The sequence below is a fragment of the Ranitomeya variabilis genome, chromosome 2 (genome assembly GCF_051348905.1).
Source record: "Ranitomeya variabilis isolate aRanVar5 chromosome 2, aRanVar5.hap1, whole genome shotgun sequence".
In the NCBI taxonomy this organism is placed as follows: Eukaryota; Metazoa; Chordata; class Amphibia; order Anura; family Dendrobatidae; genus Ranitomeya; species Ranitomeya variabilis.
In genome coordinates, this window is record NC_135233.1 from 759,031,368 (window position 1) to 759,103,456 (window position 72,089).

Consider the following 72,089-nt stretch of genomic DNA (forward strand, 5'->3'; position numbering starts at 1 on the left):
CATTAATAGAACAATAAGAGAACATCAGAAAACCACACATTACACATGTACATTCAGGAGAGAGGAGGCATGTGAGGTTCCCCACCACCTCCTTACACTCCTCCCTCCTAAAATATGGTTGTCCCCGACCATGGCGGCGTCTGTAAACCATAAAACAACATATGTAAAGAATCAACAATAAAATTAATACAGTCTTTGCTGAACACTGCCAATGGGTCAACCGTGACCTCGGCTCCACTTGGCTGGAGCCCTGGAACCAAAAAGTTCCAGTTCCTTTTAAAGTGAGTCCGACTGACTCCGGTCCGGCAGCTCCTTGGACCCGTCCTCATAAGGTACCAAATATCGACAGTCCAGAGGTACCACATAACATCGGTTCGGGCCCATAGTCCAGTCCTTTCCTACTCCGGGTATCCGAACATAGGAGTTTGACAAAAACAAGCACACTGGGCCGGTGGCCAATTCAGCAGTAGTCCTTGTAGTCCTGACCTGGCTCGCTCCTCGGGTCCTCCTGTACAGATCTTTCCCCCCTCCCTCCTTTGAGCAGATCATGGGTGTTGTGAACTCTGTTTTCAGGCTCCCTCTTGTGGTCACTGGTGGTATGGTGTGACGTTTGCTTTGGGCTCCCCCTGGTGGCTTTGTTTGTTATCCTGCTGGCCTCTGGCTATCAGCTGGTTCGTTATCCTCTGTGAGGTTCCTATATAGCTCTGTTTTACTTCCACTTGTTGCCGGCTGTCGATGTAATCAGTGCTACTCAGATTCCTTCTGACTACCTCGCTCCCAGTCCATCCAGGACAAGCTAAGTTTTGTTTGCTCATTTTTTGATCAGCAGTGTTTATCATGTTTTCTTGTCCAGCTTGCTAAAATGTGATTCCCTTGCTTGCTGGATGCTCTAGTGGACTGAGTTTCTCCCCACACACCATTAGTTGGTGCGTGGGTTCTTGAAATCTCAGGATGGATATTTTGTAAGGGTTTTTTATTGATCGCATAGACCCCTGCTCTATTTTCTGCTTTCTAGAACTAGTGGGCCTCTTTTGCTGAATCTGATTTCATCCCTACGTATGTGCCTTCTTCTTACTTCACCGTTAATATTTGTTGGGGGCTTCTATATCTTTGGGGATTATTTCTCTGGAGGCAAGCGAGGTCTTTCTTTCTCTTTAGGGGTAGCTAGTTCCTCAGGCTGGCTCGAGACGTCTAGGAATTATTTAGGCACGTTCACCGGCTACCTTTAGTTGTGTTGGATAGGTTCAGATTTGCGATCAGTCCAGTTACCATCTCCCTAGAGCTTGTCCTTAGTTTATTCACTTGCTGGTCTATTCGTGATCCTCAGCCACTAAGGATCATAACAGTACAGCCGGCCATAAAGTGTTAATTGCATGGCAGAAGCAGGAGAAAAGAAGCCTTGAGAATTTTTTTTTTTTTTTTTTTGTTGTTGCCGTGTGTCTAGCTGCTGTGGCTAGCTTCTCTCCTCCTCTTAATCTTGGTGTGGCTCTGAGTTCAGCTGCTGACATGGATGTCCAGAGCTTGGCTTCCAGTCTGGATCATCTTGCTGCTAGGGTTCAAAGTATTCAGGATTTTGTTGTTCACAGTCCTATGTCAGAGCCTAGAATACCTATTCCGGAGTTGTTTTCTGGAGATAGATCTAGGTTCCTGAATTTTAGGAACAATTGTAAGTTGTTTCTTTCTTTGAAACCTCGTTCCTCTGGTGATGCCGTTCAGCAAGTTAAGATTATCATTTCCTTTTTGCGTGGTGACCCTCAAGATTGGGCCTTCGCATTGGCGCCAGGGGATCCTGCATTGCTTAGTGTAGATGCGTTTTTTCTAGCCCTTGGATTGCTCTATGAGGAACCTAATCTTGAGAACCAGGCTGAAAAAACGTTATTGGCCCTCTCGCAGGGGCAAGATGAAGCAGAGGTGTACTGCCAGAAATTTCGGAAATGGTCGGTGCTTACTCTGTGGAATGAGTGTGCCCTGGCTGCAAATTTCAGAGAAGGTCTTTCTGAAGCCATTAAGAATGTCATGGTGGGGTTCCCTACGCCTGCAGGTCTGAATGAGTCAATGACTCTGGCCATTCAGATTGATCGGCGTTTGCGGGAGCGCAAACCTGTGCACCATTTGGCGGTGTCTTCTGAACAGACACCTGAATCTATGCAATGTGACAGAATTCTGACTAGAAGTGAACGGCAAAATTATAGACGGCAAAATGGGTTGTGCTTTTACTGTGGTGACTCAGCTCATGTTATCTCAGCATGCTCTAAGCGCAAAAAAAAGGTTGATAAATCTGTCACCATTGGTACTTTACAGCCTAAGTTCATTTTGTCTGTTACCCTGATTTGTTCCCTGTCATCTTACCCGGTTAATGCTTTTGTAGATTCAGGTGCCGCCCTGAGTCTGATGGATTGGTCATTTGCCAGGTGCTGTGGTTTTGATTTGGAGCCTTTAAAATTCCCTATTCCACTAGGGGGAATTGATTCTACACCATTGGCTACGAATAGACCTCAGTACTGGACACAAGTGACCATGTGCATGACTCCTGTTCATCAGGAGGTGATTCGCTTTCTTGTACTGCATAATTTGCATGATGTCGTCGTGTTGGGTCTACCATGGTTGCAGACTCATAATCCAGTCCTGGATTGGAAAGCTATGTCGGTGTCAAGTTGGGGTTGTCAGGGAATTCATGGTGACGCTCCTGTGGTGTCAATTGCTTCGTCCACTCCTTCTGAAGTCCCTACGTTTTTGTCAGACTACCAGGATGTATTTGAGGAGCCCAAACTCAATTCTCTACCTCCTCATAGGGACTGTGATTGTGCTATAAATTTGATTCCTGGTAGTAAGTTTCCTAAGGGACGACTTTTCAATTTATCTGTGCCGGAGCATGCTGCCAAGCGGAGTTATATAAAGGAGTCCTTAGAGAAGGGACATATTCGGCCGTCCTCATCCCCTCTTGGTGCAGGATTCTTTTTTGTGGCTAAAAAGGATGGTTCCCTGAGACCCTGTATTGATTATCGCCTTTTGAATAAAATCACGGTCAAATTTCAGTATTCTTTGCCATTGTTAACTGATTTGTTTGCTCGCATTAGGGGGTCTAGTTGGTTCATCAAGATAGATCTTCGTGGTGCGTATAACCTTGTGCGTATAAAACAGGGTGATGAATGGAAAACTGCATTTAATACGCCTGAAGGCCATTTTGAGTACTTGGTGATGCCTTTTGGACTTTCTAATGCTCCTTCAGTCTTTCAGTCCTTTATGCATGACATCTTCTGTGAATATCTGGATAAGTTTATGATTGTGTATCTGGATGATATTCTGTTTTTTTCGGATGATTGGGAGTCTCATGTTAAGCAGGTCAGGATGGTCTTTCAGGTCCTGCGTGACAATGCTTTATTTGTGAAGGGCTCAAAATGTCTTTTTGGAGTCCAGAAGATTTCTTTTTTGGGTTTCATTTTTTCTCCTTCTACTATTGAGATGGACCTAGTCAAGGTTCAGGCTATACATGACTGGACGCAGCCTACATCTGTTAAGAGTCTTCAGAAGTTCTTGGGTTTTGCTAATTTTTACCGTCGCTTCATAGCTAATTTTTCTGGCGTTGTTAAGCCTTTGACGGATTTGACCAAGAAGGGTTCTGATGTGACTAATTGGTCTTCTGCGGCTGTGGAGGCCTTTCGGGAGCTGAAGCGTCGGTTTTCTTCGGCTCCGGTCTTATGTCAGCCAGATGTCTCACTTCCCTTCCAGGTGGAGGTTGATGCTTCCGAGATTGGAGCGGGGGCTGTTTTGTCGCAGAGAAGCCCCGATGGCTCTGTGATGAAGCCATGTGCTTTCTTTTCAAGAAAGTTTTCGCCTGCCGAGCGGAATTATGATGTCGGTAATCGGGAGCTGTTGGCTATGAAGTGGGCATTTGAGGAGTGGCGACATTGGCTCGAGGGAGCTAAACATCATGTGGTGGTCTTGACTGATCACAAGAATTTGATTTATCTCGAGTCGGCCAAGCGGCTGAATCCCAGACAGGCTCGTTGGTCGTTGTTTTTCTCTCGTTTTGATTTCATGGTCTCGTACCTGCCGGGTTCGAAGAATGTGAAGGCTGATGCTCTTTCTAGGAGTTTTGTGCCTGACTCTCCTGGAGATTCAGAGCCAGCTGGTATCCTTAGAGAAGGGGTGATTTTGTCTGCCATCTCCCCAGATTTGCGACGTGTGCTGCAAGAGTTTCAGGTGGATAGACCTGACCGCTGTCCACCGGAGAGACTGTTTGTCCTGGATAGATGGACCAACAGAGTCATCTCCGATGTTCATTCTTCGGTGTTGGCGGGCCATCCTGGAATATTTGGTACCAGAGACTTGGTGGCCAGGTCTTTTTGGTGGCCTTCCTTGTCGCGGGATGTGCGTTCCTTTGTGCAGTCTTGTGGAATTTGTGCTCGGGCTAAGCCTTGCTGTTCTCGTGCCAGTGGTTTGCTGTTACCTTTGCCTGTCCCGAAGAGGCCTTGGACGCACATTTCCATGGATTTTATTTCAGATCTCCCTGTCTCTCAGAGAATGTTTGTCATCTGGGTGGTGTGTGATCGTTTTTCTAAGATGGTCCATTTGGTGCCCTTGCCTAAGTTGCCTTCCTCCTCCGAGTTGGTTCCACTGTTTTTTCAAAATGTGGTTCGTTTACACGGGATTCCTGAGAACATTGTTTCCGACAGAGGATCCCAGTTTGTGTCTAGATTTTGGCGGACCTTTTGTGCTAAGTTGGGCATTGAATTGTCTTTTTCGTCGGCCTTCCATCCTCAGACGAATGGCCAAACTGAGCGAACTAATCAGACCTTGGAGACTTATTTAAGATGTTTTGTTTCTGCTGACCAGGACGACTGGGTTACTTTTTTGCCGTTGGCCGAGTTTGCCCTTAATAATCGGGCTAGTTCTGCTACTTTGGTTTCTCTTTTTTTTTGTAATTCGGGGTTTCATCCTCGTTTTTCCTCGGGTCAGGTGGAGCCTTCTGACTGTCCTGGAGTGGATGTTGTGGTGGATAGGTTGCATCAGATTTGGAATCATGTGGTGGACAATTTGAAGTTGTCACAAGAGAAGGCTCAGCTCTTTGCCAACCGCCGTCGCTGTGTGGGTCCCCGACTTCGCGTTAGCGACTTGGTGTGGTTGTCTTCTCGCTTCGTTCCTATGAAGGTCTCCTCTCCTAAGTTCAAGCCTCGGTTTATCGGTCCTTATAAGATTCTGGAAGTCCTTGGCCCTGTGTCATTCCGTCTGGACCTCCCGGCATCATTTGCTATTCATAATGTGTTCCATCGCTCGTTGTTGCGGAGGTATGTGGTACCTGTGGTTCCTCCGGTTGAGCCTCCTGCCCCGGTGCTGGTTGAGGGAGAATTGGAATACGTGGTGGAGAAGATCTTGGATTCTCGTGTTTCTAGACGGAGGCTCCAGTATTTGGTCAAGTGGAAGGGCTATGGTCAGGAGGATAATTCTTGGGTTGTCGCCTTTGATGTTCATGCGGCCGATTTGGTTCGTGCCTTCCATGTGGCTCATCCTGATCGCCCTGGGGGTTTTCATGAGGGTTCGGTGACCCCTCCTTAAGGGGGGGGGTACTGTTGTGAACTCTGTTTTCAGGCTCCCTTTTGTGGTCACTGGTGGTATGGTGTGACTTTTGCTTTGGGCTCCCCCTGGTGGCTTTGTTTGTTATCCTGCTGGTCTCTGGCTATCAGCTGGTTCGTTATCCTCTGGGAGGTTCCTATATAGCTCTGTTTTACTTCCACTTGTTGCCGGCTGTTGATGTAATCAGTGCTACTCAGATTCCTTCTGACTACCTCGCTCCCAGTCCATCCAGGACAAGCTAAGTTTTGTTTGCTTATTTTTTGATCAGCAGTGTTTATCATGTTTTCTTGTCCAGCTTGCTAAAATGTGATTCCCTCGCTTGCTGGATGCTCTAGTGGACTGAGTTTCTCCCCACACACCATTAGTTGGTGCGTGGGTTCTTGAAATCTCAGGATGGATATTTTGTAAGGGTTTTTTATTGATCGCATAGACCCCTGCTCTATTTTCTGCTTTCTAGAACTAGTGGGCCTCTTTTGCTGAATCTGATTTCATCCCTACGTATGTGCCTTCTTCTTACTTCACCGTTAATATTTGTTGGGGGCTTCTATATCTTTGGGGATTATTTCTCTGGAGGCAAGCGAGGTCTTTCTTTCTCTTTAGGGGTAGCTAGTTCCTCAGGCTGGCTCGAGACGTCTAGGAATTATTTAGGCACGTTCACCGGCTACCTTTAGTTGTGTTGGATAGGTTCAGATTTGCGATCAGTCCAGTTACCATCTCCCTAAAGCTTGTCCTTAGTTTATTCACTTGCTGGTCTATTCGTGATCCTCAGCCACTAAGGATCATAACACATGGGCCCTTAAACACACGTGGACAGTTGTATCAGGGAATAGTTCAAAGTTAAAACAGGTAAAATTCAGGGCAAATGCAGGTAAGATGTAGGGTTAAAACAACACAGTTCTTAAAGCAACCGCAAACACAGTCCATCATGATTAACACTTTCAGGGTTTCAGCCTCGTAATCCAGCAGGGGATGCGCAAACCTGTGCAAAGAAAACTTGGAGGAGGGGGAAACAAACAACAGTTCATGACCGCACTGGCCACCGCTGACACCCAGTCCTGGTGTCATATAGGGGTCACTGCCCTTTCAGAGACGTGGAACAGTCCCTTCTATCAAGCAGGTGCAACTGACAACAATATTTTTTTTTCAAAACAGGGTCACATTAGTCTATGCATGGCTGCTGGTGAAAGTAGTGGGCTGCATTTGAGCGCTGCACAACAATATATGCTTGAACCGAAGACCCGGTGGAGGAGGACTCCCCGCTATTTCTCCTACTCCGTGCCCCCTCCAGCGGCGGTCCCATGGCTCCCAGAACTTCCGACTCTGGTGGCTCAACTGCAGTCGCCACATTTTGTTCAGGTGCTGCTGCAGGGGCTGCAGCTGCACATAATTTCGGATTGCATGCACCCATCGCTCCTCCGGGCTGGAGACCATCCTGATGGCCACAGCATATGGCCCCCGAGGTCCCTGCTCCTTGATAAAAGATACCCAGTCCCACTCATGTATGGGACCGTCACTGCGAATAGACCCGGCATTCACATAGACCTTCTCTTGGGTCTCAGGCTCGTAGATGAATCCATATCCCCAGGTAGGGTGAAAGTACTTAATATAACCATGGGTTACCTGGTCTGACATGGCTCCCCCGCCGGGGCGTTGTAACTTCCTCACAATTTGATGTTCTCGATGCTTATTCTTGCTGATAACCCCTTGAACCCACTGGACCTCCTCATGAAAGTGTACTCTGGACTCCTCCGGGTATATGCCGGGGGAGGCAGCAGGAGTCGGCGAAGATGGCGGGGTCGAGGATGGTGAGGGGTAGAAGTCAATGTGGCAGTCTGGTCGGACACGGGTTCCCTACTGACTGCCGCTGCACCCTGTGACAATCTTTTCACGCAACCACACGGAGCTGGGAAATACGATTGCGACAACCCCTTTCAAAATAGCCTCCAAGGTCTTTCGGGCTGTTTCCTATTCTGCAGATCTCACGAGATCCTCGTCCTCAACCTTGACAGCCTGCTTTCCAGACTGTTGAAAAGGGCGCTACTCCTCCCATTCGCTCATCCACCAGGTCCCGAAGCGCAGGCCCATCTCCGCCCGGGCCACAGATCGCTTCCAGTTCTGGCACCTGATGCCACTATGGAAGGACACACTCTGTCTCTCCATGCTGTCAGGTAATGGCATCTCCTCTCCGGGCACACTGGTTTGTCCTTCTGAGTTCCACCCATTCGTGGGTGGAGTCACTTCTGGCTGCTCCATCTGTTTTCTCACACTGTTGGAAAGGCTGAAGCTTCTTCTTCACCCACACCCATTTCTGGAAGGCATTAATCACAGTGGGAGGTGGCCTCGGCTCAGGCCATGGCCTCTTTTCTTTTGGCGCCAGTTTTTTCTAGGACTCCCATGAAAGGCGGCACTGCCCTCCATTTTCGTGCCACTGACTGTCTCCTTCTCGACAGTGTTTGGCTCCATCTTGGACCACAGCTCAGTCAACAGTCCACAAGTCCCAGGAACCTTTTCCATCAGTTCTATAGCTGCAGGGCTTCTGGATTCGATCCTGCTAACTACGCCATATGTAACAAGGTGGCACTGATGGTAGTCGTGGGTGAGTCCCTTAAGCAACAGTCAGTGAGCACCCCGGCACCTTGTACATGAGAAGACAAGTGAAGTCCCAGTCCTGTGGTACAGACAGTTACCTTCCTGACACTTTCACTTCGGTTGCAGGGGACCAGATCTCAGGAAACACCACAAGCCACAGTTCGGTTTCAACGTTAAACCTTTACTGAACAGTCACACCCGTGACATGGTACAAACAAGGCAATGTTTCCTATTCTTTCCCCGCGGCCTCAGTATTCTCCCGGGGACAATCCCGCTGAAACAGTGTCCATCCACGCTGCCCGTCAAGCTAGGGCAGCTTTTATCCTCCCGACCAGGGGGATCCTCTGTCCTCGCTATAGAGCATATTTCTCCCTGGGCAAGCCTGCTCTGGCTCTAACTTCAAGGCCAGAAATCCTTCCCCTATATCCTGGAGGCTTTGCACCATTCCCCTTTAATTCCTCCCAACTGTTTAACCATCTTGTAACCCATTCTGTTTCTGAGCTAAAGCACTTAGATACAAATACATTTACATTAATAGAACATTAAGAGAACATCAAAAAACCGCACATTACACATGTGCTCGGTATTCAGGAGAGAGGAGGCACGTGAGGGTCCCTGCCACCTCCTTACATATGCATGGCTCCCCGTCAGTGTCCTTGTATGAATGGCTCCCTTTTCCCATCCTTGCATGCATGGCTTCCCATCCCCATCCTTGCATGCATGACTCACCGTCCCCTCCATTCAGTATTTACGTCCATCAGCCTGGCCCCTTTAATTAATAATGTCCCCCATGTTGAGTCCCTATGTTCCCTCATTTTGAGCTCCTTGTGCTGGTTCCTATATTCTTGGTGCTCGCCCATGTGTTCCTGGTCCTGGCCTCTATGTCCCTTGTGCTGGCCCCTATGTACCTGGTGCTGGCCCCTTGTCCCAGGCCTGGCTCCATGTCCCTGGTTTTGGCCACATGTCCCTTGTGCTGGCCCCATATCCCTTATGCTGGCCTCATGTCCCTGATCCTAGCCCCGTGTCCCTTGTGCTTGTTCCCTGCTTGGCCCCATGCCCCTTATCCCATGTCTCTAGTCCTGGTCCCGCATCATGCAGCATCCACAGAATAAGAAAATAAAAAAAGATTCTTCTTACATGCCTGCACTCCCGGCGCTGTGCAGTGTCCTCTTCCTTCAGATTTGGCCCGGTCGTGTTAAAATGACTGCCAATCTATCAGAGGCCGACGACTCAAGTCTGTGTGTCCGTAGAGGTCACTTTGCGATGAGCGAATTGAAATCAACCGCCGGCCTCCAATAGACTGGCGGCCATGTTAACTATTGTGGTGCAGACTTTCTTCACGGCAATACATTTCAACTGAATGTGCGTCCTCGAACACATATTCAGTTGAAGCCAGAGGGCCCCCTCTACATCCTGCTTGGGACCCAGGTTCACCAGAGAATTGTCTGATGTCTGGGTTCTGTGTAATAATGAGAAATGACACAGGAAAAAAGTATTGAACACATAAAAAAGAGAGATGTAAAAAGCCACGGAAAGTCATGAGACCAGCTGAAATCTTTCAGTTATTAAAAAGTAATCCTGCCACTTATTGAAAAATAATATAAGCTGGTTCAACTGATGGTCTATAAATAGGTGTCTCGTTACCAAGGTGCCACACAAGAAACATCTCACGAAGGGTAAAACCAGTAAAGCTGCCTCAGGACCTTCGCAGCCTTACTGTTGGAAAACATATTGATGGCATTGGTAACAGAAGAATTTATAAACTACTGAAGGTTCCAGTGAGTACTGTTAGGGCCATAATCCGAAAGTGAAACAAGCATAATTTTGCCATAAACTTGCCACGACCAGGTGCTCCCTGCAAGACTTTAGACAGACGAGTGAAAATTTTCAGAAGTGTTGTGCAAAAGCCATGGAAAGTCATGACACCTATTGAAATGTATGAGTAATTAGAAATTAATCCTGCAACTTAGTGAAAAATATCAGCTGGTTCAAATGATGGCCTATAAAAAGGTGTCTCATTAACAAGGTGTCTCACATGTAACATCTCATGATTGGTAAAATGAGTGAGCTGCCTCAAGACCTTTGGAACCTTATTGTTGCAAAACATACTGATGTCATTGGTTACAGAAGAATTTCTAAACTACTAGAAGTTCCAAAAAGCACTGTTGGGGGCATAGTCGAAAAGTGAAACAAGCATTATTTCACCATTAAGTGGTCATGACCAGGAGTGCAAAGAATTTTCAGAAGAGTTGTCCAAGAGCCAAGGACCACCTGAGGAGAGCTACAGAAAGACCTGGAATCAGCAAATACAATTATTTCAAAGAAAATAATAAGTAATGCACTCAACATCCATGTCCTGTATGTACGTTCTCAGGGCAAGACTCCACTGCTGAACAAAAAGCATGTTCAAGCACACTTAAAGTTTGCTCATCAACATTTAGACCAGCCTGTGAGATACTGAGGTAATATACTGGGAGCATATAGTCTGGTCAGATGACACCAAAATTGAACTCTTTGGATGCCATAATACACACTATTTTTTGGAGGCAAAAAATGCACTGTTTACCACTCCCAACACATCATACCAACAGTGAAGTTTGTAGGTGGAAACATCATGCTGTTGGGCTATTTTTCAACTTATTGCACAGGTGTGGCACCCCAGGAGTCCGGAAGCGACAGTGGTATTGCCTGCCTCCCGGGGAGTGTGATGCCATGCCTGGAAGCGAGAAGGAATCCCCTTAGCAGGTAACACTTACATACAACACTTTCCTGACTCCAGGCCAGAAGGGGAGCTCTAAACCCGGTTTCAGGGTAGGTTCCCTATAAGTTCTGGCTTGGAGGAGGAGTTGGAGGTCAGTCTGTGTAGGACAATGAAGGGAGAAGGAGCAAGTGAGAGAGAAACTGGGAGTGGAGCTGCGATTGAGCTCACCATCAGGATTGAGCGCAAGAAACCAGACACCGGAGTCCAAAGTTGTCCAAAGTTGTGTGGGAGCTGTAGGCCTTACAACTGAAACCAGAGGGCAGGAGATTGCATGTCTCCTGGCCACAAGAGACACCTGAAGGCACAGCAGCAGACTAGAGCCCGGAGTCACCACGAGAGAGGGACACCTGAAAAAGGCTCGAGCTGCCTGCCATGCCATCCCTGGCCGAGTACCACAGGTGGCATCACGAACATTTATCCCATAAACTTTATTCCCCTTTTTCATACTTTATTGGACGCCAAGGGCCACGGCTCGGGTCATTGCTGCCATGACTTTCCCTTTAAGAACTGTGCCGACCCGATACCGAGTATCCCACGGCCCTAGCGGGTGCTCCACAGGCAAATATCAAATAATTAAAGGAAGGATGAATGAATAAATGTAAAGAGACATTCTTAATAAAAATCTGCGGCCATCTAGCAGGATGATGAAAATGAAAGGAGGGTAGACAAGGAAACTCTCAACTGGTTTCAGAGAAGGTAAATATAGCTGCTAGAATTACCCAGCCGATCACCTGACTTGAATCCATTAGAAAATTTATTTAAGGAACAAAAGCTCAGAGTTCATAGAAGGAGCGAACTGAACCTTCAGGATTTGAAGAGTGATTGTGTAGAAGAATGGGCCAAAATCACATCTGAGCAATGCATGTGACTAGTTTCTCCATACAGAAGGAGACTTGAAGCTGTCATCAACAACAAAGGCTTGTGTAAGAATTATTAAATTTCAGTAAGCATGTTCAATTATTTTTCCATGTGTCATTTCTTATTATTACACATAACTTAATTCATGGACATCAATGGTTTGATTTCTTTGCCTGTGTGGATTGGACGGGTTGCTACCGACATCCGGTGAGAATTTCATGTCAATAGCAACTTTAGAAATATATTTACTTAGAAAATTGGTGAGGTGTTAAATTCTTATTTCACTCGCTGTATATGTCAGTCAGCTCATAAATTTGATCATGTGGGTACACAGGCTATACCTGCTCATTCAATACAACGCATATAAATGACATGTACTATTTTTTTTAAATTACATATAACATAGAAACCACCTGTTTTAAGCAATAGGTCATTTCAAGATGACACATTCTTTTTAATGCAAACCCACGTATATTTCAGGAAATTCGAACAGCAATTTGTGTGTGTGTGTGTGGGGGGGGGGGGGTTCAAGCCAGTCCTTCAGTTAAGAAACATCTATCATTTTGTTTTTTGTTTTTTTTGTCTATTGTTTATGTGTCCCTGATTCCTGGTAGAAACATTCATATAAATCTTCCAGTGTACGGTTGGCTGCATGGTGGCTGATCTTATTCCAATTCTCTGGATTGTAGCTTGGATCCTCTGGGCTTTTTTCATCAACAACGATCAGAAGCATTGCACTAGACAAATGCAGAGCTATGAACTTACAAGAAAGATGCAGAAAAGAAAGACAACTGTAAATTAAACTGTGTAAAGTCAGCCAGGCAGCTAACACCAAGGCTAATAAGATTACTGCATGCATAAACAGGGCATATATTCATGCAATGATATCCTAGCTTAAAGCCTGTATAATTCAATAGTTAGAGCTAAAATAAAAAATTAAAGCCAACAGAGCATAAAAAGAACATAGCATAAATATAAAACACTGAATAACCTTTTGGGCTGTGTGCACACGTTCATGATTTTTCGCATACATTAAGCATCCTATTACTAGAATGCAATCCGCAATTTTTGTGCACATGTTGCGTTTTTTTCCGTGGCGGAATCACATTCCGGAAAAAAATGCAGCATGTTCATTCTTTGTGCAGAATCGTGGGGATCAATGCATAGGAATGCATTGATCAGCTTACTTTCTGCATGGGGCTATGTCCACCATGCGGGAAGTAAGCAGATCATGTGCGGTTGGTACCCAGGGTGGAGGAGAGGAGACTCTCCTCCAGGCCCTGGGAACCATATACCTGTAAAAAAAATGTAAATAAAAAATCGTGATATTCACACCTTCCAGCAGCCCCGGCAGCCTTCTCGCTCCTCGCGATGCTCCCGTTCCCAGGGATGCTTTGCGGCAATGACCTGTGATGATGTAGCAGTCTTGCGAGACCGCTATGTCATCTGGGGTCATTGCCGAAAGGCATTATTGGAAACGGGAGCATCGCGAGGAGCGGGAAGGCTACGAGGGATGCCGGAAGGTGAGAATATCACGATTTTTTTTTTATTATTACTTTTAACATTAGATCTTTTTACTATTGATGCTGCATAGGCAGCATCAATAGTAAAAAGTTGGTCACACTTGTCAAACACTATGTTTGACAAGTATGACCAACCTGTCAATCAGTTTTCTAAGCGATGCTACAGATCGCTTGGAAAATGCTAGCATTCTGCAAGCTAATTAAACGCTAGTGTTTAGCGGGAAAAAGCATGCCAATTTCGCATGCGTTTTACCCGCGGCAACAGTTGCGGAATTGCCGCTGAAATTTCTACTTTCCTGGCCAGGGAGTAGCAGCCTCCAGGAGCTGCCCTGGAAAAGGAAATAGAGAGCTAACAAATTGTTGCTGAGAGTTTCGTTAAAATGACTACTGGAGTTTAAGAGTTTGGAAGTTGAAAGTTGAAGGACAATAGGATCATGAACGACCCAAAGTGCCAATCTCAATATAATACCAGTTTAGTACAGTGCATACAGAGAGTTGTATGGGATAGATACCATATAAATAAAGTGCTTAGTGCTTAGGTGTAAGCAAATAAGCTCTAGTGAAAAAAGTTTACCCTGGGTACTAACATGAATCCATAGTAGTGTATATTTATAAAGTTAGAGATAATATGCAGGCACATAGATATAGTAGAAATGCTATCAAGGACAGAGAGGAGACTAAAATATAAATATGTAAAAATAAATCCAAAAGTGGAAAAAGAGTAATGCTTACAAAAGTGATATGGCGTCCTCCACAACGCACGTTTCGGCACACTGCCTTCGTCAGGGTGTTGATGATTGTGTAATCATCAACATTAACAGAAATAAACACTTAAAATAGATCACTCTGTTTGTAATGACTCTTTATAATATATGAGATCCACTTATTGTATTGAAGAGCTGAAATGAATTAACTTTTTGATGATATTCTAATTTTGTGAGAAGCACCTGTAGGTTCATCAAGCTCAACCTTTCTCCACCAATAGTACATTTTGTCACTAAGTTAACTACCCACAATGTTATGTGTATTGAGGAAATCATCCAGCCCTTTTTTAAAAGCTGTTATAGTGTCTGTCATTACTTCCTCTTGTGGTAGGGTATACCACAATCTGACAGCTCAAACTGTAAAGAACCCTTTCCTATTTAGCTGCCGGAATCGCTTTTCTTTCACCACTAATGAATGCCCCCTGGACCTTAGTATGGCCCTAGAAAGGAATAATTCATGTGCAAGTCCTTTGTACTGACCACAATTATATTTATTTGTAAATGAGATCTTGTCTGAGGCGTCTTTTTTTTAAACTAGACCAATTTTTCCAACCTTTCATCATATGAGAGGCCTTCCATCCTTTGTAATAATCTAGTTGCCCACCTTTGAACTGACTCTAACTTCTCAATATCCTTTTTAAATGTGGAACCAAAAACTGGATCCCATATTCTAGATGTGGCCTCACCAGTGATTTATAAAGAGCTAACAATACAATGGGATCACGGGATTTTATTATTATTTAATTATTATTATTATTATTTATTCTAATTTAGTAAGAAGCACTTGTGTATGCCCTCCATCCTGGTATTTATGTCCCTCATCCTGGCCCCGTCCTGGTATCCAGATGTTGTTCTGATGATGCATTTTTGCAGCAGCCAGTCACAGGCTGCATCAGTCCTGGAGACTTCAAAATGGAGTAGGCATTGCTTCCATAGACACTATAGGCTTCTGGAGCGACCCTCAAGTAGTCCGTAGAAGTGCTAAAAGGTGAGTATGGCTCAATTAATGATTTTGAAATTGTTCATGCCTATAAAAACAATTATTTAAGTGTCAAAACCTTTTAATACGTTAGCAATAGGGTTGAGCGAAACGGGTCGTTCATTTTCAAAAGTCGCCGACTTTTGGCTAAGTCGGCGTCTCATGAAACCCGATCCGACCCCTGTGCTTGTCGGCCATGCGGTACGCGACTTTCGCGCCAAAGTCGCGTTTCAATGACGCGAAAAGCGCCATTTCTCAGCCAATGAAGGTGAACGCAGAGTGTGGGCAGCGTGATGACATAGGTCCTGGTCCCCACCATCTTAGAGAAGGGCATTGCAGTGATTGGCTTGCTGTCTGCGGCGTCACAGGGGCTATAAAGGGGCGTTCCCGCCGACCGCCATCTTACTGCTGCTGATCTGAGCTTAGGGAGAGGTTGCTGCCGCTTCGTCAGAAGCAGGGATAGCGTTAGGCAGGGTCCACTAACCACCAAACCGCTTGTGCTGTAGCGATTTCCACTGTCCAACACCACCTTCGGTGTGCAGGGACAGTGGAAGCTATTTTTTTTTTTTTTTCCCTCAGCGCTGTAGCTCATTGGGCTGCCCTAGAAGGCTCCGTGATAGCTGTATTGCTGTGTGTACGCCACTGTGGAAACCAACTGCTTTTTTCAAAGCACATATCCTCTTGTTCCTTCCTTTCTGCACAGCTATCTTTTTTGTTTGTCCACACTTTTTATTTAATTTGTGCATCAGTCCACTCCTATTGCTGCCTGCCATACCTGGCTTACATTACTGCAGGGAGATAGTAATTGTAGGACAGTCCCTGTTTTTTTTTTTTTTTTGTGGAAGATTAAGATTGGCATTTCTGCTACAGTGCCATCCCTGTGTGTGCCATCTCTCACTGAGTGGGCCATAGAAAGCCTGGGAGAGTAATATTGCCCTTTCAGCTTGTGTGCCAGTCTTGACTCCTGGGTGTGCCACCTCTCTCTCTCTAATTGTGGGCCATAGAAAGCCTATTTATTTTTTTCCTAGATTTGTGTTCTAAAATCTACCTCAACACAAAAACACTACATCAATCAGTGGGAGAAAAATATTGGCCTCAGTCAGGGCTTGTGTGCCACTCCTGTGTGTGCCATCTCTCATTCAGTGGGCCATAGAAAGCCTATTTATTTTTATGTTTTTTTTAATATTATTGGGTTTCTAAAGTCTCCCTGAAAAAAAAAAAAAAAAAACATAAAAAAACAGTGGGAGAGTAATATTGCACTTTCAGCTTGTGTGCCAGTCTTGACTCCTGGGTGTGCCACCTCTCTCTCTCTCATTCAGTGGGCCATAGAAAGCCTATTTATTTTTTTGCTTTTTTTAATATTATTTGGTTTCTAAAGTCTCCCTGAAAAAAAAAAATACATAAAAAAACAGTGGGAGAGTAATATTGCCCTTTCAGCTTGTGTGCCAGTCTTGACTCCTGGGTGTGCCACCTCTCTCTCTCTAATTGTGGGCCATAGAAAGCCTATTTATTTTTTTCCTAGATTTGTGTTCTAAAATCTACCTCAACACAAAAACACTACATCAATCAGTGGGAGAAAAATATTGGCCTCAGTCAGGGCTTGTGTGCCACTCCTGTGTGTGCCATCTCTCATTCAGTGGGCCATAGAAAGCCTATTTATTTTTATGTTTTTTTTAATATTATTGGGTTTCTAAAGTCTCCCTGAAAAAAAAAAAAAAAAACATAAAAAAACAGTGGGAGAGTAATATTGCCCTTTCAGCTTGTGTGCCAGTCTTGACTCCTGGGTGTGCCACCTCTCTCTCTCTCATTCAGTGGGCCATAGAAAGCCTATTTATTTTTTTGTTTTTTTTAATATTATTGGGTTTCTAAAGTCTTCCTGAAAAAAAAAAATACATAAAAAAACAGTGGGAGAGTAATATTGCCCTTTCAGCTTGTGTGCCAGTCTTGACTCCTGGGTGTGCCACCTCTCTCTCTCTAATTGTGGGCCATAGAAAGCCTATTTATTTTTTTGCTTTTTTTAATATTATTGGGTTTCTAAAGTCTCCCTGAAAAAAAAAAAAAAAACATAAAAAAACAGTGGGAGAGTAATATTGCCCTTTCAGCTTGTGTGCCAGTCTTGACTCCTGGGTGTGCCACCTCTCTCTCTCTAATTGTGGGCCATAGAAAGCCTATTTATTTTTTTGCTTTTTTTAATATTATTGGGTTTCTAAAGTCTCCCTGAAAAAAAAAAAAAAACATAAAAAAACAGTGGGAGAGTAATATTGCCCTTTCAGCTTGTGTGCCAGTCTTGACTCCTGGGTGTGCCACCTCTCTCTCTCTAATTGTGGGCCATAGAAAGCCTATTTATTTTTTTGCTTTTTTTAATATTATTGGGTTTCTAAAGTCTCCCTGAAAAAAAAAAAATACATAAAAAAACAGTGGGAGAGTAATATTGCCCTTTCAGCTTGGGTGCCAGTCTTGACTCCTGGGTGTGCCACCTCTCTCTCTCTAATTGTGGGCCATAGAAAGGCTATTTTTTTTTTTTTTATTAGTATTTGGTTTCTAAATTGTCCCTGAAAAAAACATTTTATCTTATTTGGTTTCTAAAGTCTCCCTGAGAAAAAAAAATAAAAAATTAGGTGGGAGAATAATATTGACATTAGTGCTTGAGTGACAGTCCTGCGTGTGTGTCATCTCTGTGATTTTGTGCCACAGAAAACAGAGTGTGTAACATTGTGCCTGATTTTCCTTGTGGTCTCACCAACCTGTTAAGGGATATAGAAATCATACTGAAGTTATAGCTCACCGTGTAAGTTGTTTGACAGCAACAAATAAAGTTACTTTGGTTAATTTTTTAAAACAATGAGGAAGTCTGGTGCAAGAGGTCGTGGCCGTGGGCGTTCATTGTCAGCTGGTAATGATGGTAGTGGTAGTGGAGCATCAGGTGGTCGTGGGGATAAAAATATTCCACCTAAGTCTGGAGCTGTGGAGCCAGTTTCGTCGTCTGGCTACACAAGGCCTCGAACGCTCTCTTTTCTGGGAGTAGGAAAAACGCTTTTAAAGCCGGAGCAGCAACAGCAAGTTTTGGCTTACATTGCAGACTCAGCCTCTAGCTCTTTTGCCTCCTCTTCTGAAACTGGTAAATGTAAAAGCAGCGCGTCGCTTGTGGATGTTCACGGTCAGGGACAAGTCGCTTCCTTGTCCTCCTCAGCAAAAACTACAACAAGAGAGAATGATGCAGCAGGCGACACAACGGGTCACTCCATGGAGCTCTTTACACATACCGTCCCTGGCTTAGAAAGTGAAACACTTAACAGGCCATGCCCATTACAAGTAGATTCTGACATGGAGTGCACTGAGGCACAGCCACAGCCAGAGTACTATGCTGCTCCCTTGACTCAGACCACCACATTGCCCTCTCAGGGTACAGATCCACAATCAGACCCTGATGAGACTATGTTGCCCCACCACGAACGCTATACCACAGACCGACACAGTGACACAGACGAAGTTGCACACGAGCTCGAAGAGGAGGTAATAGATGACCCGGTTGTTGACCCCGATTGGCAGCCATTGGGGGAACAGGGTGCAGGCAGCAGTAGTTCAGAAGCGGAGGTGGAGGAGGGGCCGCAGCAGGCATCAACATCGCAACAGGTTCCATCTGCCGGGCCCCTATCTGGCCCAAAACGCGTGTCAAAGCCAAAACCTGTTGGAGCACAGCGTTGCCATCCGGTTAAAGCTCAGTCTGCAATCCCTGAAAAGGGATCCGATGCTAGGAAGAGTGCAGTCTGGCATTTTTTTAAACAACATCCAATTGATCAGCGCAAAGTCATCTGTCAAAAATGTTCTACTAGCTTAAGCAGAGGTCAGAATCTGAAAAGTCTCAATACTAGTTGCATGCATAGACACTTAACCACCATGCATTTTCAAGCCTGGACTAACTACCAAACGTCCCTTAAGGTTGTAGCACCCTCGGCCAATGAAGCTAGTCATCAACGCAACATCCCTTCCGTCACTGTAAGGCCACCATTTTCCACACCACCGGCAGTATCTGTGCAGGTTTCTTTGCCAGCCAAAAGCAGTCAGGGTCAGGGAATCACCAGTTTTGTAGGAGGAAATATTGCATCTAGGGCACCGGCGGAAACAATACCGTCTCCAACCGTCTCTCAGTCTGCCATGTCCACCGGCACACCCGCAAGTTCCACGATCTCCATCTCTCCAGTTCAGCTCACACTACATGAGACTCTGGTTAGAAAAAGGAAGTACTTATCCTCGCATCCGCGTACACAGGGTTTTAACGCCCACATAGCTAGACTAATCTCGTTAGAGATGATGCCCTACCGGTTAGTTGAAAGCGAAGCTTTCAAAGCCCTGATGGAGTACGCTGAACCACGATACGAGCTACCCAGTCGACACTTTTTTTCCAGAAAAGCCATCCCAGCCCTGCACCAGCATGTTAAACAGCGCATCGTCCATGCACTCAGGCAATCTGTGAGTACAAAGGTGCACCTGACTACAGATGCATGGACCAGTAGGCATGGCCAGGGACGTTATCTGTCCATCACGGCACACTGGGTGAATGTGGTGGATGCAGGGTCCACAGGGGACATCAATTTAGGGACAGTTGTGCCTAGCCCACGGTCTAGGAAACAGTTGGCTGTAGGCGTTCGCACCCCCTCCTCCTCCTCCTCCTCGTCCTCCTGCAGAAGCTACAGCTCTTCCACAGACCGCAGTCGGCCAACCACTCCATCGGCAGATGACACTGTTGCACACCAGTTGTCCCATTATGGGCCAGCTACTGGCAAGCGTCAGCAGGCTGTATTGGCTATGAAGTGTTTGGGCGACAACAGACACACCGCGGAAGTTCTGTCCGAGTTCTTGCAACAAGAAACGCAGTCGTGGCTGGGCACAGTAGATCTTGAGGCAGGCAAGGTAGTTAGTGATAACGGAAGGAATTTCATGGCTGCCATCTCCCTTTCCCAACTGAAACACATTCCTTGCCTGGCTCACACCTTAAACCTGGTGGTGCAGTGCTTATTGAAAACTTATCCTGGGTTCTCCGACCTGCTCCTCAAAGTGCGTGGACTTTGCTCACATATCCGACGTTCGCCTGTACACGCCAGCCGTATGCAGACCTATCAGCGGTCTTTGAACCTTCCCCAGCATCGCCTAATTATAGACGTTGCAACAAGGTGGAACTCAACACTGCACATGCTTCAGAGACTGTGCCAACAGAGGCGGGCTGTTATGTTTTTGTGGGAGGATACACATACACGGGCAGGCAGTAGGATGGCAGACATGGAGTTGTCAGGTGTGCAGTGGTCGAAGATACAAGACATGTGTCAAGTCCTTCAGTGTTTTGAGGAATGCACACGGCTGGTTAGTGCAGACAACGCCGTAATAAGCATGAGCATCCCCCTAATGCGTCTGCTGATGCAAAGTTTGACGCACATAAAGGAGCAGGCGTCTGCACCAGAGGAAGAGGAAAGCCTTGATGACAGTCAGCCATTGTCTGGTCAGGGCAGTGTACAGGACGAGGTAGCGGGCGAAGAGGAGGTGGAGGACGAGGAGGATGATGGGGATGAGTATATTTTTAATGCGGAACCTTTCCCGGGGGCACTGGAAATTGGTTGCGTGTCAAGGCCGGGTTCTGGTTTTTTGAGGGACACAAGTGACGTAGATTTGCCTGCAACTGCCCCTCACCCAATCACAACCGGAGATTTGACAACTGGAACTTTGGCCCACATGGCGGATTATGCCTTACGTATCCTAAAAAGGGACACACGCATTACGAAAATGATGAACGATGACGATTACTGGTTGGCCTGCCTCCTTGATCCACGCTATAAAGGCAAATTGCAAAATATTATGCCACATGAGAACTTGGAACTAATATTAGCAACCAAACAATCAACTCTTGTTGACCGTTTGCTTCAGGCATTCCCAGCACACAGCGCACGTGATCGTTCTCACACGAGCTCAAGGGGGCAACAGACTAGGAGTGTTAGGGGTGCACACATCAGAAGTGGCGTTGGACAGAGGGGTTTTCTGACCAGGTTGTGGAGTGATTTTGCTATGACCGCAGACAGGACAGGTACTGCTGCATCAATTGAAAGTGACAGGAGACAACATTTGTCCAGTATGGTTACTAACTATTTTTCATCCCTTATCGATGTTCTCCCTCAACCGTCATTCCCATTTGATTACTGGGCATCAAAATTAGACACCTGGCCAGAATTGGCAGAATATGCATTGCAGGAGCTTGCTTGCCCGGCAGCAAGTGTCCTATCAGAAAGAGTATTCAGTGCTGCAGGTTCAATATTAACTGAAAAAAGGACTCGTCTGGCTACCCAAAATGTTGACGATCTAACATTCATTAAAATGAACCACAACTGGATTTCGAAATCTTTTGCCCCACCTTGCCCGGCCGACACCTAGCTTTCCTATGAAAAGCTCTTGCCTGTGGACTACTGTGAATTACTTTTCTAATGTCTAATTTGCTGCAGCTGATTGTCCAGCATACGACATGTTTACACCTCCCTAAATGGCCAAACTCCCCACACGGGGCCGTGGTATCGCGACTTGGCGCAAGCACCCGTGAGACTGCTGTTTGTCTGAAGAGGTGGGTGTACTCGCTTTTGGTCGACGGCATTGCTACTGGGTTCCTCATAGTACAATAAAGTGTCTCTGGCGGTGGTGGTGCGCACCCAACGTCAGACACACTGTTGTAACATGAGGGGCCTTGGGCCTGTAACGCCGGCCACAAGAGAGTTCACCCACCCCCAGGTCAAACATTGCTCTACCACTTCCACAGTTATCTCTCACACTTCCACCAATGTTAAGTCTATGCGCTGACATCCTTCCATACCTGCCACTGACAATACCATTGTGTTGACATGTATGATGGTACTTAACATAGTCAGGGGCAGTGTCCTCTATTTACCACAGTAAATACTTTGCGCAAAATTAGTAGGTCTGAAACAACGCAGAGGATCCCACCCCTGAACCTAATGATTGCACCCTTTAGTGTTTTTGTTTTGTTTTAATGCAAGACATTCACATTTAGTTGTTGTTTTGGACTACTAACTGGCAGACACTCATTACAATCGGCCTCCATTGACCAGACCACTGCTGCCCGTGTACCCCTGTAACTAATAATAAAGTGCCTACAGCCAGCCCAATTTAATTATGTTAGGCCTTCGAAGCCTTTCTGCGCTCCCTCCTTCCACTAGGCCTCCACTGACCAGACCACTGCTGCCCGTGTACCCCTGTAACTAATAATAAAGTGCCTACAGCCAGCCCAATTTAATTATGTTAGGCCTTCGAAGCCTTTCTGCGCTCCCTCCTTCCACTAGGCCTCCACTGACCAGACCACTGCTGCCCGTGTACCCCTGTAGCTAATAATAAAGTGCCTACAGCCAGCCCAATTTAATTATGTTAGGCCTTCGAAGCCTGTCTGCGGTCCCTCCTTCCACTAGGCCTCCACTGACCAGACCACTGCTGCCCGTGTACCCCTGTAACTAATAATAAAGTGCCTACAGCCAGCCCAATTTAATTATATTAGGCCTTCGAAGCCTGTCTGCGGTCCCTCCTTCCACTAGGCCTCCACTGACCAGACCACTGCTGCCCGTGTACCCCTGTAGCTAATAATAAAGTGCCTACAGCCAGCCCAATTTAATTATGTTAGGCCTTCGAAGCCTGTCTGCGGTCCCTCCTTCCACTAGGCCTCCACTGACCAGACCACTGCTGCCCGTGTACCCCTGTAGCTAATAATAAAGTGCCTACAGCCAGCCCAATTTAATTATGTTAGGCCTTCGAAGCCTGTCTGCGGTCCCTCCTTCCACTAGGCCTCCACTGACCAGACCACTGCTGCCCGTGTACCCCTGTAGCTAATAATAAAGTGCCTACAGCCAGCCCAATTTAATTATGTTAGGCCTTCGAAGCCTGTCTGCGGTCCCTCCTTCCACTAGGCCTCCACTGACCAGACCACTGCTGCCCATGTACCCCTGTAGCTAATAATAAAGTGCCTACAGCCAGCCCAATTTAATTATGTTAGGCCTTCGAAGCCTGTCTGCGGTCCCTCCTTCCACTAGGCCTCCACTGACCAGACCACTGCTGCCCGTGTACCCCTGTAACTAATAATAAAGTGCCTACAGCCAGCCCAATTTAATTATATTAGGCCTTCGAAGCCTGTCTGCGGTCCCTCCTTCCACTAGGACTCCACTGACCAGACCACTGCTGCCCGTGTACCCCTGTAGCTAATAATAAAGTGCCTACAGCCAGCCCAATTTAATTATGTTAGGCCTTCAAAGCCTTTCTGCGCTCCCTCCTTCCACTAGGCCTCCACTGACCAGACCACTGCTGCCCGTGTACCCCTGTAACTAATAATAAAGTGCCTACAGCCAGCCCAATTTAATTATGTTAGGCCTTCGAAGCCTTTCTGCGCTCCCTCCTTCCACTAGGCCTCCACTGACCAGACCACTGCTGCCCGTGTACCCCTGTAGCTAATAATAAAGTGCCTACAGCCAGCCCAATTTAATTATGTTAGGCCTTCGAAGCCTGTCTGCGGTCCCTCCTTCCACTAGGCCTCCACTGACCAGACCACTGCTGCCCGTGTACCCCTGTAGCTAATAATAAAGTGCCTACAGCCAGCCCAATTTAATTATGTTAGGCCTTCGAAGCCTGTCTGCGGTCCCTCCTTCCACTAGGCCTCCACTGACCAGACCACTGCTGCCCGTGTACCCCTGTAACTAATAATAAAGTGCCTACAGCCAGCCCAATTTAATTATATTAGGCCTTCGAAGCCTGTCTGCGGTCCCTCCTTCCACTAGGCCTCCACTGACCAGACCACTGCTGCCCGTGTACCCCTGTAGCTAATAATAAAGTGCCTACAGCCAGCCCAATTTAATTATGTTAGGCCTTCGAAGCCTGTCTGCGGTCCCTCCTTCCACTAGGCCTCCACTGACCAGACCACTGCTGCCCGTGTACCCCTGTAGCTAATAATAAAGTGCCTACAGCCAGCCCAATTTAATTATGTTAGGCCTTCGAAGCCTTTCTGCGCTCCCTCCTTCCACTAGGCCTCCACTGACCAGACCACTGCTGCCCGTGTACCCCTGGAACCAATTATAAAGTGCATAGAGCCTATTTTTTAATTTAATTTAATATTAATAAAGCCAGGATGAACTACGATATACCACGCTATGAGCTACCCAGTTGACAATTCTTTTGTGAGAAAAGCCATCCCACCCCTCCACCTGCATGTTAAAGACCGCATTGTCCTTGCATTCTGTCAATTTGTCAGTCCAAAGGTATACCTGACAACAGACACATGGACCTGTAGGCCTGGCCACGGAAGGTTACGTGTCCTTTGTGGCTCAATGGGTTAATGTATTGGATGCATGGTCCACACAGGGGACAGCCTGCAAAGTCTGTCTGCAGTCCCTAATTCAAGTTGGCCTCAACTGAATAAAGCTGAGCTTCAACCTTCAGGTCCAAACATACAACAAAAAACTGGTACAATACAAAAAGTGGCCTCCAGCTACAAAAACTTTCTCCTACAAGTAGTTAACTGACAGTTTTTTTTACAGTGAAAACACAGATATGGCATCCAACGAGTGTTGTCCTGTCTCGTCTTCTTTATATTATTGCCAAGAAGCTGCAACTGAATAAAGCTGTGCTTCAACCTTCTGTTCCAAATTACCATTTTTAAAAATGCAATTGGCTGTTCCGGCCTACTAAAGATGTCTGCCCCTGCCTGGTGTTGTCCTCAACTGAATAAAGCTGAGCTTTAACCTTCAGTTCCAAATTACCATTTTTAAAAATGCAATTGGCTGTTCCGGCCTACTAAAGATGTCTGCCCCTGCCTTGTGTTGTCCTCAACTGAATAAAGCTGAGCTTCAACCTTCAGGTCCAAACATACAACAAAAAACTGGTACAATACAAAAAGTGGCCTCCAGCTACAAAAACTTTCTCCTACAAGTAGTTAACTGACAGTTTTTTTTCCAGTGAAAACACAGATATGGCATCCAACGAGTGTTGTCCTGTCTCGTCTTCTTTATATTATTGCCAAGAAGCTGCAACTGAATAAAGCTGTGCTTCAACCTTCTGTTCCAAATTACCATTTTTAAAAATGCAATTGGCTGTTCCGGCCTACTAAAGGTGTCTGTCTGCCCCTGCCTGGTGTTGTCCTCAACTGAATAAAGCTGTGCTTCAACCTTCTGTTCCAAATTACCATTTTTAAAAATGCAATTGGCTGTTCCGGCCTACTAAAGGGGTCTGCCCCTGCCTGGTGTTGTCCTCAACTGAATAAAGCTGAGCTTCTACCTTCTGCCTCTTATTAACTGCTGTTTTTTAAAAAAATTGGCTGTTCCGGCCTACTAAAGGTGTCTGTCTGCCCCTGCCTGGTGTTGTCCTCAACTGAACAAAGCTGAGCTTCCACATTCTGGCTTTTGCCCTATACTATCAGATATTAAACTGCATTTGGCCTACTAGTGTGGTTAGGCCCTTGAAACAGTGTCTGCTGCTCTTGGGTTTGCTACTCCACTGAACAAAGCAATGCCGCCTGTTTAGTCCTGTTACCAATTTTGAACTGCATTTAGCCTACTTTATTCTTTGGCCCTATATCTGTTTCCTCCTCATCCTGCCCATTGCCCAGCCACTGCTAGATGAGTCTGCTGGTACATTGACCTAGACCACTACATTCCCCTTATACTCTACACAGCCAGAATCTGACCCTGCTGAAAGTAAGGTTCCCCTTCCATGTTATACCACCTTACACAGGGACAGAGAGGAAGGTGCAGATGAAAGTGCAGGTTCCTTCATCAGGTGGGGGGGCATACTCGTTGGCGACGTCACTGGCACAGGGCCCCTCAGAGTACGCAAAAGTGTCGCTGCTGGTGGGAGGCGCCCCCGCCATGCAAACACACCGCCGTACTTTGAGGGGCCCTGTGCCAGTGCCAATGCGAACGAGTGGGCCCCCCCTGCTTGCTCAGGATCACAGCACTTGCAACGTTGAAATACTTACCTTTCCCTGCAACACCGCCGTGACGTAGTCCGCATTTCCTGGGCCCACGAAAAACTTGAGCCAGCCCTACTCCCCCCACAACTTTTGCCAAATGACCCCCAATTCCCTATGCCCAACTATTATTAGTTAATTAAGATTGACAAGCTTCAGAAACAAGAATGGATGTTTTTGGCATTAAAATGGGCACTGTAGGTGTTTTCCTGGCCTCCACTCACTGCCGACTATGCTTCCCCATTGACTTGCATTGGATTTCGTGTTTCGGTCGATCCCCGACTTTTAGCGATAATCGGCCGACTGCAATCGACTCGACTCTGGGCAAAATCGGGTTTCCCAAAACCCGACTCGATCTTAAAAAAATGAAAGTCGCTCAACTCTAGTTAGCAATGTAGGGAAAGTATCCATCCACCCCCCATCAACTAGCCTGCAATATAATTGTGGTGTAATGATAGGAAAAAAAGGAGACAGAAAAGCACTCCTTATGTGGATCAACTAAAACAATGATTCAGAGGGAATCACTCAACTAGACCAGTTGTGCAAGGCAGTCACAGCACTCTGCAATGTTTAGGTAGTTCTTCTGTATGGTTGCTGCTACGCCCGCTGGTTCCTGGACCCGTGAGGCACACCTGATGAAGTAATCTGACAGACTCAGAAACGTGTAGTTTTAATAAAGCCTTAACTTACTGTATATACCTCCTTTGCATCATCCTCATCCTTGGCAGCACTCACAAGATCAGCAATTCTTCTGCATGTTCACATGTGATGTACTGATGGCACAGTCCCATCGGTTTAGAAGGAGGACATACTGAAGGCCAAGGTGTCTGCTAGGTATGTACACCTATGAAGTCCATGAAGATAGGTAATTTTGTAGCTCACTTCAATTCTACCGTACTGCAGTGTTATTTATTTATATGCACTATTACTTTTTATTAACTTACAGCAGGGTTTTTGCTAATTTTGTTTCTATCTTAGGTTTGGCCTGTTTAATGGCCATTGTGAACATGCTTTCTTTATTTGACCCTGGGCATTTATATACAGTCATGACTGAAAGTGTTGGCACCCTTGAAATTGTTCCAGAAAATGAAGTATTTCTCCCTGAAAATTATTGCAATTACACATGTTTTGTTATACACATGTTTATTTCCTTTGTGTGTATTGGAGCAACACAAAAAAAGAGAAAAAAAGGCAAATTGGACATAATTTTGCACAAAAAAACAAAAATAGGCCACATTAAATTGTTGGCACTGTGAGGGGTTGACACGCTTAGCTGCTCCTCGAGGTAGACGCAGGCACACGGGTGGTTAAAGTCTCTGGGTGGTTTATTGCCTCATAAACCAAAAAAAAAAAAAAAAAGCGGTAACAGAAAAACAGCCTGTCCGGCTCCAATGAAAATAAACAGTTCATACACAGTCCTGCCCAGGTCCTCTGGAATAACACATGCAGCAGCTCTTGCAGGAGCTGCTGCATGTAGGAGCAATCAGGAGGCTTGCTTTCCTACACACAACTAGACAGGGAAAAAAAACTGGCTGGAAATTTATCTCCCTCCAGCCACACCCTGGAGGTAAAGATATGGAGGGTAGGTGCCCGCCCATCTCTGACCTACCCACCATAAAAGCCATGCCCATATAGCGACTGGATTGCTCTCAGCACATATCATGCTGGAAAAAACACTTATGGCTTTTACATCACGCAGGAAAGCAAACATTGTGACACATATCTTCCCTCATGTAAGACACCAGTGACCCTGTCACAGCACCTTTCTAAACGTTGCGATAAACAACTTTGTTTCAAGCATGTGATGCTTGTTCAAACTCACCTGTGGCAAGTAACAGTTGTGGGCAATATGAAAATCACACCTGAAACCAGATAAAAAGGGGAGAAGCTGACACAATCTTTGCATTGCATGTCTGTGTTAGCTAGTGTGAACTTGCTCCTATATGTTGCATGTATAACAACTTTCATGCCAACTAATTTTTTGGAGGTTTTGATTTCAGTGTATTGTACAAGCAATCAAGTGATCACTGGAAAAATAAATATAAACTAAGAAAATATTACAATTCAAGAACCCATTCCCCATTTGCCAAACGTAAATAGAATCTAAAAAATAAATAAATAACATATTTGGCTCTGTGGCATGCTTATCTAATTATCTTATAATATTTCTTTCATTCAGTGAACCTTGAAATGAAAACAAAATATCAAAATGGCAGAATTGTTGTGTTTCTGACAGTTAACCTTCTAAAAACCTGGTTGAAAAAGGGACCAGAAAGTTGTATGCAGCCAAAAGAGTTGATATAAATTACAGCTTGCCCTGCAAAAACAAGTCATGATACACCTCAAGTGTCCAAAAAATAAAATATTTAGAATTGAGAGTCCTCAGTGGTTGATACCTTTTAATGGCTAACTGAAAAGATGGTAACAAATTGCAAGCTTTCGAGACTACATACGTCTCTTCATCAGGCAAAGACTAAAACAAATTCTGAAGAATCACATATTTATGCACAACATAGTATAGAAAAAAAAAAAAGGAAGAGGGGAAAAAAAACTATGGATAAGCCAGGTGACATGAAGCAGAATTACCATGGGTGATAAACAGTTACATCCATAAATATTGGGCCAATTCTTAGATAAGGATTGTTTTATTGTCCTGTGATTAGGGTCTCTGTTGTGATGACCCCACATGGTCTGATGGGCAGGTTCCTTAGTTGATGTAAAAAGACATAAATCCGTGTGACACATTCATTCCTGCAGTTAGAGTGTCAAAGGTCATCATCAGTTTATATTCCCAGACTCTCCTGTCTTTCTGCGATTTGAAGTTACCTTTTAGTAAGTTTTATCATCTGGACGGAGTCTGAGCCACAGCTAAAGTCGTTCCATGAACAGTTTAATCAATTTCATCCTACCATCAACTTGACACTCAACTACTCCTGCACTGAAATTAACGTTTTGGACACCATCATTAAGCTGCAGAACAATAAAATAGAGACATCCCTGTATCAGAAGCCAATCGACCGTCCAACATACCTTAAATGGGAAAGTTTCCATCCAAAACACATAAAAAACTCCATTGTCTACAGCCAAGCCATCAGATACAATCATATATGTTCCAACCCAATGGATAGAGATGAACACCTGGGTCGCCTCAGAAAGACCTTTTTGAATCAGGGCTACCATCCAAGAACAATTGAAAATCAGATCACAAGAGCCACCAGAATATCAAGGAATCAGCTGCTACATTAGAAAGCTAAAGAAGAAAATAACTGGGTACCTCTAGTAGTGACCTACAGTCCAAATCTGGAGGCGCTAAGGGGAGCTGCACGGAAATTACAACCTTTACTGCAAAAAGATGCCTGATTACAATCCATTTTTCCAGACCCCCCACTACTGTGTTTTAGGCAGCCCCCAAATCTAAGAAGCATCATTGTCAGAAGCTCCCGGTCCTCTCCAACAGCTGCAGGTACCTTTCCTTGCAACCAGAAAAAATGTAAAACCTGTCCATTTATAATGACCACGGACAAGATAAAGATCCCCAATTCACATCAGGACTACAAGATACCAGGTACTTTCAGCTGCGTCACTTCTAATGTGGTGTACTTAATTATTTGTACTAAATGTCCAACTGGGGGTCTGTATGTAGGGGAGACAGGGCAGAAACTGAGAACAAAGATGAACTCTCACCGCCATACAATAAGAGAAAAAAGAATGGATATACCTGTGGCAATACATTTCTGTCTCCCAAATCATAACATTATGGACATGAAATTACTTGTATTAAAGGGTAACTTCAAATCGCAGAAAGACAGGAGAGTCTGGGAGTATAAACTGATGACGACCTTTGACACTCTCACTGCAGGAATGAATGTGTCACACGGATTTATGTCTTTTTACATCAACTAAGGAACTTGCCCATCAGACTATGGGAGTCATCACAACAGAGACCCTAATCACAGGACAATAAAACAATCCTTATCTAAGAATTGGCCCAATATTTATGGACGTAACTGTTTATCACCCATGGTAATTCTGCTTCATGTCACCTGGCTTATCCATGGTTTTTTTCCTCTCTTCTTTTTTTTTCTTCTATACTATGTTGTGCATAAATATGTGATTCTTCAGAATTTGTTTTAGTGTTTGCCTGATGAAGAGACTTATGTAGTCTCGAATGCTTGCAATTTGTTACCATCTTTTCAGTTAGCCATTAAAAGGTATCAACCACTGAGGACTCTCAATTCTAAATATTTTTCTATCTACTGGCTAACACGGTACCAAGATATATTTCTTTCCTGTATCAAAAAATAAAAGTCATAGTTATTGAAAGGTCGAAGATGAAAAATAAAAAAGAAAGGGGCCCACGGCATTATGTCATTGAAGCAGGAGTGAACATGTCATTGGTGCAACCAGTGCAGCCGCACAGGGGTCCAAGAGGTAAGGGGACCCACTTACACCTCCAAAGCAGGTGGAATGGTGCATTTTGATGGTTCTTGCACTAGGGCCCTTTTCTGTCTGCGTATGCTAGTGTGTTGCACTTGCTCTGAAATCTTAAAACTTTGTTGCTGATAAATTCAAGTTGTTAGATAATGCTTCAGTTGTTACCCAAATAACACAAGATGGCACTATTGGCCTCCACTTTATTACGTAGTCCCTGCCTTCAATATGTTGTGCTTCTAATAGCAGCATTTTCTATAGTTCTGCAGCTAGAGAATTCTACCTTTAGAACAGTCTTCACTTTCATGGTCTGTTTACCTTACTGATGCAATGTATGGTACATGTCTTAAAGAAAACAGGTGGAGGCAAAGACAAGGCTGCTTTTGTTTGTACATTGCCTATTAGAAACTGGGAAAGGCTTTTTAGGAAGCAGTCGGCAATATCACGGACTCGCAGAGTGCAGCTTTGCTCTGATTTGTACACAACATTTCTCATGGTATAAATTATTTACAAGCACAGAATATGTCTGTTCAACCCAGATCCTAGCTGAAGAACGCCGAGCGTTTGACATCACTACAGTACACCTGTCAAGTCACATCAATTCTCTGTAACAAAATGCAATATAACCTCTCCCATCTGTTCTGGTTTTTATCGTTTCTATAGAAACCACCGGAGCCTGACAGTTCCCTGTCCTGCTGCTTTTGTATACACTCCGACTGGATGAAACAGAAAAAAAGCAACCCACGGTATTGACTGACCTTTCCTAATTAAATGGTTGGACCTTATTCAAGAGGAAAAGAAACACTAATGTTGGATTTGTGTGAAAAATAGCCAGGGACTTGTTTTCAGCATTTTAATATGTGAAACTGAGAATTGATCACTTTCAGGTAGATCTTCTGCTCACAAGCTTAAATGGAACCTGTCAGCAGGGTTGTGCACAGTAACCTACAGTGTCAGGTCGGCGCCTTTATACTGAATGGCTTTTTTTTTCTTCTCCAGCAAGAGCAAGATGGCAAGTACTGCTGCTATTTTTCTGTGATGTCTTCATATTGTTATGTCACACAGTCTATGCGCCCAATCAGCGCAGGCTTTACTTTTCCTGCCTTCGTACATACTTCCATCAAGAGGAAATGAGAGGCCAGCCGCAGCTCTGCCTTCCTCTTGATGTCTGATACGTCTAAAAGCGGAAGAATGAAGCGAAATGTCCAAATCTTGCAGTCTCGGCACTGGTCTAATTCATCTGAAGACGGGGAAAGTGAAGCCAACGCTGATTGGCCGCAGGGATCGTGTGACGTAACAATGTCACGCGATCCCTAGGAGAACCAGTTGAGGCACTGCTGGAATGGCGCTGGCACCAGAGGTGAGTATGAGTTTTGTTATTTTAAGGGGGTAGACTTGCTGATTAAGAAGGGGTTGTCCAGGTAAACAAAAAATAATTAAATCTATGGAAAGTCATGTTTTACAGAAGTTTTCTGTCCTGCCATGATAGCTTACAGTAGGTATGTCAATTTTCTAGCTACCAGCTGAACGGGAGGAAATGCCAGAGTCAGCTTAAAAGGAAGGATGGAAACTAATACTCTGGCACCTCTTAGTACTCAAAAAAGGCTTTTATAGGCAGCCCTATTGAATCATGTAAAGGCAGAATGGTGGCTCAGTGGATAGCACTGCAGCCTTGCAGCACTGGGGTCCTGGGTTCAAATCCTACCAAGAACAACATCTGCATCAAGTTTTTATGCTGTGCGCGTGGGTTTCCTCTGTGTCCTTCAGTTTCCTTCCATACGCCAAAGACATACTGATAGGCAATTTAGGTTGTGAGCCCCAATGAAGACAGTGATGATGATGTCTGTAAAGGGCTGTGGAATTAATCACTCTATATATGCAAAGCATAATAAATAAATCAAGTCAGATGTGGCGGGAGTCTTCTAAATTGAAGGTAGTACAGCATGATAACAAGAAGAAGTTCTGGCATGTAATTTAAGCGTGCCATGTAGTACAGGAAGCTGAGGTAAGTATGTGCACACTTTTTGAGGATTGTGTCTGCTCCAAATAATGCAAACAAAATATTTCTAAAATAACACTTGAAAGACTTTTTTTGCTGTTCATATGCTATCTGTTTTCAATTTTTTTTTTCTCTTCAAGTTTTGAACATGCCAGATGAAAAATAAAAAAGAAACCATGTCACTCCTTTGAAGCAACTATTAATGAAATCAAGCTAGGCATTGTCAAATCAGAAGTCTGTAAAGAATGCTCTGAAGAAAAAAAAAACTCTCCCAAAACGCTACAAAAACTCTTTAAGACCGCATCAAAGTATAAAAAGTAATTATGAAAGCTCCCCAAAGAAGTAGCGTTTCCTGAAATAGTTTTCACTTTAAAAGTTGTTGTTTTTGACTTCTTCAAAAAATGTTGTGTGCATATAGACTTAAGTAAAATAGGAGCCACCGATGAGAGAACTATCAATCCTGAAAATGTTCAGCTCTGGAAGGTCTTTGTAGACCAAAGTCTACGAAACCAAAGTGGGTTTAGTTGGGTAAGGCTTTAACCATAGGACGTTAGGACAGGAGGGACTGTCAGCCTGGAAGGCATTTGTGACTGGATGGCCTTTAACGTGACACATAGAGTTATATCCTGAAACATTAGTAGACTGAATGAGCTAGCTTAGCAGGATGGGGATTATAGGGGGGACATACAGGCAGGGCTGCCACTAGGAATTTTGGGGCCCAATACTGGCAAAATTTTCGGGGCCCCCTTGAGACTCCACCCAAGTGTCACGATAATGTAAAAATGTCATAATGTGATATTAGTTCTAGAAATTACCATGTCACAGACACACACACTGCAGTTTCGACCCCCCTTTCTCCCTCTCTGCATTCGCTCGTACAACAAACAAAGCCCTATGGCAGATGCACTGTGCAACTTGATACCAATGTGTGAGCAGTTTATGGCTTTTAAACTGCAGATGACCAATCCCGTAAGGCCACTCATTCCCCCTCCCCTTTCCCAAGGAATGTCTTTGTCTGGGGACTCAAAAAGCGTAAATAGTAGGGAAAAGAGTGCATGTCATTACTCAGCCCACTCAGTGATGTCACGACAAGAGGGCATATCTTTACCCCTGCTGAGTTGAGAGTGAGAGAGTTGGTCCAGGAAGCGAGCTACCAACAGCTTGGCAAAGCTGTGCTCATGCATCTGGATATATGGAAGCCCTTTCTCCTCCATAGCACATGGCCAATCACAAGCTGAAATGATCTGAACGCTATGTAAGAGTTACATTCAATTTTAATCCAATTATATTTGTAATTTGTAATGTACACATGATTTTGTCTTCTGCATAATATCTTTTATACTTTGTAAACACTGCCTACCTTTTTATGGAGTAAAATATATAATTTACTAAATTGTCTCTCTCTGCTCTATAAAAGAACTGTCGCTTCCTCTGAATTGAATTACACTACTGATTTGGGTTGGCTCCGGACCCATTAACCCTTGTGGAATTGGAGCTGGTGGCAGCATACTTTGTTCTGTGTGATTGGGAATCTTTGTAGCGACGGAGAGAGCTGCAAGTTCCAAACCGGAACTGGGAAGTGGGATATAGATAAATCCCCTTCAGAAGGAACCAGGGGCAATCAAACAACCCTGGTTCGTGACAAATTGGTGTGAGTAGTGGGGACGATAAAGGTATCCTCCTCGGGATCTTGGACATATGGTTGGGATCCGTGACATATGGTTGGCAGCACGGTTGGAACCGTGACACCAGGCTCCACCACAGCCCCGCCTCCACCCCTCGAACTGTCCACAGTCAAAAGATTTTTTAAGCCGCCACCACGACAAGGTAGACCAATACAATTTAGGTATATTTTTATTTATTTTTCAATTTTTAAAATGACCAATAATATCACATACAGGGGACAAATACCACTGCACCATGACCAGACACCATATTACCACCACATAGTGACCAAATAATACCACATACAAGGTACAAATACCACCACAACATGGTCAGACCACATATTACCACCACATAGTGACCAAATAATAGCACATACAAGGAACAAATGCCGCCACACCATGGCCGGAAAACATATTAGCACCACATACTGACTGAATACTACAATACTGGTCAGTAATAAAAAAACAATACTAATATCACCATAAGTGCCATTATACACAGGAGATCTGTACTTAGTATGCAGTGTCTGTGTACAGGTAATACAGTGATCACCGGTGACATTATACACAGGAGCTCTGTATATAGTGTATAATGTAAGGGTAATACAGTGATCACTGGTGATATTGTACACAAGACCCCTGTATATAGTATACAGTGTAGAGTGTCAGTGTACAGGTATCAAACTGACTCACCAGTGACGTCTCTAGGTGAAGTCCATCATCTTTGCTTTTAATCTTCATCTAGCACAGACCGCCATCACTTCTTTCATCAAGGGCTTGTCTCTGCAGGAAATAACACAGTTATCTAGAGCACCACTTGCAAAACACATTACTTATTTTTTTCCAAAATTCTAAGCTACACCAGATGAAGAAAAAAAGGCGACAGTGTTGCTCTGCACAGTAACAGAACCGCTCCTCCATTTAAAACAGTATCCTCAAAAAATAAAATAAACACATCACTGCAATAATAATATCCCTTAATTAGCCCCTATGGCAATAATATTCCCCATCCTGGCCCCCGTGTGTCTCATTCCTGGCTCTAGCCATATGTTCTCCTATCCTGCCCCCATGTGATGTCCCATCCTGCACCATATGATCTAACCATCTTGCCCCATCTGTCCCATGATCCTGCCCCATCTGTCCCATAATCCTGCCCCATAATCCTGCCCCATATGTCTCCATCATATCCATCCTTCCCCATGATTCTGCACCATCTGTCTCCATCCTGCACCATATTCCTGCCCCTTCTGTCTCCATCCTGCACCATGCCTCCATCCTGCACCATGTCTCCATCCTGCACCATGTCTCCATCCTGCACCATGTCTCCCATCCGGCTCCCGTGTCTCCCATCCTGCTGCCGTCTCCATTATGACCCCTGTCTCCATTATGCCCCCTTGTCTACATTCTGCCCCCTTGACACCCATGCTGCTTCCATGTCTCCCATCCTGCCCCATGTCTCCCATCCTGCTCCCTTGTCTTCCATCCTGCCTCCATGTCTCCAATCCTGCCCCGTGTCTCCAATCCTGCCCCATGTCTCCAATCCTGCCCCCTGTCTCCATTCTGCCTCCTGTCTCCATTCTGCCCCATGTCTCCAATCCTGCCCCCTGTCTCCATTCTGCCTCCTGTCTCCATTCTGCCACTTGTCTCCAATCCTGCCCCATGTCTCCAATCCTGCCCCATGTCTCCATTCTTCCGTGTCTCCATTCTGCCCCATGTCTCCCATCCTGCCCCCTTGTCTCCCATCCTGCGCCATGTTTCCTATCCTGCCCCCAGTCTCCATTCTACCCCATCTCCATTCTGCCTCGTCTCCATTCTGCCCCATGTCTCCAATCCTGCCCCTTGTCTCTATTCTGCCCTTTGTCTCCATTCTGCCCCCATTTCTCCATTCTTCCCCATGTCTCCATTCTGCCCCATGTCTCCATTCTGCTCCGTTTCTCCAATCTTGTCCCATGTTTCCATTCTGCCCCTTTTCTCCATTCTGCCCCTTGTCTACATTCTGCCCCCTTGACTCCCATCCTGCTTCCGTGTCTCCCATCCTGCCCCCCTGACTCCCATCCTGCTTCCTTGTCTCCCATCCTGCCCCCAAGTCTCCCATCCTGCCCCATGTCTCCCATCCTGTCCTCTTGTCTCCCATCCTGTCCCCTTGTCTCCCATCCTGCCCCCTTGTCTCCCATCCTGCCCCATGTCTCCATTCTGCCACTTGTCTCCATTCTGCCCCGTGTCTCCAATCCTTCCCCCATGTCTCCAATCTGCCCCCATGTCTCCATTCAGCCTCTTGTTTCCATTCTGCCCCTTGCCTCCATTGTGCACCTTGTTTCCATTCTGCCCCCTTGTCTCCCATTCTGCCCCAGTGTCTCCCATCCTGCCCCTGTGTCTCTCATCCTGCCCCTGTGTCTCCCATCCTACCCCTGTGTCTCCCTTAATGCCCCTTGTTTCTATTCTGCCCCTTGTCAACATTCTGCCCCCTTGACTCCCATCCTGCTTCCGTGTCTCCGATCCTGCCTTCATGTCTCCTATCCTGCCCCCATGTCTCCCATCCTGCCCCATGTTTTCATTCTGCCTCTTGTCTCCATTTTGCCCCTTGTTTCCATTCTGCCTCCTTGTCTCCAATCCTGCCCCCGTGTCACCAATCCTGCCCCTTCTCCATTCTGCCCTCTGTCTCCATTCTGCCCCCGTGTCTTCATTCTGCCCCCGTGTCTCTATTCTGCCCTGGGTCTCCAATCCTGCCCTATGTCTCCATTCTGCCCCGGGCAGGATGGAGACTCATGATCCTTGTGTCTCCATCCTGCCAGTGAAACATAGTGAGGCTTGCTGCTTTCAATAAAAAAAACCCAACCTTTCCTCTCACCTAGCTACATTCCTGCTGCGATTATTTCTGTTCCCAGGGGGAGGCTAGTGGAGACTCCCCCTGGACCCTGTTGGATGCGGCCCCCAGTCCCCACTAGCCTGTTGTGAATTTGGTTTCTGGGCTCCCCCGGTGGTTTCTGGTGGTACTGCACTTGTGTGCTTCATCTCCTCTGTTCACCTGTTTTCCATCAGTATGTGGGAGTTTTCTATTTAGCCTTGCTCCTCAGTCATTTCTATGCCGGCCAACAATGTTACCAGAAGCCTTTCTGTTGCATGTTCCTGCTCCTAGACTACTATCAGCTAAGTTGGACTTGTTGTCCTAAGTTTGTTTTGCATTTTTGTTCCAGTTCTCTGTGATTGAATATTTCTTAGGCTGGAAGCTCTTGTGAGCTGAAATTGCCACTCTGGTGTCATGAGTTGATGTTAGAGTCTTAAAGTAATTTCAGGATGGTATTTTGAAAGGGTTTTCAGCTGACCGTGAAGTTCCCTTTTCTGTCTTCCTACTATCTAGTAAGCGGACCTCAATTTGCTAAACCTATCTTCATACTTCGTATGTCATTTTCCTCTAAAATCACCGCCAATATATGTGGGGGCTACTGTCTGCCTTTTGGGGAAAATTTCTCTAGAGGTAAGCCAGGTCTGTATTTTCCTCTGCTAGGGTCAGTCAGTTCTCCGGCTGGCGCTGGGCGTCTAGGGATAAAACGTAGGCACGCTACCCGGCCACTGTTAGTTGTGCGGTAGGTTTAGCTCATGGTCAGCTCGAGTTCCCATCTTCCAAGAGCTAGTCCTTTTGTATGCTTAATTACGTTCTCTTGCCATTGAGAACCATGACAGTTTGGCCGGCCAAGGGTTAAAATAATTGGCAGAAGAAAGGAGAGAAAAGAAGTCTGCAGAGAATTTTTTTTTTTTTTTTTTTTCCTGAGTTTGCTCATTAGTTGATTCACTAGCATCTCTGCTTACTGCAGCCTTCGTCTCTCTCTCCTTCTAATCCTTGAATGGTTCTGATTTCACCTGATTAATATGGATCCACAGAGTTTAGCTACAGGTTTGAATAATCTCGCTATGAAGGTTCAAAGCTTACAGGATTTCGTTATTCATGCTCCTACATCTGAACCTAGAATTCCTTTACCTGAATTTTTCTCTGGGGATAGATCTCGCTTCCAGAATTTCAAACATAATTGTAAATTATTTTTGTCTCTGAGATCTCGCTCCGCTGGAGATCCTGCACAGCAGGTCAGGATTGTAATTTCCTTGCTCCGGGGCGACCCTCAGGATTGGGCATTTGCTTTGGCACCAGGGGATCCTGCGTTGCTCAATGTGGATGCGTTTTTCCTGGCTTTGGGGTTGCTTTATGAGGAACCTCACTTAGAGATTCAGGCTGAAAAAGCCTTAATGGCCCTGTCTCAAGGGCAAGATGAGGCTGAAATATACTGCCAAAAATTTCGTAAGTGGTCTGTGCTTACTCAGTGGAATGAGTGCGCCCTGGCGGCGAAATTCAGAGAGGGTCTCTCTGATGCCATTAAAGATGTTATGGTGGGGTTCCCTGTGCCTACAGGTCTGAATGAGTCCATGACAATGGCTATTCAGATTGATCGGCGTTTGCGGGAGCGCAAACCTGTGCACCATTTGGCGGTGTCTGCTGAGAAGGCGCCAGAGATTATGCAATGTGATAGAATTCTGTCCAGAAGCGAACGACAGAATTTTAGGCGAAAAAATGGGTTATGCTTCTATTGTGGTGATTCAACTCATGTTATATCAGCATGCTCTAAACGTACTAAGAAAGTTGATAAGTCTGTTTCAATTGGCACTTTACAGTCCAAGTTTATTCTATCTGTGACCCTGATTTGCTCTTTATCGTCTATTACCGCGGACGCCTATGTCGACTCTGGCGCCGCTTTGAGTCTTATGGATTGGTCCTTTGCCAAACGCTGTGGGTTTGATTTAGAGCCTCTGGAAGTTCCTATACCTCTGAAGGGTATTGACTTCACGCCATTGGCTAGTAACAAACCACAATACTGGACACAAGTAACTATGCGTATTAATCCGGATCACCAGGAGATTATTCGCTTCCTTGTGTTGTATAATCTACATGATGTGTTGGTGCTTGGATTGCCATGGCTGCAATCTCATAACCCAGTCCTCGACTGGAAAGCAATGTCTGTGTTAAGCTGGGGATGTCAGGGGACTCATGGGGACGTACCTTTGGTTTCCATTTCGTCATCTATTCCCTCTGAGATTCCGGAATTTTTATCTGATTATCGTGACGTTTTTGAGGAGCCTAAACTTGGTTCACTACCTCCGCACAGAGATTGCGATTGTACTATAGATCTGATTCCGGGCAGTAAGTTTCCAAAGGGTCGTTTATTTAATCTATCTGTGCCTGAACATGCTGCTATGCGGGAATATATTAAGGAGTCCTTGGAAAAGGGACATATTCGTCCTTCGTCATCTCCCTTAGGAGCCGGTTTTTTCTTTGTATCTAAAAAAGATGGCTCTTTGAGGCCGTGTATTGATTATCGGCTTTTGAATAAAATCACAGTTAAATATCAGTATCCTTTGCCACTGCTTACTGATTTGTTTGCTCGAATAAAGGGGGCCAAGTGGTTCTCTAAGATTGATCTTCGTGGGGCGTATAATTTGGTGCGAATTAAGCAGGGGGATGAGTGGAAAACCGCATTTAATACGCCTGAGGGCCATTTTGAGTATTTAGTAATGCCTTTTGGTCTTTCAAATGCCCCTTCAGTCTTTCAGTCCTTTATGCATGACATTTTCCGTGATTATTTGGATAAATTTTTGATTGTGTATCTTGATGATATTTTGATTTTTTCGGATGACTGGGACTCTCATTTCCAACAGGTCAGGAGGGTTTTTCAGGTTTTGCGCTCTAATTCCTTGTGTGTAAAGGGTTCTAAGTGCGTTTTTGGGGTTCAAAAGATTTCGTTTTTGGGGTACATTTTTTCCCCCTCTTCCATTGAGATGGACCCTGTCAAGGTTCAGGCTATTTGTGATTGGACGCAACCCTCTTCTCTTAAGAGCCTTCAGAAGTTTTTGGGCTTTGCTAATTTTTATCGTCGATTTATAACTGGTTTTTCTGATGTTGCTAAACCGTTGACTGATTTGACTAAGAAGGGTGCTGATGTTGCTGATTGGTCCCCTGCTGCTGTGGAGGCCTTTCGGGAGCTTAAGCGCCGCTTTTCTTCCGCCCCTGTATTGCGTCAGCCTGATGTTACTCTTCCTTTTCAGGTTGAGGTTGACGCTTCAGAAATCGGAGCTGGGGCGGTTTTGTCGCAGAAAAGTTCCGACTGCTCCGTGATGAGACCTTGTGCGTTCTTTTCTCGTAAATTTTCGCCCGCTGAGCGAAATTATGATATTGGTAATCGGGAGCTCTTGGCTATGAAGTGGGCTTTTGAGGAGTGGCGTCATTGGCTTGAGGGGGCTAGACATCAGGTGGTGGTATTGACCGACCACAAGAATTTGATTTATCTTGAGTCTGCCAGGCGCCTGAATCCTAGACAGGCGCGCTGGTCGTTATTTTTCTCTCGGTTTCATTTTGTGGTTTCTTACCTACCAGGTTCTAAAAATGTGAAGGCGGATGCCCTTTCTAGGAGTTTTGAGCCTGATTCCCCTGGTAATTCTGAACCTACAGGTATCCTTAAGGATGGAGTGATATTATCTGCTGTTTCCCCAGACTTGCGACGGGTCTTGCAGGAGTTTCAGGCGAATAGACCTGATCGTTGCCCGCCTGGTAGAATGTTTGTTCCTGATGATTGGACCAGTAGAGTCATCTCGGAGGTCCATTCTTCTGCGTTAGCAGGTCATCCTGGAATCTTTGGTACCAGGGATTTGGTGGCTAGGTCCTTCTGGTGGCCTTCCCTGTCGCGAGATGTGCGAGGTTTTGTGCAGTCTTGTGATGTTTGTGCTCGGGCCAAGCCTTGTTGTTCTCGGGCTAGTGGATTGTTGTTATCTTTGCCTATTCCGAAGAGGCCTTGGACTCACATCTCCATGGATTTTATTTCTGATCTCCCTGTTTCTCAGAAGATGTCTGTCATCTGGGTGGTGTGTGACCGTTTCTCTAAGATGGTCCATTTGGTTCCCTTGCCCAAATTGCCTTCCTCATCCGAGCTGGTTCCTCTGTTTTTTCAAAATGTGGTGCGCTTGCATGGTATTCCGGAGAATATCGTTTCTGACAGGGGAACCCAGTTCATGTCTAGATTTTGGCGAGCGTTCTGTGCTAGGATGGGCATTGATTTGTCTTTTTCGTCTGCTTTCCATCCTCAGACTAATGGCCAGACCGAGCGAACTAATCAGACCTTGGAGACTTATTTGAGGTGTTTTGTGTCTGCGGATCAGGATGATTGGGTTGCCTTTTTGCCCTTGGCGGAGTTTGCCCTCAATAATCGGGCTAGTTCTGCCACCTTGGTTTCTCCTTTCTTCTGTAATTCGGGGTTTCATCCTCGTTTCTCTTCCGGTCAGGTGGAGTCTTCGGATTGTCCTGGAGTGGATGCTGTGGTGGAGAGGTTGCATCAGATTTGGGGGCATGTGGTGGACAATTTGAAGTTGTCCCAGGAGAAGACTCAGCATTTTGCCAACCGCCGTCGTCGTGTTGGTCCTCGTCTTTGTGTTGGGGACTTGGTGTGGTTATCTTCTCGTTTTGTCCCTATGAAGGTTTCTTCTCCTAAGTTTAAGCCTCGGTTCATCGGCCCGTACAAGATATTGGAGATTCTTAACCCTGTGTCCTTTCGTTTGGACCTCCCTGCATCTTTTTCTATTCATAATGTCTTCCATCGGTCATTGTTGCACAGGTATGAGGTACCGGTTGTGCCTTCCGTTGAGCCTCCTGCTCCGGTGTTGGTTGAGGGTGAGTTGGAGTACGTTGTCGAGAAGATCTTGGACTCCCGTGTTTCCAGACGGAGACTTCAGTATCTGGTCAAGTGGAAGGGCTACGGTCAGGAGGATAACTCTTGGGTGACAGCCTCTGATGTTCATGCCTCCGATTTGGTCCGTGCCTTTCATAGGGCTCATCCTGATCGCCCTGGTGGTTCTGGTGAGGGTTCAGTGCCCCCTCCTTGAGGGGGGGGGTACTGTTGTGAATTTGGTTTCTGGGCTCCCCCGGTGGTTTCTGGTGGTACTGCACTTGTGTGCTTCATCTCCTCTGTTCACCTGTTTTCCATCAGTATGTGGGAGTTTTCTATTTAGCCTTGCTCCTCAGTCATTTCTATGCCGGCCAACAATGTTACCAGAAGCCTTTCTGTTGCATGTTCCTGCTCCTAGACTACTATCAGCTAAGTTGGACTTGTTGTCCTAAGTTTGTTTTGCATTTTTGTTCCAGTTCTCTGTGATTGAATATTTCTTAGTCTGGAAGCTCTTGTGAGCTGAAATTGCCACTCTGGTGTCATGAGTTGATGTTAGAGTCTTAAAGTAATTTCAGGATGGTATTTTGAAAGGGTTTTCAGCTGACCGTGAAGTTCCCTTTTCTGTCTTCCTACTATCTAGTAAGCGGACCTCAATTTGCTAAACCTATCTTCATACTTCGTATGTCATTTTCCTCTAAAATCACCGCCAATATATGTGGGGGCTACTGTCTGCCTTTTGGGGAAAATTTCTCTAGAGGTAAGCCAGGTCTGTATTTTCCTCTGCTAGGGTCAGTCAGTTCTCCGGCTGGCGCTGGGCGTCTAGGGATAAAACGTAGGCACGCTACCCGGCCACTGTTAGTTGTGCGGTAGGTTTAGCTCATGGTCAGCTCGAGTTCCCATCTTCCAAGAGCTAGTCCTTTTGTATGCTTAATTACGTTCTCTTGCCATTGAGAACCATGACACTAGCCTCTCCCTGGGCACAGCTGGACGAGGGCCCCAGTCCCAACAAGCCTTTTCCCTGGGCCCTGTTGGATGCTGCTGGGCCTCCAGTCATCACTAGCCTCCCCCTGGGCACAGTTGGACAAGGGCCCCAGTCCCCAATAGCCTTTCCTCAGGGCCCTGTTAGATGCCGCAGGGCCCCCAGTCACCACTAGCCTCCCCCTGGCCCAGGCAGAAGCAAGTAGTGACTGGGGGCCCACGTCCAACAGGGCCCAGGAGCCCTGGGCCCTGTTGGATGCGGGCCCCCCCAGTCACCACACACCTTCCCTCATCAGCCACACACACTACCAGTCCAGACGCAGCCATGGTAAGCCTCTTCTCACCCTGCTCGCCCGCCCACTGCCTCTGCTCGTCCGATCCACCCACCTCCTCCGCATGCTCGCCCGCTGTACACCATCTGCCCATGTGGCACACCGCACGCTGCTCTGCTCCGGAATGAGGAAGTGGAGCAGCGTGTTACGTCAGGAGAACCCGGGCCGGCCAAAGTTTAAAAAGGTACAGACAGTGCCCATTTCATTCCCATTTGGAAGGCTTGAAAACAATGTGCAGGGCCCGATGAGGAGAACGAAGCAAAGAGAGGGGGGCCCGAGCGAGTGGACCAGGCTGCCAGCATGCTCGGGCCCCCCTTTTTGCTTCTAATCACTGGGCCCCATACAGTAGTAAGGGCAGCAATGCCCTGATAGCAGCCCTGCATACAGGTGTGTAAATAGGGATCCCATCCTGTATTTAAGAGAAATACAGTAGTTGAACTGCTGTAATGCAGATTGGGGTATACAGTTTATCTTTGTTAAATTGATCTATTCAGAATAATTTTTAGTTAATTAGTGTGGAAAACTGTTAAAGTTAAGTGACCTTATCACAGCTACATGAGCCATATATTTAGTGCCAAGGGTAGGATTTGATTTTGCAACACGTAAAAGCATTTCTCAAAGTAATCAAATTGGATACTCACTGTTATGGGCTCAACTAGTGAGGTAGATTCTCTAATTTGTAGACCAGGATGAGCAACCAGGACTGAAGGCAATGGCACAATGGGCAAGACTTGCCGGTTAGCAGCTGGATCGGCAAAGTCCAGGCAGCAGGGTATGCAGAATGGCATGCAGACAAGCTGAGCAAGAAACACAAGACAAAGCCAGAGCTTCGGAAATACAGTCATGGCCGAAAGTGTTGGCACCCTTGAAATTGTTCCAGAAAATGAAGCATTTATCCCAGACAATTATTGCAATCACACATGTTTTGATATACACATGTTTATTTCTTTTGTGTGTATTGGGACAACAGGAAAAATAACAGAGGGGGAAAAAAAAGGCAAATTGGACGTAATTTCACATAAACCCCCAAAAATGTGTCAGACAAAATTGTTGGCACCTTTCCAAAACTGTGGGTAAACAACTTTTTTGTTTCAAGCATGTGATGCTTGTTCAAACTCACTTGTGGCAAACAACATGTGTGAGCAATATGAAAATAAAACCTGAAGCCAGATAAAAATGGGAGAATTTGACTCAGTCTTTGCATGGTGTGTCTGTGAATGCCACATTAACCCCTTCACGACCTTGCCCTTTTCCGTTTTTGCATCCTCGTTTTTCGCTCCCCTCCTTTTATTTTTTCCGTCAATATGGCCATGTAAGGGCTTGTTTTTTGCAGGACAAGTTGCACTTTTCAACGACATCATTGGTTTTACCATGTCGTGTATTAGAAAACGGGAAAAAAATTCCAAGTGCTGTGAAATTGCAAAAAAAGTGCAATCCCACACTTGTTTTTTGTTTGGCATTTTTGCTAGGTTCACTAAATGCTAAAACTGACCTGCCATTATGAATCTCCAGGTCATTACGAGTTCATAGACACCAAACATGTCTAGGTTACATTTTGTCTAAGTGGTAAAAAAAATTCCAAACTTTGCTAAAAAAATAAATAAATTGCGCAATTGTCCAATACCCGTAGCGTCTCCATTTTTCGTGATCTGGGGTTGGGTGAGGGCTTATTTTTTGCGTGCCAAGCTGACGTTTTTAATGATACCATTTTGGTGCAGATGTATTCTTTTGATCGCCCTTTATTACATTTTAATGCAATGTTGCGGCGACCAAAGAACCGTAGTTCTGGCGTTTCAAATTTTTTTCTCGCTAGGCTGTTCAGTGATCAGGTTAATCCTTTTTTTTTTATTGATATTTCGGCGATACCAAATATTTGTAGGTTTGATTTTTTTTTTTATTGCTTTATTTTGAATGGGGCGAAAGGGGAAGGTGATTTAAACTTTTATAATTTTTTTATTTTCATATTTTTTAAAAACTTTTCTTTACTTTTGCCATGCTTCAATGGGAGGCTAGAAGCTGGCATAGTCTGATCGGCTCAGCTACATAGCAGCGATCATCAGATCGCTCCTATGTAGCTGAATTACAGGCTTGCTATGAGCGCCGTCCACAGGGTGGCGCTCACGGCAAGCCGGCATCAGCAACCATAGAGGTCTCAAGGAGACCTCTAGTTGCTATGCTGACACATCGCTGACCCCCGATCATGTGACGGGGGTCGGCGATGCGCTCATTTCCGGCCGTGCGGCCGGAAGTGCCGGTTAAATGCCGCCGTCAGCCATTGACAGCGGCATGTAGCTAGTTAATAGCAGCGGGTGAATCGCGATTTTACCCGCCGCTATTGCGGGCACATGTCAGCTGTTCAAAACAGCTGACATGTCCCGGCTTTGAGGTGCGCTCAGCGCCGGAGCCCACATCAAAGCGGGGGATCCGACCTCCGCTGTAATAGTATGGCGGAGGTCGGTAAGGGGTTAAGCATGGAGGACAGAAAAAAGGTTAAAATAACAGCGATACTCAGTGCATAACAGAGCACCTTATGCAAACTTGAGTAGCGAGCACTTGTGTTCAACACACAAGTTGAGCTGTAATTTTTTTACTTTTCAAAATCCCCCAATTCTAATTTTTACCCTAACACAACCCTAACCTCAACCCTAGCTGCAAAGAATGGAAAAAAAAATTAAAATTTTTATTTTATAATTTTTTTTCAACTTAGAGTGTGACAAAGGGGGACTTGATTTACTATTTTTTTTATTTTGATCACTGTGATAGGGACCAATAGGAAAAATTCCCTATTGTTGCCAGGTACCGGCTGGCAGATCTCGACGGGCGCCCGCCCTTTTTTTCCAGGAAAATGACACGAAGGGCCGAGGGATGGAGCAGGAGGGTCCGGGAATGGTGGAGATATTGGGTGGCTTGGGGAACCCCATTTCTCTCTTCTCTAATATGCTAGATCAGAGGTGTCAAACTGCATTCCTCGAGGGCCGCCAACAGGTCATGTTTTCAGGATTTCCTTAGCATTCCTCAAGGTGCTGGAATCATTCTGTGCAGGTGATTAAATTATCACCTGTGCAATACAAGGAAATCCTGAAAACATGACCTGTTGGCGGCCCTCGAGGAATGCAGTTTGACACCTCTGTGCTAGATCATTTCAGAGGAGAGAAATTAATTTTAAATCTGAATTTTTTTTTGTGTTGCCATTTTTCGGTGAATAACGGCGATCACATGACAAGGGCCCTTAAAAAACAGCTCTGATCATGCTCTCCAGGGTCTCGGATACCCCAGGTAACCAAGATCAGGAGATTTTCTGATGCTGGGGTGTGCTATACCCTTTCTCAGTTCCCATTAAAAAGCACCACTGAGAAATAAGTACCCTTAACTGCCACAGTTAAAAGGCGTATTGGTGGTCGTTTAAGGGTTAAAGTGAACAAATCTCTCCTGGAATATGTTCAACCTCAGGAATCAATATTTCCATTCAGTGACAATAAGCAGAAGAAGACATGAGGGCTGGATCTTGTATATACAGTGGGTACAGAAACAGACCCCTTTAAGTTTTTCATTTCATTGCAGCCATTTGGTAAATTCAAAAAAGGTAATTTTTTGCTCATTAATGTACACTCTGCACCCCATCTTGACTGAAAACAGAAATGTAGACATTTTTGCAAATTTAATCAAAAAGAAAAACTGAACTATCACATGGTCATAAGTATTCAGACCCTTTGCTCGGATACTCATATTTAAGTCACATGCTGTCCATTTCCTTGTGATCCTCATTGACATGGTTCTACTCCTTCATTGGAGTCCAGCTGTGTTTAATTAAACTGATAGGACTTGATTTGAAAGGCACACACCTGTCCATATAAGACCTCACAGCTCACAGTGCATGTCAGACCAAATGAGAATCATGAGGTCAAAGGAACTGGCTAAGGAGCTCAGAGACAGAATTGTGGCAGGGCACAGATCTGGCCAAGGTTACAACAGAATTTCTGCAGTACTCAAGGTTCCTAAGAGCACAGTGGCCTCCATAATCCTTAAATGGAAGAAGTTTGGGACCACCAGATGTCTTCCTAGACCTGGCTGTCCAGCCAAACTTAGCAATCGTAGGAGGAGAGCCTTGGCGAGAGAGGTAAAGAAGAACCCCAAGACCACTGTGGCTGAGCTCCAAAGATGCAGTAGGGAGACGCGAGAAAGTTCCACAAAGTCAACTATTACTGCAGCCCTCCACCAGTCGAGCCTTTATGGCAGAGTGGCCCAACGGAAGCCTCTCCTCAGTGAAAAGACATATGAAAGCCTGCATAGAGTTTGCTAAAAAAAACACACAAAGGACTCCCAGACTATGAGAAATAAGATTCTCCGGTCTGATGAGAGGAAGGTAGACCTCCTTGGTAATAATTCTAAGCAGTATGTGTGGAGAAAAACAGGCACTTCTCATCAACTGCCCAATACAATCCCAACAGTGAAACATGGTGGTAGCAGCATCATGCTATGGGGGTGTTTTTCAGCTCCAGTGACAGGATGACTGGTTGTCATTGAAGGAAACATGAATGTGGCCAAGTTCAGAGATATCCTGAATGAAAACCTCTTCCAGAGTGCTCTGGACCTCAGACTTAGCCGAGGCTAAAATAACAAAGGAGTGGCTTTAGAACAACTCTGTGACCACTCTTGACTGGCCCAGCCAGAGCCCTGACCTAAACCCAAAATGGCTGTCCACCAACGTTCACCATCCAACCTGACAGAACTGGAGAGGATCTGCAAGGAATAATGGAAGAGGATCCCCAAATCCAGGTGTGAAAAACTTGTTGCATCATTCCCAAGAAGACTTATGGCTGTTCTAGCTCAAAAGGGTACTTCTACTCAATACTGAGCAAAGGGTCTGAATACTTATGACCATGTGATATTTCAGTTTTTCTCTTTTAATAAATTTGCAAAAATTACTACATTTGTGGTTTTTTTCAGTCAAGATGGGGTGCAGAGTGTACATTAATGAGAAAAAAAGAACTTTTTTGAATTTACCGAATGGCTGCAATGAAACAAAGAGTGAAAAATTTAAAGGGGTATGAATACTTTCCGTACCCACTGTGCATAAGGCCATCAGTGTCTCAAGGGCCTCAATTAAGCCATTGTTCTCCCACTCACTAGTCCCATTGTGTGGATGGGAGTATTAAGGTACCTTCACACTGAACAACTTAACAACGATAACGATAGCAATCCGTGACGTTGCAGCGTCCTGGATAGTGATATCGTTGTGTTTGACACGCAGCAGCGATCAGGATCCTGCTGTGACATCGTTGGTCGGAGCTAGAAGGCCAGCACTTTATTTCGTCGCTGGATCACCCGCTGACATCGCTGAATCGGCGTGTGTGACGCGGATTCAGCGATGTCTTCACTGGTAACCAGGGTAAACATCGGGTTACTAAGCGCAGGGCCGCGCTTAGTAACCCAATATTTACCCTGGTTACCATTGTAAATGTAAAAAAAACCAAACACTACATACTTACATTCCGGTGTCTGTCGCGTCCCCCGGTGTCCGCTTCCCTGCACTGTGTCAGCGCCGGCCGGCCGTGAAGCAGAGCACAGCGGTGACGTCACCGCTCTGCTTTAGGGCCGGCGCTTACACAGTGCAGGGAAGCGGACGCCGGGGGACGCGACAGACACCGGAATGTAAGTATGTAGTGTTTTTTTTTTTTACATTTACACTGGTAACCAGGGTAAACATCGGGTTACTAAGCGCGGCCCTGCGCTTAGTAGCCCGATGTTTACCCTGGTTACCCGGGGACTTCGGCATCGTTGGTCGCTGGAGAGCTGTCTGTGCGACAGCTCTCCAGCGACCACACAACGACAAAACAGCGACGCTGCAGCGATCGGCATCGTTGTCTATATCGCTGCAGCGTCGCTTAATGTGACGGTACCTTTAGACCCAGTGGAGCTGTCACCAGAGGGGGTTTCACATACAGTCCCAGGTGATGGGGTTCAGCAGAAGAAAAACACTTCCACCAAGTTAGCACAGATAGCTTAGGAGGTGTATGTCCCGAAGGCTGGGATCAATTCCAGAGTGGCAGCTTTGGGTATTTAGGACACAGACAAGGAATTGGAGGTGTTGTTGTTGGCTGGATAGATGTGCTACGGTCGTGGTACCGGTCGTCTTGAATTGAGGAACCATCCTAAAGGACTGTTGTTGCTGGCTGGAAACATGGGCTGTGGTGGTGGCATCTGTCGTCCGGATTTGAGGCAACATCCTAAGGACTGTTGTTGCTGGCTGTATACATGTGCTATGGTCATGGTATCTGTCATCTGGAGGAGCATGGACAATGACTAACAATGACTACAGACTTTACTGTCTGGAGATACAAAAGTTGTCGGCCAGCCCAAAGTTGGGTGACAGTGGGTATAGTCTGGTGCAGGGGCAGTAGAACTACCGGCTCCGGGGTGGGGATCTTGTGGACAGGGGGCATTGCATTGTGGACATCTACCAAGAATTGCTGTAAGACCATGGACATAAGGAATAAAAAAAAGTTGCATCCTTAACCTGCTCAGGTGATTGTTACAACCCACAACCTCAGATTTTCGCTAGTAATGACAGCAGTGGGATCACCTATCTCTGGATAGCATACTAGGGAAAGTTACTGAGTGGTGACTTGGCAGAAGAGATGGCAAAATCCATCTACAAGAGGCGCAAGAGGGAGAAACTGAGAGCCCTTTGCTCTAGCAGAGAGCTAGAGTGGTTGCTGGAGGACAACTGAGCGACCCTAACACAACGCTTGGCTGACTGCGACTGTGAACAGCCACAAGAGGAGGTCAGTTCAAACGTGGAGAAGGGCAGCTTAATGGAGGGACCACAGTCCAGGGCTGTCATCCAGATGGCAGAGGATCGACCAACTGAGATGAGGTGGATGTTGGCCACCCTAAAAGAGCAGGTGAGGGAGATAGAGCAGACGGCAGTGGTAAGCAAATATCTGGGAGTACATGTAGCAGTACCCCCACTTGTGCAAACGCAGATGACAGATAAGGCTACTTTCACACTAGCGTCGTACGCCGCACGTCGCACTGCGACGTACCGACGCATACTGTGAAAAAAAAAACACAACGGGGGCAGCGGATGCAGTTTTACAACGCATCCGCTGCCCCATTGTAATGTCCGGGGAGGAGGGGGCGGAGTTCCGGCCGCACATGCGCGGTCGGAAATGGCGGACACGACGCACAAAAAAACCGTTACATGTAACTTTTTTTGTGCCGTCGGTCTGCCACAACATGACGCATCCGTCGCAAGACGGATGCAACGTGTGGCAATCCGTCGCTAATGCAAGTGTATGGAGAAAAAACGCATCCTGCAGGCAATTTTGCAGGATGCGTTTTTCCTCCAAAACGACGCATTGCGACGTGCATCGTACGACGCTAGTGTGAAAGCAGCCTAAGAGGAGAGAGGGGCAAGCATCTTTAAGGATAATGGCTCTTATGTTGGCATCCTGGATTCAAAAGCTTTAGGTTTTGTTTAAACCAATAGCTATGGGCTTAGTAGCTTTGGTTAAGGCATCTCTGCTAAGTGAATGTTGACCTAACTCCATGAAAAATTAAAAAAAAATGTTTGCAGCAGATACGTCATAAAGTGATATCGATGGGAGTTTGGTATCGCTTCAGCATGGATTTGATATTAATTTTAGATTGGTCACAAAGATCATAGACTACTAGTGCAGGAGATCACAGGCAGTGCCCCCTCTCCATCACATAATAACACTGAAGAGTTTGTATAGATCACTGGTTGTGTATGGGTGATGTTGCTCCATACAACACTATGGAGGCACAGAAACAGACAAGTCTGGACAATGGATGTGTGGTAAATGTTACTTATGTTACCTTTTTTCAACGAAATTCAAATCATTAGAAATATAAAGAAATTTAAGATACTCTGTAATACATCTGATCAGAGCTATACACTTGTTGTGGGGCGCAGGAGGTGCAAATGGTTCGTGAATCTACTGTGCAGTAAACCGAGGAGGGCCTGGAGGGGCATGGCTAAGTGAACACCTGGCTCTTTACTAGAGCCCCTGATGGCGGTGTTAGACTTGGCTCTTGATGGATGCCAGGTGCTACTCCCGGACAAACCTCAGATACACGGCGGCTGCCCCCCAAAGGGACAGGACACTGTAATGGCAGGTGTAGGCAGGTACTGTGGGTATGCTGTCTGGCACAGGCAGGTACTGACAGCCACGGCGGATATGCAGACAGGTGCTAGCGGGTATAGGAGTTGTACAGGCAGGCAGGTACAGGCAGACACAACAGGTATACAGGCAGGTCAGGGCAGCCGCATACAGCCGATATACTGGCAGGTGCAGGTGGGCACGGCTGATATACATGCAGGTGGGTGGGGCAGGCACGGCTGATATACAGAGATAGAACCCAGTTCAGACTGGATGGACAGCAACAGGTTTAGGAAGAACTGGGTCACTGACTTAAAGGTTCCAGTCCTCGGGTGCAGAAAGACAGGGAACCATAGGTGCAGGCAGGCATGGAACAGCAGGTGCAAACAGACACAGAACCAGAGGTGCGAACAGGCACGGAAGTGCCGACGCCGACAAGTACGGAACCGCAGGTGCAGACAGGTACAAAACCATAGATGCATACAGGACATACAAGAGCAGGTTCACATAGGACAGGGTCAGATTCACAAAGGGTACTTGAATGTAGCAATTGTACATACTGATCACTAAAGTTGCACAGCTACAACAGATTAGAGATACGTATTAATTCACATGCAGCAGGTGTTAGCAAAGGTACTGCTTCGGACACTGCAGGTTTTAGAAATAAGACCATGTTCAGACACTGCAGGTTTAGAGATAGGAACTGGTTCAGACACTGCAGGTTTAGAGATAGGTACTGGTTCAGACACAAAAGGTTTAGAGATAGGAACTGGTTCAGACACAAAAGGTTTAGAGATAGGAACTGGTTCAGACACTGCAGGTTTAGAGATAGGTACTGGTTCAGACAGAAAAGGTTTAGGCCACGTTCACACGCTGCGGGTTCCTCTGCGGGTTAATCCCGCAGCGGAATTGAAAATCTGCAGGGCAAAACCGCTGCGGTTATCCCTGCAGATTTATCGCGGTTTGTTCCGCGGTTTCCGCTGCGGGATTACTCCTGTACTATTGATGCTGCATATGCAGCATCAATAGTAATGTAAAAAATAATAAAAATTGGCTATACTCACCCTCTGACGTCGCGATCTCCCCGGCGCTGCAAGCGGCTGTGCCGACAAGGACCTTCATGACGTCACGGTCATGTGACCGCGGCGTCATCACGGTCATGTGACCGCGACGTCACCACAGGTCCTGTTCGGCACAGCAACTGAGACCGGACGCCGCGGGCAGCGCAGAGAGGTGAGTATAGCATGATTTTTTATTTTAATTCTTTTTTTTTACACCCAAATATGGTTCCCAGGGCCTGGAGGAGAGTCTCCTCTCCTCCACCCCGGGTACCATCGGCACATTATCCGCTTAACTTCCCGCAACGTGGGCACAGCCCCATGCGGGAAGTTAGCGGTTCAATGCATTTCTATGGGTGCAGAATCGCTGCGATTCTGCACCAAGAAGTGACATGGTCCTTCTTTTTTTCTGCAGAAAATCCGCGCGGATTTTCCACAGAAAAAAAGGATCGTCGGCACAGCGGGTTTTGTTTTCCATTAGGTTACATTGTACTGTAACCTACATGGAAAAAGGATGCGGACCCGCAGCTGCAAAACAGCTGCGGGTCCGCAGCAAAACCCGCAGCGTGTGAACATAGCCTTAGGGAAAGACCCAGATTTGGATACAAACAGGTTCAGGGATACGCCCAGATTCAGACACAACAGGTTTAGAAAAGGATATAGATTTAGATACGAACAGGTTCAGGGATAGGTCCTAATAAAAACAAGATCAAACACGGGTACAGGTTCAGGGTTCAGATGTGGACATACAGACCCAGGGAAACAGGTTCAGGGTTTAGGGTTCAGGACTGAGCATACAGACCCAGGGAAAACAGGTTCAGGGTTCAGAGACCTAGCAACTTAGTAGTTGCACCAACTCTAAAGGAGAATGTTGCTCATGTACCTCTCAACAGGTAGAGATGCCTAAAGTACTAAGTGCCTCATGGTAATTGGCTAAGGACACCTTAGGAGCACACGCGCTGTCTCTTTAAGAACCAGGAAGTTCCCGCGTCTGTGCCCTAAGCATGTTTCCAGGAAACATGTATAGACAAGGAGCTTACGGCATGGCCAGAAGTGGTGAGGAAGTCGGTGTCCCTGCATGGAGGGGGATAGGAAGCCATGCAGGGAAGCAGGCAGTGGTGTTACAATACTTTTTCTAAGTAGAGAGGAGGCAGGAGGAGCAGAGTGAGAAGTGAAGTATATGACAGAAGCACATACTGATATTTTTAGAGTGCTGCTGCTGGTTGATAGTTATAGCTCATGGCTTTTCTCTCACCTGAGTGCTGGATTCACAAGTACACTGCTCAGTACTGCTGTATAATGTGGTTCATACTGATGCTGCTTCTGGGGGCATGATACATAGAGACAGTAGAGGAGAAGTCTCTTATGCTTCTGTGTACTGTGCATGGGACACATCACAGCAAGCACTTGCCATTCAGTAGCTTAGAGATAACTGAAATTTACAGATAGAGACCGTTGAGTGAAAAATCAAGTAAAAACAAGTTATTTAAAGGTCAGAAAAGTGTTATTTCTTATGTGCACATGCATGACTGCTTAGTCTGAAAAGTCTTCTGAAATGATAGGCACACTAAGAATACTTCAGAGCATGCAAAGCCATTTCCCTTTAAAGGGCCACTGTCACCCCCCTCCAGCCGTTATAAACTAAAAGAACCACCTTGCGCAGCAGTAATGCTGCATTCTAACAAGGTGGCTCTTTTAGTTTTAGGTTCAAGTATACCCAAAATAAAGCGATTTGATACTTAGACACAATTCCTGTCTCTAGCCAGGGAGGCGGGTCCTCACTCCCCAGCTCGAACCGCTCCTCTGCCGTCACTCCAATCTTCATGGTCTTTCGGCGCCGCCCCCTCAGCGCTGTTTACGTTTCAAAACCAGCACCTGCTCTGTGGACTACTGTGCTGCGCAGGCGCTGTAAGCTCTGGTCGTCTGACGTCCCAGCCAGGCTTGCAGACTGCGCCTGCGCGGGCAGTGCGGCCACCCACCTTTGGAATCCCAGCCCCGCACTGTGTTATGCATTATGCATAGGCTGACACACGCAGTGCGCATGCCCAGGAATCCTAGCCCCGCACTGTGCATAATGCATAACACAGTGCGGGGCTGGGATTCCAAAGGTGGGTGGCCGCACTGCCCGCGCAGGCGCAGTTTGCAAGCCTGGCTGGGACGTCAGACCGCCGGAGCTTACAGCGCCTGCGCAGCACAGTAGTCCACAGCGCAGGCGCTGGTTTTGAAATGTAAACAGCACTGAGGGGGCGGCGCCGAAAGACCATGAAGATTTGAGTGACGGCAGAGGAGCGGTTCGAGCTGGGGAGTGAGGACCTGCCTCCCTGGCTAGAGACAGGAATTGTGGCTAAGTATCTGTCACGGGAAGACTAGGTGGGCAAGAGCTAATAACCCAGGCCCCTGCAATTTCCCTCAGACTAGGGAAATCCTGACTGACCCTCTACCTAGAGTTTACACTGATGGTGTGCATGTCTAGGCCTCCACCCTCACCCTGTCTCCTGTTTCAACCCTAGGCTGAAACCACCGCCCACCACCCGGTGAAAAGATAATACACCAATACCCACAGATAGCACAGACAAGGATAACGGAAAAAATACACCACGCCGCAGTCACTCAGGAATACACTATAAATGCGCAGGGCAAAATAAATACAAATATAGGAAGGAGTAAATAAGACAAAGGGAAATACACCACCAGCAACGATACTCCAACTATAGCTCACCACTCCAGACCGAGATAACAACGCACTAGACAGAAGCTATAATCGGCGACGCCCAATGTTCAGGAGAACTATTTAAAGGCAGTGGGCATGGCCCAGCTTCCAATCCGATCACCAGGTAAATTAACCCCGGACCAGCTAGATAAAATCGAACGGACGCCAATGACCGCATAGTGGACAAAAGCGGAATTACCGCTGTCTGTCGGACGACCTGGTCTGAACAGCGTCCGACATGACAGTACCCCGCCTTCTACGAGGGACCCCAGGGCTCTCACGGCTTATAGGACCCGGCTTGTCCGGATGGCGGCGGTGAAACAATCTGACCAGCCGATCCGCATGAACGTCCGAGGCTGGTACCCAGGACCTCTCCTCAGGCCCATAACCACTCCAGTGTACCAAGTACTGTAAAGTGCGGCGCACTACACGAGAGTCAACCACCCTGGAGACTTCAAATTCCAAGTTACCATCCACCAAGACTGGAGAAGGCATTGGTGTCGCGTCCACAAGATCCACCACCTTCTTTAACAACGATCTGTGGAACACGTTGTGTATTTTATACACCGTAGGAAGCTCCAACCGGTACGCTACTGGGTTAATGACAGCGGCGACCCTAAATGGACCAATAAACCGTGGACCCAATTTAAGGGATGGTATTTTGAGTCTTATGTTTTTTGTGGATAACCACACCCAGTCATCCACACTCAGGTCCGGACCTGGCACACGCCTACTGTCAGCCACACGTTTGTACCTAGCACCCACACTCAACAGGCGCTGTTTAACTCTCCTCCAGACAGATGATAATTGTGCTCCTAACTGGTCTTCCTCCGGGACGCCAGAAGAGCCCCCCTGACTCAAAGTACAAAATTGAGGATGAAGCCCGTAAACACAAAAAAACGGAGACTCCCCAGACGACTCCTGGCGGTGATTATTGATGGCAAACTCAGCCAAAGGAAGAAACTTCGACCACTCCTCCTGGTTATCCGAAACAAAGCAGCGTAAGTACTGTTCCAAATTTTGGTTCATACGCTCGGGTCTGACCATTTGACTGAGGATGAAACGCCGAAGAATGAGACAACTTGATCCCCAGCCGTGAACAAAATGCTTTCCAGAACTTTGCCACAAACTGAGACCCCCTATCAGAAACGATGTCAGACGGAACCCCATGAAGTCTGACCACCTCCTGCACAAATACCTGAGCCAGAGTCTTAGCGTTAGGCAACGAAGGCAAAGACACAAAATGCGACATTTTTGAGAATCGATCAACAATCACCAAGATGACCGTGTTCCCAGCTGAGGAGGGCAAGTCAGTGATATAATCCATGGAGATTTCCGTCCATGGCTTACTAGGTACCTCGAGAGGAAGTAGTGTGCCAACAGGACGGGAGCGGGGCGTCTTAGTCCTAGCGCACGTGGTGCAAGCCGACACGTATGAGACCACGTCCTGTCGGATCTTGGGCCACCAAAACCGACGTGACACCAACTCCAAAGTACCCCTAACCCCTGGATGGCCAGCCAGGACGGTATCATGATGCTCTGCCAAAACCTTTAAGCGGAGATGAAGCGGAACAAACGTTTTGTTGATGGGAAGCTCAGATGGTACCTCCTCCTGGGCCTCGGCAATCTCAGCCTCAACCTCGGTAGTGAGAGCCGAAACCACAACACCCTTTTGGAGGATGGGTACTGGATCTTCCCGAGGCTCTCCCCCCGGAAAACACCTGGACAAGGCATCCGCCTTAGTGTTTTCAGAACCAGGTCTGTAAGTGACAACAAAGTTGAACCGCGTGAAAAACAATGCCCAGCGAGCCTGCCTGGGAGACAGACGCTTGGCAGACTCCAAATAAAGCAAATTCTTATGGTCGGTAATAACAGTAACCTGATGAATCGACCCCTCCAAGAAGTGTCGCCATTCCTCAAAGGCCAATTTGATTGCCAACACCTCTCTATTGCCGATATCGTAGTTACGTTCGGCAGGCGACAGTTTCTTGGAAAAGTAGGCGCATGGACGCAAACCGCTCAAGGATGAGCCTTGTGACAGCACCGCCCCCACACCAACCTCAGACGCATCGACTTCCACCACAAAAGGTTTCGATACATCTGGCTGCACAAGAATGGGGGCCGAAACAAACCTGTTCTTAAGAGATTCGAATGCGCACACAGCAGCCTCAGGCCAAACGGAGAAATTGGTACCCTTTTTAGTCATGTCAGTTAGCGGTTTAGCAATGATGGAAAAATCCTTGATAAATTTCCTATAGTAGTTAGAAAACCCAAGGAACCGCTGAAGTGCTTTCAGGTTATCAGGCCGTTCCCAATGCAACACCGCTTGCACCTTAGCGGCGTCCATTTTAAAACCAGAAGCAGACACAATATAGCTCAAGAAAGGCAACTCCTGTACCGAAAACACACATTTCTCCAGTTTTGCGTATAGCTTATTCTCTCTGAGAAGCTGTAACACCTGCCTGACATGATCTAAATGAGTATCACGGTCGCAAGAATATATGAGGATGTCATCTAGGTACACAATAACGAATTTCCCCAAAACATGCGAGAACACATCATTTATGAAATGCTGAAACACTGCAGGTGCGTTTGTCAACCCAAATGGCATCACCAAATTTTCAAAATGACCCTCAGGGGTATTAAAAGCCGTCTTCCACTCATCACCTTGACGGACTCTTATGAGGTTGTACGCCCCCGAGGTCAAGCTTGGTAAACCACTTAGCACCTGCCACCTGGTTGAACAAATCCGGTATCAATGGCATAGGGTATGGATCACGAATCGTAATCTGGTTTAACTCCCTGAAATCCAGACACAGCCATAGTCCACCATCTTTCTTCTTAACGAAGAAGAACCCTGCTGCCACAGGTGAGGATGAAGGCCTGATGTGCCCTTTGCTCAAACTTTCAGCAATGTAATCCTTTAGCGCTTGTCTCTCCGGACCGGAGATGTTAAACATCCTTGCTTTAGGCAATTTAGCCCCTGGTTTAAACCTGATGGTACAGTCATAGGAGCGATGTGGTGGCAACTCTGAACAACCCTTTTCAGAGAACACATCCACAAAATCCAGAAGTGACTCAGGAACTGAATTATGTCCTGAGTTTTCCAGTCAATCACCGGTTGTGTGTAGACAACCATGGAAAACCCAAAACCAATTGTGCCGGAAGACTCTTGAGCACCTTACATGTAACCTGCTCGAAATGAAGAACCCCAATGTGGAGTTTAATCTCAGCCACAAACTCAGTAATCTCCCCCTGTGGGAGAGGAGCAGAATTGATGGTGACCACGCGGATAGGATGAGGCAGTTTTTCGATCTTAAAACCAGCAGTGCGCGCAAACTCCTCGAGATTTGTGGCAGAACCACTATCCACAAAAGCAGTGATTGGCAGCTCTCTGCCAGCGACAACAACTTTGGCAGGGAGCATGCACTGAGAAACCATCATGGAGGATATACATAAGCACAGATTGGACTCCTCCACACCCTCTGAGCTTAGAAGTTTTTCCGCCGTTGCATTTTTCTTTGACAGCAGAGGACAGATATTAATAAAATGACCAGTTTTACCGCAGAAAAAACAGGCTCCCTGCTTCCTGAGTACAGGAGCAAGATGCTTAACATGTGATACCCCTGCGATTTGCATAGGTTCCGTGGGCTCACCTGCAGCAACCTCACGTGAACCTAAACCTCCTCCCACAGGCGGCGTCTCATGCTCCCCCAGACGCAAACGGCAATCAATGCGGACAACAAGACTCATAGCGGAATCTAGTGAAGTAGGAGTCTCGTACATCAGGAGGGCTTTTTTAACCCTATCAGAAACTCCATGAATAAAGTAACTCCGCAGCGGGGAATCATTCCACTGAGTGTCGACCGCCCAGCGGTGAAATTCAGATCAGTAATCCTCTGCAACTCGCTCCCCCTGGGGGATAGTGCGTATCTTAGACTCTGCCAGAGCCATTCTGTCAGGTTCATCGTAAATATTTCCAAGAAAGGAAAAAAAACTCTCCACAGAGTCAAATGCAGCAGAATCAGATGGCAAAGAAAACCCCCATGCTTGGGGATCCCCGCTTAACAATGACAACACCAGGCCCACACGCTGAGCCTCATTACCGGAGATCGGACGCATCCGAAAATACAGTTTGCAAGCTTCACGAAAAGTAACAAATTTACTGCGTTCCCCAGCAAATTTTTCAGGCAAAGGAAACTTAGGCTCAGCAACTCTACCTGTCGCTCCAGCTTGCACATTAGATACTGCTAGTCCCTGTTGCTGCACTGCCCCCCTCAACTCAGTGACCTGTAGGAACAGCGCCCTCAACTGGCGGTTTATGGAAATCATGGGATCCATGGAAAAAATGTTGGCCAATTATAATGTCACGGGAAGACTAGGTGGGCAAGAGCTAATAACCCGGGCCCCTGCAATTTTCCTCAGACTAGGGAAATCCTGACTGACCCTCTACCTAGAGTTTACACTGATGGTGTGCATGTCTAGGCCTCCACCCTCACCCTGTCTCCTGTATCAACCCTAGGCTGAAACCACCACCCACCACCCGGTGAAAAGATAATACACCAATACCCACAGATAGCACAGACAAGGATAACGGAAAAAATACACCACGCCCAGTCACTCAGGAATACACTATAAATGCACAGGGCAAAATAAATACAAATATAGGAAGGAGTAAATAAGACAAAGGGAAATACACCACCAGCAACGATACTCCAACTATAGCTCACCACTCCAGACCGAGATAACAATGCACTAGACAGAAGCTATAATGTTCAGGAGAACTATTCAAAGGCAGTGGGCATGGCCCACCTTCCAATCCGATCACCAGGTAAATTAACCCCGGACCAGCTAGATAAAATCTAACGGACGCCAATGACCGCATAGTGGACAAAAGCGGAATTACCGCTGTCTGTCGGACGACCTGGTCTGAACAGCGCCGACATGACAGTATCAAATCGCTTTATTTTGGGTATACTTGAACCTAAAACTAAAAGAGCCACCTTGTTAGAATGCAGCATTACTGCTGCACAAGGTGGCTCTTTTAGTTTATAACGGCTGGAGGGGGGTGACAGTGGCCCTTTAAGAACAGGGACTGGCACCCCTGATTCCTCAGGCTAGTGGGGTGCTAGCTATTAATCCACTACTCGTTCACGCTTAGTATCTACTTAACAACTAAAAAAAACAACTTCTGGAAAACTAACCTTCGTTCTTAACCAAATTAATATTTAGCTGAGCATAAAGAATCAGGGACCTTGTGAAAAAGGAGCTAACAGTAATTAGCAATAGAATCATGGTAAATTGCAATGGATTACTGATAGAATCAAGTAAAATTAGCTACCTTCCTGGAACTGGCAGATTAATCACTCGGCTGGAGGTTAGGGCATGTATAGATGAAACAATAAAATGAGGCAGAGTTTTAAAAAGTAATAATTTAATTTTTTTCAATAATACATTAGAAAAAAAATATGTCATTATCTTAGTCACAGTATCCCCATAACACAGTACTCCCTAATTATATGTGCTGTGAGGGGAATCATATATGAGGGTTATGATGTTTCCCCTAGGATGTGTGCGGAAACTTACTAAACCCACTGTAGAGCATTGTAATTACTGCAACAGCTGTGGTTACAACACAAAATAAAAGTAAGTGTGGACTGGGTCAAGCTATTTGATAAAGTCACATTTAGGAAAACCAAACATGGGCTTTTGTTTTTGGAGAGATCTGTAGGAAAGTAGTGGGACGGATCTCTCCCTCCACTTCGGGTCTTAGAAGTGGCCCATGGCCACGATTCCCATTTAAACTTTCAGGTTAGGGCTAGGTGTGTCAGTGTTGATTTGAAAGCAGCAGAGCAGGAGGCTTTGTATATGCCTGTCTGTGTGAAACTGAAGACAGACCAGAGCCAGAGACCAGAGTAAAGCCATTACCGCAGCTGTGAGCTTTACGGTGGTGCAGTCGCCAACGGCAGCAGACTGACACGAACGTTCCAGCTGCAAACCGGATGATAAAGTTTGGATTTATTTCATAAGTTGACAAGACATTTAAGTTGAACTTTCTTGTGTCCCTGCCTCATTACCGCACATACGTGAAAGCCGATGCACATAGAGTTCTTGAGGCGATCAAAAGGAAATGCTCCTTCTTTGTGGAGATTTGAATTTCTTGAAATGTTTCTAAAAAGTCTTTTTCCTGTAGTATATTTTTGCAAACTACTGTCTAGTTTGGAGAGGATTCTATCAGGAACTGCTTCAAAGAAGTGACATGCACTTTCTTTTTATCCTTCGGGACATTTTTCTTTAGTTCTGAAGCAGAAAAAACAAACAAACTAAACATATGAACATCATAGTAGTTTTACAAAAGAAATACGAAGTCTTTGCATTTTTTTAAGTGATCGTTTTTTTAAGCATACCAGCTCCAAAAAACTCTGTGTGCACATAGCCTAAGTGCTGCCCCAAGGGCTTGATAATACTGTAAGCCAATGTGCTCTTCATGCGTAAGTCATATATGTTAGATTGTATCAACCACTCTCAATTATAAGAATTAAAGCATTCCAGAAGCTTTTGAACAGGTCACAGAAGTACTTGTTGGCTTCTAATATTTTAACAATGTACTCCGAATTATACAATATCTCTCATTATTCAAACCTCAGCTACAGAACCTCTTAATGAAGAGGTGGAGTGTCAATCAGTGACTGAATAACAAAATTGTCTTCAGCTAAATGAGAGTGGGTAGCATCTGCTTGGTATATTACACTGTCCACCACAGTGTCACCACTGTCTGGGAAATTTAATGTTTCTCTATAGGGAACATAGTTGTGAGGAACCTGGCAGCCATCACAAAAAAAACCTGACAATGTTAGATTTTGATGATATTGCCTGAGACTGACAGATGACTTAGTGAAGTCCTTGCCTAGAAGGGGATCTCTCATGGAGAGAATTGACACACACATGGAAAGAGTGTCAATCTACATTATGAAATCTCAATCACAATTCCTTATAAACAGCTCTAGCACCTTAGTCATAGTAGATACTGTATAGATGGAAGTGCAGCGCCCCAGAGTCCTGGTCGTTGCAGTACTGATGCTCCGCCGCTAAGGGGGGCTATGGTACGTCTGATGGCACTGAAGGAGTTCACCTGACCAGGTATCACAGACACCAATACACTTCACAGTCTGGCCTCCAGGGGGAGCTAAGGGTGCTATGTATTAGGCCACTCCTCACAATCTGGTAAAACTGGGGGTTGGATAGGAAGTTAGAGAGAAGCTGACTGGGGATTGAACAGGCAACATCCTGTGGCAGAGGGTGTTGCGGGGAGAGACTCAGAGGGGTCCCTGTCAGGGGTGAGATCCTGACAGAGGCCTAGCGAACAGAGAGAACGTTACGGGACCGCGCCTGCACCTGATCGCGGGGGTACCCTAAGAAAGGACAAGAAGCGAGGTATATTGTGCTGAGTGAGAAACGAGATCAACGCAACAAGGAGTAATACCAGTAGGAGTCGTGCTGTAAGACGAGGCAACATCCTACTGAGGCGCGTAGCCGGTGGCCGGAACGCCGAGGAGGTACTAGGCTCCAAGCAGTACTTCAAACCTACGGCAGGACAGTCAGCTATAGGCGGGCTGTCTCACACTAATCACCTACGAAAACATAGGGGGCAACCAGTGGAGAGGGGCGACACTAGGGTCCCGGAAGAGCTCCGAGCCTACCCGTCATACGGGTGCGTCCTAGCCATATCATCTGGGGGATGGAGAAGAACATCAGAATCGAATTGTGAGGGAACACGAGAAACAGACACAACAGTTGTGGGGACTATCCCGTAAGCACAGCAGGGGAGGACCACAACACACAAGCGCTAGAAGGTAGGCACAGATTTCCACCTGTGAAGGGAACTCTGGAGGTGCCATTGGACCGGCCGGACTTGCGCAGCCCGGTTAACCGTACTGAGGACCCTGAAGCCTTCAGTAAAGAGGTAAAGAGACTGCAACCTGGTGTCCTCGTTATTTACTGTGACCAGCACTGCACCGCACTACCACCACCATCCACACCTTTCATTGGGCGCCCCTCAGCAGGGTCACGGACCGGGTCTAGCCACCGTGACAACCCCAGAGCAGAGACTCAGAGGCCCGGTACCGGGTACCCCTCGGCCCTGCGGCAGTGGGGGCGCTGCAAACTTGGCGTCACGAACAGGATCTACTGAAATAAATAAAAACAAATGGATCCGCGCTAAAGTGATAAACAAATAATCAAGGATATAGATTATATTATATAATATAGTCCCTAAAAAATACTAGGCTGTGTACCTATCCAATGTATAGATGAAAAACGAGACCACAAGGGTGTGGATGTAAGGCCCCCCAACACCACACACAAACCGCTATAGGGCAACCTAGATGCGATACAGAATTGGACCTGAAACAAAGCTGGAAATGTTATAAAAACAGGAGAAAAATGAGTCAAAATTATCCCAGATTAATATAAAGAAGGTTTATTGATTTTTAAACAATAATAACAAAAATTACATAAATAATATAGTAAATAGTTTTGTGCACAGTGACCAATTCCTGGGTGCAACCAAGAACCAGGTATGCAGATAGGACAACAGGTATATCCAATCAATAGGGTTATCCAAAACTCTCCCCTTATGTCATGAGGTTCACATTTAGCACATGGTATAAATATCAATACTTAAAAGGCTATACAAGTAAAAGCCATAAAGTACCATGCGCTCAGTCCATACTAATCATAACAAATCCAAAAGGAAAAAAAAAGTAAGAGGAATGGATATGTTTAATTACCCATGTTCAGCAGAGTGCCCAGTCTGCGTCCTGGTGCCGTACCCCAACGCACGTTTCGCGTTCGCCGTGTTGCCGCTTCCTCAGGGGGAAATGTGCCCAGAAAATCTGTACCGATGACACTGCAGACTCACCGTGATGTAGTGGCAACTCAGTGTAGAGTGAATGATGCGGTCCGGATTGGGTGGCGGGATGGGTCCGGTAGGTGTGCAGGCAGGCGGGCAGGCGAGCAGGAAAGGAAACCGCAGAGTGGCATGTGCTGCGGAGGCTACGTAGAGCCAGGGACAGCTCCGGCCGGTAGCGTCCCTGGATACGAGCGCGAAAGAACAGGGGGGGGAGGAGCTCGCTGGCACAGGGCTCAGCGTGTGACGTCACTGAGCTGGAGAAAGGTACGGGGAACCACAGGGACCAAACGACCAACGCGTTTCGAAGGGACAACTTCCTTCTTCATCAGGGTTACCTGTCCCTGAAAAGTGCCCCGATATATAACCTCCCGAACTGTCAATCACAATACAATACAAAGCCCGCCCGCATAGCCTGTAGCTGGGAAGATACCATGTGAGGAAAACCGGCCCCAGAGTACTAAGTATGGCCAAAAAGCAGCCATATATAAAAGAGGGGATATATATCTCTCATATGAGTACACAGAGATTACGAGCTGTATGGCGAGAATATAACTGGGTTTAATTTATTGATATAATTGTTGGAATGGATGGAACTCCTGCAGTGAACCAAACAGAAAATATAAAAATTAACTTTTAATACATGTTTAGTTAAAATTGATGGTAAAAACGGCAATAGGTAAACGCTAATAAAATCAAAATGATAATAATAAAATAAATAGATGAATAATAAATAAATACATAAAAGAAGGGCAAGTGGGATCCCTGCCTTTCGGGATAGAATTGAATAAAACAAAGGAATATCCGGGGTATTATTGAACTATCCCAAGAATAATAAAAGAGGAAAAGGGATTGGGATAGGGGAAGGGAAGTATTAAAAGGCGAATATTTCAAGTCCATGGTTAAGACCTTTGGGGGCCAGACTGTTGAGGGAGAAAATCCACTGGGATTCGGCCCTTGACATAGCTTTTATTAAGTTGCCCCCTCTTAAGTTAGGTTTCACCTTTTGGATACCCCAAAAAGCAATGCCCCTGGTGGATTTGTCATGTTTCTCACTAAAATGACGAGAAAGTGGTTGGCCCATGAACCCCTTCTGGATGTTCATAAAGTGTTCTTTAACCCGGACCATCATGGGCCTCTTAGTGCGACCCACATAAAGTTTTTTGCATGGGCACTCGATGGCATATATAACTCTGGAGGTAGAGCACGTGATGTTGTCCCTGATATAATATACGTTATTATCGTGCAAATCAGTGAAAGTGGAACGGCGTGTTTTTGGAAAGGATGCATGCCGGCACCCATAGCAAAATCCACAGGGTATGAATCCTATCTTACTGTTGGCAGTAACCTTCATTGCTGGTTGGTGCTTGCATGCCTGTTTCGTGGTAGGGGCTATAATGCTGCCCAGAGATTTAGCCTTTTTAAATATAAATCTCGGGACGGGTGGCAAAAGTTCACCTATAACCTTGTCCCCTTGAAGTACAGACCAGTGTTTATGAATAATGGACCTGAATTTGGTATGCCCAGCATGGAATTGGGTGATGAATGGCAATTGACGGATTTGATCCTGGATGTTAATAGGTTGATTGGGGAGTTTTTCTCTGTACAACAGAGCATCCCTAGGTGTCTCCATAATGTTCTGTTTGGCCTGTTCCAATAGTGCATTAGGGTAACCCTTATCCAGAAATTGCTGGGTGAGAAAATCAGAATCCTTGCTGTAGTCCTCCAAGGTGGTACAATTGCGCCTGATTCTTGCGTACTGGCCTTTGGGGATATTTGCGAGCCAAACTGGAAGATGGCAGCTGGTCATCCCAATAAAACTGTTGGAGTCCACCTCTTTGCGGTAACACTTCGTAAATATCTGGTCACTCTTTATATAAATATTGAGGTCCAGGAAGTTGATGCTTGTATTGCTGATTGTGGGTGTGAACTCCAACCCAAAGGTGTTATTGTTTAAACTTGATATGAACGAATCCAGCTCGACCTTGGGGCCATTCCAGACAAAAAGCACGTCGTCAATGAAGCGACGCCAAAGAACCAGGCCAGCGCGGAGGTTGCCAGATGGAAAAATGCATGACTCCTCCCACTTGGCTACAAACAGATTGGCATATGCGGGGGCAAACCGTGTGCCCATGGCAGTGCCACAGGTTTGCAGGAAGAAGTCATCTTCATACCAAAAGTAGTTATGCTGTAAAATAAATCGATATTTACGAAGTGTTACCGCAAAGAGGTGGACTCCAACAGTTTTATTGGGATGACCAGCTGCCATCTTCCAGTTTGGCTCGCAAATATCCCCAAAGGCCAGTACACAAGAATCAGGCGCAATTGTACCACCTTGGAGGACTACAGCAAGGATTCTGATTTTCTCACCCAGCAATTTCTGGATAAGGGTTACCCTAATGCACTATTGGAACAGGCCAAACAGAACATTATGGAGACACCTAGGGATGCTCTGTTGTACAGAGAAAAACTCCCCAATCAACCTATTAACATCCAGGATCAAATCCGTCAATTGCCATTCATCACCCAATTCCATGCTGGGCATACCAAATTCAGGTCCATTATTCATAAACACTGGTCTGTACTTCAAGGGGACAAGGTTATAGGTGAACTTTTGCCACCCGTACCGAGATTTATATTTAAAAAGGCTAAATCTCTGGGCAGCATTATAGCCCCTACCACGAAACAGGCATGCAAGCACCAACCAGCAATGAAGGTTACTGCCAACAGTAAGATAGGATTCATACCCTGTGGATTTTGCTATGGGTGCCGGCATGCATCCTTTCCAAAAACACGCCGTTCCACTTTCACTGATTTGGACGATAATAACGTATATTATATCAGGGACAACATCACGTGCTCTACCTCCAGAGTTATATATGCCATCGAGTGCCCATGCAAAAAACTTTATGTGGGTCGCACTAAGAGGCCCATGATGGTCCGGGTTAAAGAACACTTTATGAACATCCAGAAGGGGTTCATGGGCCACCCACTTTCTCGTCATTTTAGTGAGAAACATGACAAATCCACCAGGGGCATTGCTTTTTGGGGTATCCAAAAGGTGAAACCTAACTTAAGAGGGGGCAACTTAATAAAAGCTATGTCAAGGGCCGAATCCCAGTGGATTTTCTCCCTCAACAGTCTGGCCCCCAAAGGTCTTAACCATGGACTTGAAATATTCGCCTTTTAATACTTCCCTTCCCCTATCCCAATCCCTTTTCCTCTTTTATTATTCTTGGGATAGTTCAATAATACCCCGGATATTCCTTTGTTTTATTCAATTCTATCCCGAAAGGCAGGGATCCCACTTGCCCTTCTTTTATGTATTTATTTATTATTCATCTATTTATTTTATTATTATCATTTTGATTTTATTAGCGTTTACCTATTGCCGTTTTTACCATCAATTTTAACTAAACATGTATTAAAAGTTAATTTTTATATTTTCTGTTTGGTTCACTGCAGGAGTTCCATCCATTCCAACAATTATATCAATAAATTAAACCCAGTTAGATTCTCGCCATACAGCTCGTAATCTCTGTGTACTCATATGAGAGATATATATCCCCTCTTTTATATATGGCTGCTTTTTGGCCATACTTAGTACTCTAGGGCCGGTTTTCCTCACATGGTATCTTCCCAGCTACAGGCTATGCGGGCGGGCTTTGTATTGTATTGTGATTGACAGTTCGGGAGGTTATATATCGGGGCACTTTTCAGGGACAGGTAACCCTGATGAAGAAGGAAGTTGTCCCTTCGAAACGCGTTGGTCGTTTGGTCCCTGTGGTTCCCCGTACCTTTCTCCAGCTCAGTGACGTCACACGCTGAGCCCTGTGCCAGCGAGCTCCTCCCCCCCCCTGTTCTTTCGCGCTCGTATCCAGGGACGCTACCGGCCGGAGCTGTCCCTGGCTCTACGTAGCCTCCGCAGCACATGCCACTCTGCGGTTTCCTTTCCTGCTCGCCTGCCCGCCTGCCTGCACACCTACCGGACCCATCCCGCCACCCAATCCGGACCGCATCCTTCACTCTACACTGAGTTGCCACTACATCACGGTGAGTCTGCAGTGTCATCGGTACAGATTTTCTGGGCACATTTCCAGCTTTGTTTCAGGTCCAATTCTGTATCGCATCTAGGTTGCCCTATAGCGGTTTGTGTGTGGTGTTGGGGGGCCTTACATCCACACCCTTGTGGTCTCGTTTTTCATCTATACATTGGATAGGTACACAGCCTAGTATTTTTTAGGGACTATATTATATAATATCATCTATATCCTTGATTATTTGTTTATCACTTTAGCGCGGATCCATTTGTTTTTATTTATTGCATTTCCCCACTGACAGTATCAGCCCCTTGCTGTCTTGGTTCCTGCAGCTCAGTGATTCTAGCCAGGCAGCGCTGGTGTATTTTCGTACATTACATTAGGATCTACTGAAGCCTGAAGAATCAGGTCATGTGTGCCTTGGAATTGTGATTTATTGTGCTTGGACTGTGACTTATTGCAAAGACTGTGTATTGCCACTTGCCGCCAGAAGTTCCCGCCAAAACCGCCGCCATTACAGCGCTAAGAAGAGCACAGGAGAAGAAGAAGGGCGTGGAGTGGGCGTAGATGAGCTGGAGAGCGCGAAAGACAATGGCCGCCCAGTCTAAATATTTCTGTACCTTGAGGACGTGTCCGTCAGCAGCCGAGATCTGCCTCCTGATTCTCAATGGTGGGCGGAGACAGAGAAAACGAAACCGCTCACGAAGGAGAGAGCGGGAAAAGGACCAGGAAGAAGAAGTCAGCGACATGGAGGACGCCATGGCCAGCCGCCAGGAGCCGGAGCGTGGGGTCGGAGCCGAGGACTCCCCCAGCTACCCGGAGAGGCACCGCAGCCAGACCTCCACAGTTGATGGTGACCTCCTGCAGACCGGAGCGGACGAGCTGATCCACCAACTCCTGCAGACGCAGCTCAGCACTGAGGCCGGGTGGAAGAAGACCAACATCGGGTGCCTCGCCAGACATCTGTCGGCAGCCTCATCTGGTCCGGAGCCAGAAAGAAGTTCCAGCACTCCGAAGCCAGAAAGCAAGGCCCTTCCGGAAAGCGAGGTGCTGCAAACGGAGAGGACAGCGCCGCAGCGCAAGGCCCTGCAACCAGCGTTCCCGATCCTAGCGGAGACGCAGCAAATCGGCACCGGAGGGACCGCATCTGAAGCAGGTATGAAGAACGACCCTGCCCCGCCAGCAGAGGACCTGCTGATAGGCCCCGTCGCGGTACCCCCTCTCCCTGGGACCTATAGACTCCGGCGCCTTACACCCTGGGATCGGGCCACGGGTATGGAGCACTTCTTAAAGGCCCCGATCTCGCCGATGAGCTTGCCGAGCGAGGTCTATGCGGAGCTACGGCCGCCAGAGCGAGAGTAAACCTCGATGCCATGGATATGTAAATAGTTAACTGTTTGTTTCCCTGCTCTTTGCTGCTTTAAACCCGACTAGGGTTATTCTTAAAGGGATCCCTTTGTTTAACCGGAACCCCTATTGCTTTTATTTTTGTTTTTGTTTTCCCTTTCTGCTCCTTTTAACCCCCTATTTGGAAAAGACTGCTGGATCATGAACACTGCATGATTACAAACTCCTTGTAAATAGTTTGCACCTTCTACTGGTTTTATAAAAGAAAGGACTCTTTGCGAAGAAACTGTTCCTGGAAGCAGTACCGGAGTCCTTGCTGCGTACGGACTTGCAGCTTGAGAAGTTGCACTACCTCATAGAGACTTGGTTCCTTCTTAAAGGGAACGTTCATCAATAGCACTTAAAGAATGATGATGCTTTAAAAGAGAAATAGTGATGATGCTTACATGTAAAGTTATATGTAGTCAGACAGTTGATAGTAAGAAATGTTTAATGATGTGTCAGAGAATGAGGACAGGAAGTGAACCCAGGTGGGGTTGGTTAGTGAGTCCTCCTAGGAGCCATATAGAGATGGCTCAGAGATCTTGAACTGAGAGATGGATGATACGTTCTATACTGTGTATAGTAGCAGAAAGGCAGTAGGCCCGGGCGGAAAGGGGCGGTCCTGCAACAGAACGAGAGGCAGTAGGCCTGGGGCAGATAAACAGGCGGTCCTGCAGATGTAAAGATGGAAAATGAAGAAAAAGTTGATTAGCCTTATAATGTTTTATAAGAAGGTCTTTAGTGGATTCAGCGTGTACGTCCTTAAAGGCAAAGTTAAATTATTGTTCAGAAATTTGCACTTAGTAGAATACCCGGTTGGGTAAGAAAAGCTATTTATAGTATGTTATTTAAAGTATTTAACCATGTTTGTAACGTTCAAGTGTCCTCACCTCCCATAAAGGGAAGCTCTGGTCAAATTTGCTTATTGTTATTGCGTTTTCAAAATTGTATGTCTTTTTGCTGACATGTATTGTTGTTTTCTTCCCAGTCCAGGAGTACTGGATTTAACCGGGGGGGGGAGTGCAGCGCCCCAGAGTCCTGGTCGTTGCAGTACTGATGCTCCGCCGCTAAGGGGGGCTATGGTACGTCTGATGGCACTGAAGGAGTTCACCTGACCAGGTATCACAGACACCAATACACTTCACAGTCTGGCCTCCAGGGGGAGCTAAGGGTGCTATGTATTAGGCCACTCCTCACAATCTGGTAAAACTGGGGGTTGGATAGGAAGTTAGAGAGAAGCTGACTGGGGATTGAACAGGCAACATCCTGTGGCAGAGGGTGTTGGGGTGTTGCGGGGAGAGACTCAGAGGGGTCCCTGTCAGGGGTGGGATCCTGACAGAGGCCTAGCGAACAGAGAGAACGTTACGGGACCGCGCCTGCACCTGATCGCGGCAGTACCCTAAGAAAGGACAAGAAGCGAGGTGTATTGTGCTGAGTGAGAAACGAGATCAACGCAACAAGGAGAAATACCAGTAGGAGTCGTGCTGTAAGACGAGGCAACATCCTACTGAGGCGCGTAGCCGGTGGCCGGAACGCCGAGGAGGTACTAGGCTCCAAGCAGTACTTCAAACCTACGGCAGGACAGTCAGCTATAGGCGGGCTGTTATGATTTTCCCAATGGCAGGGAAATCAAAATAACAATGGACTAGCTCTCGGGTGATGGGAACTAAAGTGACCGTGACCTGAACCTGACACGACACTGGAAGTAGCCGGGGAGTGTTTCCTACGATGCCCTAGACACCACGCGCCAGCCGGAGATCTAACTACCCCTATCAGAGGAATATACAGGCCTGCCTTACCTCCAGAGATGAACCCCAAAAGGAGATAGCAGCCCCCCACAGATATTGACGGTGAGTCAAGAGGAAAAGACATACGTAGGATGAACAGCAGATTTAGCACAGTGAGGTCCGCTTACTAGATAGCAGAAGTACAGGAAAGAGTCACTTCACGGTCAACTTCAAAACACTACTCAAAAACACCATCCTGAAATTACTTTAAAACTCCAGTGACAACTCATGCCACTGGAGTGGCAATTTCAGTCCACGAGAGCTTCCAGCTACAGAGAGTCACATTGCAAATAGCTGGACAAAAATAGCATAAACTAGAAACAAAATTCAACTTAGCTGAACAGGATCTTGAGGCAGGAGAATGCAACAGAATGCTACTGATACATTGTTGGCCGGCATCAGACCAGCAGCCAAGCAGCCTTAAATAGGAAACTCCCCTAATGGGTGTCAACAGGTGATCAAGGATAGAAGAAGGCAAATAAGTGGCACTACCATAAAACACCACCGGGGGAGCCCACAAACAGAATTCACAACAGTACCCCCCCCTTAAGGAGGGGGCACCGAACCCTCACCAGAACCACCAGGGCGAACTGGATGAGCACTATGAAATGCACGAACCAAATCAGGAGCATGAACATCAGATGCTGTCACCCAAGAATTATCCTCCTGACCATAGCCTTTCCACTTAACCAGATACTGAAGTTTCCGTCTGGAAACACGGGAGTCCAAGATCTTTTCCACCACATACTCCAACTCACCCTCAACCAGCACAGGAGCAGGAGGATCAGCAGACGGAACAACCGGCACCTCATACCTCCGCAACAATGACCGATGAAAAACATTATGAATAGTAAAAGATGCTGGGAGGTCCAAACGAAAGGACACAGGATTGAGAGCCTCCAGAATCCTATAAGGGCCGATAA